Here is a 72,089-nt window from a genome sequence, read left to right as displayed (position 1 = left end):
CATGGATTCGCATTTGATAAGTTCCCTTTTCCTTTTAGCCAAATCTTGGGATGGGGGAATATGTGTTAGGCCCAATAACCTAATGCCAGAAGGATTTTTATCGTGAAAAGTAGAAAAGTGTCGAGCTACTGAAGATTTGCAGTTGTTACGAATTATAGCCGTTCTGTGTTCACGGAACCTGCATTTCAAGGGTCTTATTGTTTGGCCCACATACTGCCGATCACAGGGACAAATTAACAAGTATACCACAAAGGAGGTGTTACAGCTGATATCCGATTGAACAAAAAAATATTCAGAGCTGTTAAAGGGGCTGAAACTTGGAGTAGAATGCCATATGTAGCCACATGTCAAACATTAAGTGTGACCACAACGTTTACTTGTGAAGCCCTTTTTTGTCAGTGTCGTTTTCCTCTCTTTGTGGCATGGCAATTTGGAAGGTGCTAAGATGTTCTTCAAGCTAGGTGCCTTCCTGAATGTAACTCTTGGTGAATCCGAAATGCAAAAAGATAGCCAAGGATCTTTCCTCAAAATGGGCCAGTACTTATGAAAGATCTCGATGATGTCATCATATGCTTTACTAAAGGAAGTTGTAAAGATAGGTGTAGTACCCATACCCACTTCCTTGGTGCTGATGTTAAACTTAGCTGCCTTACATTTCGGGACTTGAACATTGTCCAGAAGTTGGAGAATCATATAATGCTCATCTGTGTGTGATTTTTGCTCGTGATATGTACTTACGAGGGATTGTCTAGAGCTGGGAAGATCCATAACATGATTCCCAAGGGTGGGGGTATCACCGTAATTAAGCCCTTTCAAATAAGCATTTAGTATTTTGTGCGATGGATAGGACTTTTCAACGAAACGTTGACATAAAACAAAGGATTCTCTTTCATAATCAGACAGAAACGAACAGTTCCGTTTGATTCTGATGAATTGTCCCAGAGGGATATTATGAATCCATGTGGGATGATGACAGCTATTGGCGTGTAAATAACCGTTTACATCCACACTCTTTTGGAAAGTTTTGGTGATGATTCTGTTCCCAAGGCCTGTAAGAGTTAGGTCTAGAAAATCAATAGTGGACCTGTGTTTCTTATGCGTGAAAGAAAGACCCCATCTATTGTTGTTGATGTAGGTCATAAAGTTGTCAATATCTTTCCAATCCCCCCTCCAGACAATTAGGATGTCATCGATAAATCTTCGATACAGGGCGAGCCGCTCCATCCAGTGTGGTTCCGCAAAGATCATTTCTTGTTCCCAATGGCCCATAAACAAGTTTGCGTAGGAAGGAGCGAAACTCGCCCCCATCGCAGTTCCCTTCTTCTGTATAAAGAATTTTCCATTAAATTCAAAATAATTGTGTTTCAACATAAATTCAGTGAAACTAATAATGAATTTTGATTGTTTCTCTGGAAGGAGTGGATCTGCTCCTAAATACAGGGAAAGGGCTTTTAGGCCCAAAGTGTGGTCAATGTTTGAATAGAGGGCTTCTACGTCTATCGTTAGCCAACAAAATTGTTCAGACCATTCGATCTCCTTAACCAGGGACAACACATGTCCTGTGTCTTTCACAAAGGATGGCAAATGGGGAACATATCTTTGTAGATGGAAATCAACCCATTTGGAGATAGGTGAGATTAATGAATTTATACCCGATATTATAGGGCGGCCAGGGGGGTTGCTGAGGGACTTATGCACCTTAGGCAGGTAGTAAAAAATGGGAATCTCTCCTTGTGCTGAAAGAAAAAAGCTCCTTTCTTTTTTGTCAATAGCACCACACAGTGAGGCTGCTTCTATGAGGTCTCTCAGTTCACCCCTGAAGCGCCGAGTGGGATCACTTCCCAAGACCTCATAATAATCTCTATTTTCAAGTATTCGTTCTGATTCCTTCAAGTAGGCAACTCTATCCAACAAAACAATCCCCCCTCCCTTGTCTGCCCCTTTAATGATGAGATTGTTATTAGTTTTCAAACTGGTGATAGCTGCTAATTCAGCTTTATCCAAATTACTGCAAACTCGATCTTTTTTCTTTTTAAGATTATTACAGAGAGTTCTCAGGTCGTTCAAGACCAAATCGTAGAACATTTGGATATATGGACCTTTATCTATCTGGGGATAATACATAGAGGGGGGTTTAAGGCCAGATGGAATAATGGCCTCTATAATATTTGTTGTATCCTCATATTGACTTGATGGCCCTTCCTGTTCATCCAGAAGAGAAATTAAATTATAGAAGACAATTTTATCCTGTGGAGTATTAAAGGTTTTAGGACAAACCTCCACGCCTTTAGAATCTCTGATGTTGAAGGATCTAACTACAGTCAGTTTCCTGACAAAGTAGTTAAGGTCCTTAAATAGATCAATGATATTAGGTAATCTGTCTGGGGCATATTTCAATCCTTTGTTAAGCAAGGAGATTTCTCCTGTGTTGAGGGTGTGGGAGGATAGATTGAACAGACCTCTCATAGACATCTTATTTTGGCTGGACTGTTCCTTCCTTCCTCTTGTTCCCCTATGGGGGCCCCCCTCTTTTTGTGCATGTTTCTGAACATAGGGAAGGTTCTCTCCCCTACTGTTTGAGGGGGGGCCAGCTCTAAAAAATGATCACGTGTACTGGGACCATTGCTCCTATACGGGAAATTTTGCTTGGGTTTGGCACCTAGATCAAGAACCTGATCAACTCCCCTCCCAGACCCCTCCTCCCTAGTGTTGTAATGTCGACTATTTCTTCCCAACACAGTATGATTCGGGTTGGGTGATTCGCCTTTATTACGTGAAGGCGTGGGACGGTGACTCTTCCTATATTCAGACTTAGTCCCAGTGGAAGTAGATGCACTCAGGTCATTTTTAACTGTATCAGCATAGGACCTATATTTCTGTCTCTGGATCCCTTTAGAAGGGGAATATGAGTGGTGGAAACTAGAGCGTTTTACTGACGACACGGGCTGACCCTTAATAATAGGGGTATGCCTAGAATCATGTTTTCTCTGCCAGTTCCTTATCTGCCCATTTTGGTAATCAAGCTTATCCCTTAGGAACTTTTTGCTTTTACGTTCAGTGAGATCTTTCTCAAAACTGATCAGTCTACGATTAGTATCCTCATCTAATTTTGAGATGGCAGTAGGCTGTTGCTGGGTAGAACTGATCTTATCCTGGAGGTCATTTATTTTCTTTTCAGTAATAGCGAGCCTCGACTCCCTATATCTGATAAGAATGTCTATCAGTATAAAAGAACATGAATCAAGGGCGTTCAACCACTCCTGTTCCAAAGGGGTATTGTCGTTAAAGAATGGTTGTTTGTCAAATCTTAAACCCCTGGGGATAAATTTATTTTCCACATATTTTTTCAAAAGGACACTATCCCACCAATCCCTCATCTCGGTTTTGAGAGTCTTCTCTAATTCAAAGAAAAGTTTATGTATATTAACCTCAGTAATTGGGGCAGTTTCTACATTCTCTGAATCTCCTACGTTTAAGAGATTGACTCTCCTGTCAATCCTATCTTTGACACTATGGAGATTCATCATAGAGTTTCTAAATAATGAAGACAATTGAATAAATCAGAATAGGAAAAGAAAATTATATATCTAAATGGGTAGCTAAACAATACACCTCAAACATGCGCTTATATAGTAATATATGGAAAGTAACAGATCAAAGAACACGGTGTAGTTAATATCAAAAAATAAAAATAAAAATGGGCAGCAACATACATATACAAGCGACTAAATATGAGTGTAAGCTCACGATATAGAATGCATGTGCGCTCCTAAATAAACTATAAGGATAATCAAAATTTATACAAATATAAATGTATTTATTATTCAATGATAAATAAAAAGATAGCTAAATAGATCTATAATTGATAAAGTTAATATAGTATTAGACATATGACATAATAAAGCTATCTAGATATATAAAAAACACACAATTATATAAAAATGAAGCGAAAATATAAATGAGAAAACTCAATAAAAGTACCTAACCTCGGTGGGGGCCCCCACCGAGGTATAAACCAGAGGAATGCTCGGGAGCAGGACGAAGTCCGACGTGTGAGGAGTGTAGTGCTGGACCGCGGTCGGTGTCTTCTAAAAAGACCGCGGTGAATAGAGAAGGCACTCCAACAGGGGACGCGTTGCACCACGGTCGGTGCCTTCAAAAAAGACCGCGGTGTGTGGAGACCGGCCGGCAGCAGAACACGCCTCAGGTAGATACTCACGGGGATTCCTGCACCCGACCTCTTCCTGCAACAGCTGATCGAGGTATCAAGCTAGCAGCTGTGGCTCATCGACGCGTTTCGTCCCGCCCACGGGACTTTCTCAAGATGCAGAAACAGCCACAGTTCGAACCTTAAATACACCCATCAATTAGCCATTAAGTATAGATAGGTGAACAAATAAAATTGAATAAGAATGAATGAAGATAACGACGAAAATAATAAATAAAGCTACCCATAGAGCACACAGAGGAAAAGGGTAAACCCATAAAACATCCATATATATGCATAAATTTTTTACAACATAAAAGGCAAAAATGTACCAATAGGCACCTATAGTACAGAACCCATATCACTTAAAGGGACAGATACTGATCATGCATATAAATGGCAATAAGCTTCAAAAGCGATCTAGAAACACCAGTACTTATAATATGTGATATAACTCATGATGTTTATACAAAAATATCTATACCATACCAAAGAACCGACATGGAAATATGCAAGTGTACACAAATAAATAAACGAACCAGATGGTAAAAACCTTAATATAAATCTGACTCTTCATAGAAGACACAGAAGGAAGGTATAAGCCCCTAAAAGATGTTTCTACCTTTTCAAAAAAGGGGGGGGGGGCAAAAATTACAGCAATAAATGACTATAATATGGAACCCATATTAGTTATATATAGGGGCAAACATTCGTTATGTATAGGGGTTTAGAGCGCGATCTGTAATCGCAAGTGCTTATGGTATATACCCCATGATATTTGCATAAAACCATCTAGTCAAAGCCCAAAATCACAGAACCAACATAAAGGTATATAAATGTGAATAAACAGAGAAAAACTAATAATAGAGCCCTATAGAGCCCCATCTTTTAGGGGCTTATACCTTCCTTCTGTGTCTTCTATGAAGAGTCAGATTTATATTAAGGTTTTTACCATCTGGTTCGTTTATTTATTTGTGTACACTTGCATATTTCCATGTCGGTTCTTTGGTATGGTATAGATATTTTTGTATAAACATCATGAGTTATATCACATATTATAAGTACTGGTGTTTCTAGATCGCTTTTGAAGCTTATTGCCATTTATATGCATGATCAGTATCTGTCCCTTTAAGTGATATGGGTTCTGTACTATAGGTGCCTATTGGTACATTTTTGCCTTTTATGTTGTAAAAAATGTATGCATATATATGGATGTTTTATGGGTTTACCCTTTTCCTCTGTGTGCTCTATGGGTAGCTTTATTTATTATTTTCGTCGTTATCTTCATTCATTCTTATTCAATTTTATTTGTTCACCTATCTATACTTAATGGCTAATTGATGGGTGTATTTAAGGTTCGAACTGTGGCTGTTTCTGCATCTTGAGAAAGTCCCGTGGGCGGGACGAAACGCGTCGATGAGCCACAGCTGCTAGCTTGATACCTCGATCAGCTGTTGCAGGAAGAGGTCGGGTGCAGGAATCCCCGTGAGTATCTACCTGAGGCGTGTTCTGCTGCCGGCCGGTCTCCACACACCGCGGTCTTTTTTGAAGGCACCGACCGTGGTGCAACGCGTCCCCTGTTGGAGTGCCTTCTCTATTCACCGCGGTCTTTTTAGAAGACACCGACCGCGGTCCAGCACTACACTCCTCACACGTCGGACTTCGTCCTGCTCCCGAGCATTCCTCTGGTTTATACCTCGGTGGGGGCCCCCACCGAGGTTAGGTACTTTTATTGAGTTTTCTCATTTATATTTTCGCTTCATTTTTATATAATTGTGTGTTTTTTATATATCTAGATAGCTTTATTATGTCATATGTCTAATACTATATTAACTTTATCAATTATAGATCTATTTAGCTATCTTTTTATTTATCATTGAATAATAAATACATTTATATTTGTATAAATTTTGATGGAGAAAATTTGGGACAATGCCCCTTTAACCCCTTAAGGACACATGACATGTGTGACATGTCATGATTCCCTTTTATTCCGGAAGTTTGGTCCTTAAGGGGTTAAATCTGTGTCCCCAGACCTATTTGGGACAAGGCCCCTTTAAGACTGTGTCCCCAGACTTGTTTGGGACACTGCTCCTTTAAGACGGTGTCCCCAGTGTCCCCAGACTTTGGAAATAACTTGTTCCTGGCTTTCTCCCACTTGGTTCAGTAAATGGGGCTTACTGAACCAAGTACCACACAGGCGGACCACCCAGGTGGTGGAAGTGTGCAGGCAATTTACCTCCCAGGCTGGGAGCCTGCTGTAGGTAAATTGCTGAAAGCTGGGTGGCCGCAGTTCGTGCAAACCAACACGTGGCGGCAGCCATCTTTGTTCATTCAATGCGGTCAGCGGTGTGTGGAGCCAAATTCATGGAACTGAAATCGGCTACACAGTTCCGCGAACACCGCTGAGCCTTACCTTCTCTCACAATGATTTTGCAGCCGCACAGACTAAGTCCCGTTCGAAGATTCGAATGCTCATTCAATGTTTGTGGCATGTATATTTTGGAAGTTATTAATATGTTGCATAAACTGTATTTCTCTGCCTCTGATAACTATATTAATTCTTGTGTTCAGTAATCATATCACAGGCATAGGGGAGGATTTTGTGTGGGAGTGTCTGTGTGTATTGCACGGATTGATTGGTTGTATTTCAAAACCCTGTGGGCAGTACTGTGTTTGTGGATTGTGAATAAAAGAGGCTGTATGTGCCGGTACAGTCAGTTCTGCTTGACCTCAAAACAAAGTGTTGTCTCGTTATTGGGGGAATTGGATTGTATGCTGATTGCCAGGAGTGTAATGCTTTTCCTGTTCAGCTGTTTACAGCATTCATATGCTTGAGAGCATTCGTATGCTTCTCCGGTTCGGTGGTTGTGGTGTCTGCTGCAGTGCTTGGAGTCCTCAGGAAGCACTAGGAGCATCCTTCAACGGAGGTACCCAGTAGGGGTGCCCGTCGATCCGTTACACCCCGACTGGGTACCTCCGTTGAAGGATGCTCCTAGCACTTCCTGAGGACTCCAAGCCCTGCAGCAGACACCACAACCACCGAACTGGAGAAGCATACGAATGCTCTCAAGCATATGAATTGTGGATTTTATGTTTTTGTAACATTCCCCTTTCATCTGCACTGATTGGGGACACGTCCCTAAGTAGGGCAAACCTCCTTCATGACTTCAACACGCTGGCTTTACTGCAAGCATGCTGATGTCTGAGCCTATACTGTTAGTAGCGATAGCTCAAATGTTGTGTTTGCTATGTTTGGAGAGCAGAAGGGTTTCCTGTAGGAGGTGTCTCATGCTCTCCCTAAATTTAACCAGAACATACTAATAGAACTTCAAAATAAACAAAATAACTTCATGTTTTGCAGTTGTTCAACAGCATATACTTTTCAGTCAAGGTACCAAACCTTCCTTAATATGTAAAGGTAATGAAACTGACACTTTGGCTATATGCAGATGCATATCTGCTTAAAATAAAGTGTATTTTATTTCATTTTGAAGTCCTATGAAAGTTTACCTTCATGTTGGAGGAATATTTTAGAAGTTTAAGTTCTAAGTTCTTTTCCACCTCTATATCTGCACACTGTGCTGGTATGATGTATTGTAAGCAAAGGCGTAACTAGAAACCATAAGGGCCCCGGTGCAAAAATTGCTCAACGACAAACATTCAGATACAAACAGTATGACACTCATAGAGTTACAAACAGTTACACGCATACAGATACATAGGCAGACACTGACATACAGATACACATATAGACACACATGCAGACAAACAGATACACATGCAGACACATACACAGACACATAGACACATACACACACACACACAGACACATACATACAGACACATACAAACAAACCCAATCATACATACACACATATAGACACATACAGACAGACAGACAGACAGACACACACACATAAATACATACACAAACACATGCAAAATATTTTAGTCACCCTCCTATTTCCTACCTTGGTGCAGGAGGGTGACTTTCCCTAGGGTCCAATGGCTGGCTCCACTCCTCTCCTTCCTCTTCTTCTCTCTATGATAGCTAGGAGGAAGTGATCAGGGCAGTCACTTCTTCCCAGCATCTGACCTCATCACAGGAGGCATTAACATGAAAAACTAGGCTAAGGTCTGAAAAGTAGCTAGAAAAGATGTTAAAAATTAGGCAGTAGAAGTCCTAGTTGTGACAGGAGCACTGTGGGCTGTAACCCCCATGTTGAGTAAGTGGCTTCAGCAGATTCTATGTGGAACATCTGAGATATTTGTCCAGAAGTGTGCAGTTCTAGGAACAGCTGAGAGAGTGCCCAGAACCCTTAGAAAGAGAGAGTGTGTGTGTATGTGTCTCTGCAGAAATCATATATTTACATGGTTCAGAGCAGTACAATACTCTGTGTTGACGTAATACGCACAGGAGGAGGGCAGGCTCTGGCACGGTTGAGGCAAGCAAGTAAGAACTCTCTGAGACTCTGAGACTGTTCCAAAGGACCCGGTCGGGACTGCAGCTGATTGAGCTACGTGTTTGTTTGGCGTTCTGGTGGTTTGGGGTCCCGGCGTCCTGGTGGTATAACATGCATTTCAGAGGTCTGCACTAGGAGAGCCGATTAAGTGCTCAACCAAAGAAAGAAGAAAGAAGGAAAGTCGCTTGCCACAGTTTGAGCAGTGAATTATTCGTTGGCTCCTCTGGCTCCTAAAGATGCCTTGAATAATTTTCAAGAACCAAGATGTCATCCAACATACCTGCAAGCCAAAATTACTCTAAGAAAAGTGCAGTTTGAAGTGCAGTTTGAAAGAAAGATAAGTACTATGTATTTGTTTGCTTTCTTCATTAACTTGCTTATGTTTCGTGTTCCTTTTGTGTTCCTTTTGTGTTCCTTTAAAAGTGTCACTGGTGTCGGTCCGAAGACCAGGACCCCTGTATGCCTGATGATGGTAGGAGTCACAGCATGTAAATGAACTATCAGGGTCTGGTGCAGGGTAACCACACACCCCCAGGTGTTGAGCACCAGGGTTTGTGCAGCCACATACTAGGGCCCTGATGCAGCTTCTGTAGATCCTAGGAGCTAGATATATTGCAGATAGGTATCCAGTACTAGAAACAAGGTAAGACTAGAACAGGCACTAAACACGATAACAAGACAAGACTAGAACAACCCAGAACCAGAGCAGGACAGAAAGCAGAACCCAGAACATGTACACAATACATGAGGGAAACAAAAACAGGACATGGACAGGGCAGGACAGGACATGACTGTACATGAACTGGGAATACAAGACAAATTAAAACAAGACAAGATATACAAGGCAAAACAAGAGGAGAAATAACTAAGTACTATATATGTATTAAACATTGGAGATTTAGACATACATAAATGGCCAAGATGTATGCAACCCACCACTGTGCCAAATTACTCCAATTATGGTGGGTCCTAACTGCCTAGATATGCAAGACTAAAAGTACAACAATAAAACACATACAGTACTTACCTGCAAGGAAAGGTGCAGAGGAATGAGACCACTGCTAGCAGGAACCCACCGAAACAAAAAGGATTAATGGCAAAGGAACGGGTGTGGCAACAAAAAACAAACATATAAAGGAATCCAGGAGACTGGGAATTCCAGGAACGGAATAAAGGAATGGAAGAAAAACTAAACAAGAACAATATGACAAAGGGAATGCTTAATCCTTTAGTTCTAAAGATAAAGGCCCCCCTGGTGGCCAATACCCTAAAGTCCTTAGCCACCAACTAAACCTAGCAATGACATGCCTATCCCCAAAAACTATACACTGAATCTTTCTAGGAGATAACTATATTAAAATGCAACAATTAAGATTGTTGGCTGGAATTAAATATCTCTTAAAAGCTTTTTTGTGGCATACTTCATTCAGTCTCTAGTAATTGGTAGGCTTGTAAACAAAACACTAAAATATCTCACTCCACAGAGGCTTGCACAGTAATGTCTTATATTTATTATTATTCTTTATGATAGAGTTGCATTGGGTTGAATGCTTGTCAGGATGCATTTTTATTTTTATCATGTTTTTAATGCTACAGCTGATAGTCCAACAAGACTTTGAGAAGTAAGCAGGAATTATCTTTAGATAAGTCGATGGAGATCCTAGCCACTGGGAGGTGAAGTGTTTACACTTTTAAATTAGGGTACACTGCGTCTTTTGGTCTTATTATGGAGAAGACTTAGGAATTTAATTAGAGAAAAAGGAATTTGGCACATTTTAGCCTCAGCTGTTAGGATCACAGAGCTTGGCATTGTTTGTTCTATAGGGTGTAGAAAGGAGGATGTTTATTCCCCGGGCCCCTATCTGGCGTCTTAGTATATATAAACCCAATATTTAATTGTACTCATTATAATTAACAGTCTATGGTACCTTTTTTGAGCATACGTAAAATTGGCATCAATACTGAAAAAAGCTAATAAACAGAAAAACTGTAACTTTCCAGTGATGCCAGCTTTTTTTACAATCCTAATTAGATTGTAGATAACCTAATTTAAACCGAATACAATTTCAGTGTATCAACATACTTCTTAAATGTTTCTCTTAGTCAATGTTGTAATATGTCTGTCTGTATCTTTCTCTCTCTATCCTTCTCTGTTATGATTACAGGTATAAGTAGGGTTACCATATCCACCATGTTTTCAGGGACACATATCACATATACATATTGATGGGGAGCACATGAAAACGGTTGCCCAGTAGTATATAGAATTTGGTGTTTAGTGAATAGACTCCTACGTATACTTTGAAATACATTTTTACAGGAGATCATTATTATGTCACTTGTCACATTTTTCTTCTTCTACAAAAATATTGCCAAATACTAAATTTCAGTACCCTTGTAGAGAAGCTTGTAGTTCAGGGTACAACATATTAGTTGAACAAAAGAGACATCCTATGTTATATATGGCTACCCGTCTCTTTTCTTGGTTGATTTCCCACAAAGTAAGTCACCACTTTGTTGTTTGCATTGACAAACAGTGGGCTGTAAATCTTGTCTCTAGTTTCAGTTGAGTTTCCATCACATGCTTCATGCACTTCAACACAACTTAATTCAAGTTATTGAAGTGGATTTCTGACTCCAAAGAAACCACTGTAAGCTTGCGTGATTAAATCTTTTGTGATAAACCTCAAACTTCCTGTAAACAGGAGCAAAATAGTTAAGTATTCCCATCATTTAATCACATTACTTGCATTTAATTGTTTGTGTGCCGTGTAGCAAACTAACATTCATCTAGCAAAAGCAAGATTCTTGGCTTGTAACCTACCTATTATGGATGAGTTAACTAAGAGGGCAAGTCAATATATCTTGGTGCTGTCATTAAGAAAGTATTTGTACATCATGAACCGTAGCCAGATCACTGTTAAAGATCTGTCTCTGCAAGGGTTAAGATATTCTGCACAGACTATTATTGTTAATCTACACAGCAGGGGATTAAAACACTTTTAATTTAACATTAAAAAATCACAAGGTCTTTGAAAATAGGAAAATCTGCAGTCACAATTAGTTAATTCAAATGTGCAATATTTTTTCCTTAATGATTACTAAACTAGGAAACTTTTGAAAAAGGAATTTCAGAGATTAGCTAAGGTCTGTTGAACAAACTGGACCCCCCAATCTAAATAACACAGATGAGTGCACTCTTAAGATCCATTATGTCTACTAACAAATCCTGTGAGTATCTCATTCTGCTGGAGACAAGACTCAACTAGCTCTGCAGAACAAGATAATAGACACTAAACAAAACAAGAGTGTTAATAGCATAGTGTTTTAGCTTGCTATATAAATGTTGCATTACATGGTTAATTTGTCATTTTACCACATGACAGGAGGCTTCCTCTTTCTTTGCTGCTCCAGCCAAGTGCACAGGTCAGAGTAATTTGTTCTCCCTATGCTTTATTGATTTCACTGTGTAATTTTAGCCTTATTTTGGTTACTTAGATTTATTTAGATTGATTCACTGCCTAAATGTCTTCTGTCCTTCTACCGATTTTGTGCTTTATTAGTTTTTTCTTTCCATCCTCCACTATCCTCTGACATTTCCCCTCATGTCTTTTTTAATCTGTCTCTATTCTTCACAGTTTTTGCGCGTTGCAGCCGCCATTGCCGCAATTGCGGTCTATTTTCCTTCTGGAAACACTGCCTTTGGGTGCTGGTTAGAGGGAGACTGGTTCTCATTACTTGCATTACTTGCATTATTTTTGGTGGACCTGCGGCCACGAGGCCGGTGGACCGTTGCGTGTGAGCGGCGGCCATTTTGGAATCTCGCAAGTACTGCAAGATTCGCGGCACCCATCTTATTCTTATATCGGTCTGGACTCTGAGGATACAGATTTCACAACCTGCTACCAAATATACCTACTGTGAATGTTATCAATGTATTGCTTACTGAAATTAATTGAATCATTTTGTACTAAGGATTAATACATGTTTATACTTGGAATTCAATTCACATGAGTGTTGCATATGTAACGTTCACTAGGGAACCCTTACACACAGACAGGACAGAGTAGAGAGAGTTGCATTACCAATCCTTATAACGGTCGGGTTATGCAAAAAGGGATAGTCAAAACACGAGCCAAGGTCAAGGGAAACAGAGAGATGGAATAACGAGAGTCAAAGCCAAATATCAGTAACCAGGAAATCCAAATAAGTTCAATGACCAATGGTAAACCAAAGACCACAACAGGGCACTGAGGCAAGGGATTGCCTCAGATTGCCTCAGATCGTATATACACACAAGGTGTGTCTGATTGGCTAACATCCAATTAGTATTAACCACAACACGTGGGAGGAGTTTCTTCCCTCTTGTGGTCTCTGAGGTCATCACTGTGTGCCAGGTCACATGACCGGGTGCAGCACACATATAAGGATGCTGCTCTGGAGCATGCAGCGTCAAAATGACTGCCAGTCTTGAGACAGGGACCAGATGACACTGCTCGTGGTGATGAGGTAAGCAAGGTTGCCACGAGCAGCGCAGGGGCAGGGGACCTGACAGCATATATAGATTTTCTACATATGGTGTTCTTAAAAACAACACCAGGAAATTATTACAGACCTGTTCATCCACAGGGATTATTTTGTACTGTGCCAAGTCCTCTGGGTTTTTCACGGCATGTCCTCTGGGTTTTTCACGGCATGCCACCTTGGGTGAGCCCCCAGATTATTACGTATAGCTCTGCCGATGCAGACTATACAAAGATATGGTACCTTACTTGCAATGTTAATATCTATGTGACCAAGTAGGTACAACGGGTTGAGCCCCAATATAATTACATGCCTCCGAGCATCTGTTTGGAGGGTGAGCCCCTCTCAAGTACCAAACCCAATGAAGGGGTCTTATTGGGTCTTATTGGGTCAACCCCAAGTTTATGTGACTATTATTTTTCTTATATCACTCATGGGAAATCCCATTTTGTACCACTAGAGGGTGAGCCCTCTTCCACTGGCACCCACTACACTCACGACACATTGCCCATATGGTACAGGACTATCAATGCTTGTTATGTGGATGGCATACTGATCGTATCATGAGATACAGCTCTGGTGTACAACTGTGGTGAACCCCATTTCCTACACCTGGAGGATCAGAGAATTTGCCTCAGACATCTTCTAAGTATGTCAGAGAAGCAGTATTGAAGAGAAGGTCCACTATCCCTGAAGATCCTAGATGTGCAAGTGATCCCACTATTCGACCCTCGCACCATCCAACATCCGAGTTCACCGGAATGGAGCCTCCCAGATCATCTGGCTCAGTTTGTACAATACTGGCTCCATAAAACACTTGGAGAAAGAGGTTCGGGTATGCCTCAGAGCCGAATGCCCAAGACCACTATTGCCTGACAAAGTGGCCATTACACCGGAGTTCGACACCACTGTAGCGCTCTTTAGGTGTTGGTCAGGCCGGGACCCATGGAAAAGCGATGGAAAGGGTCTTAAAACCATGTAAGACAAACTGCTGGATCCCATCGACCGTATAGCAAAAATACTTTATTTTGCTGACCTGGCTCTCACCCAGGGTACACAGGTTGGCCAAAACGCTTTCCAAGAATGTGCCCAACATTCAATCTGCCTGCTAGGCAATGCCAATGCCACAGTTTGTGCCATACAGCGCAAACCAGCATGGCTGAGAATTTACACAAAATTGCTGGAATTAGGATCATTAGAGTTCAGTCCCCTGGTGAGAGGTCTTCTCTTTGGGGAACCGAATTGAAAAAGCATGTCAAACTGTGACTTTAAGTAAGGCGCAATCATCGCTCAAACAGGTTTTCTGCACCCCACCAAATAGGTATTTTGGGAGGGCTGGTCGGCAACGGAGCCGAGCCACCTGTCGCTTCTGATCTACAGGCTCCAGATCCTATCTTCCTTAATCCAATTTCTACCCGACCACTACACAGTGGTCCTCATACTACAGGGGCTGAGACAGAGCCAGAGGAACTAGAAACAGAGGTCGTGGACGTTTTCTCTACAGGTGAGTCGTATTTCTGGCCTACCTGTTTCCAACTGTACCGCTGGAAACCTGTCTCTTTTCTTCGGTGCAATACGCATCAGATGGGGGTGGTTTCTTCAGCAACATATTTAAAGTCAAGAAGAAATCAGGGGACTACCGACCAGTTATAAATCTCCGAAACATCAACAAATACGTAGTTTTCAGACATTTCAAAATGGAAGGGATACATCTCCTTCAGTACCTCCTCCTCGAAAACGACTGGTTCACCTGACTGGATCTGAAATACGCATGCTGGGAATGACAACGCTTTCTCTGTTTCCTGTGGAGAGGACGAGCATACCATCAATCCAATTGTCCCCCAAAACAAGGACAGAAGGTGCCTGTAGCAAGTGTGTTAAAAAATGATAAGCTTAGAGTCATGTCTACAAATGCTCGCAGTTTAGGGAATAAGATCCATGAACTTGTGGCAATAATGGCAACTGATAGTGTAGATTTAGTCGCTGTTACCGAGACATGGTATAATGAGAAAAATGACTGGGACATAGCAATACCAGGGTACTCTTTATATAGAAAAGACAGGGAAGGCAAGAAAGGGGGAGGGGTGGCCCTGTATGTAAAGGATAGCATAAAATCTAGCCTAATAAAGGTTAGTGAGGTGAACATAGAGTCCGTTTGGGTTACGTTAGAATTTGGTAATCACACAGTAACTCGTGTAGGTGTGATTTATAGGCCCCCAGGACAAATTGAAGAGTTAGATAATTTACTAGTTGAAGAAATAGCTAAAATGACAATGAAGGGGGAAGTTATCATCATGGGTGACTTTAATCTTCCTGATGTGAATTGGAAAACAAAAATAGCTACTTGTGCCTGGAGCACACATATTCTAAACTCCCTACTGGGATTGTCTCTAAAACAAGTCGTTGAGGAGCCAACTCGTAAAGAGGCCATACTAGATTTAGTGTTAACAAATGGAGATTTGGTATCAGATATTACTGTAGGTGAAAGTTTAGGATCCAGTGATCATCAGTCAGTGTGGTTTAATATAAGAACAGTGACTGAGTCACACCACACAAAAACAAAAGTTTTAGACTTTAGAAAAACAGACTTTTCTAAAATTAGAATATGTGTAAAGGAGTCATTATCAGACTGGAGCAATTTATATGGAGTCCAAAATAAATGGGATTATTTAAAAGTTGCACTACTGAAGGCAACAGAAAATTGCATTAGGCTTGTCAGTAAAAGCAAAAAATTCAAGAAACCACTGTGGTACTCCGCAGATGTGGCCAAAATAGTAAAAAACAAAAAGTTAGCATTTAGTAATTATAAAAAAACCAGAGTGAGGAAGACAGAATGACCTATAAGATTAGGCAGAAAGAGGCTAAGCAAGTTATAAGAGCTTCCAAATCCCACACAGAAGAGAAAATAGCACAGTCAGTAAAAAAGGGGGACAAAACTTTTTTTAGATACATAAATGAGAAAAGAAAAGTAAAACAAGGATTAGTTAGATTAAAAAAAAAAGAAGGAAGGTATGTAGATGAGGATAAAGGTCTAGCTGACTGCCTCAATGAATATTTTTGTTCGGTATTTACAGATGAAAATGAAGGAAAGGGACCTCTGTTAACAAAAAGGATAAATGAGTCATTTATTACACGTGAGTTTACAGAGGAAGAGGTTCTATTTCAACTGTCAAAAGTAAAGACAAATAAGTCAATGGGACCTGATGGAATACACCCAAAGCTATTAAAAGAGCTTAGTGGTGTACTAGCAAAACCATTAACAGATTTATTTAACCAATCATTGATAACAGGAGTAGTCCCAGAAGATTGGAAGTTAGCGAATGTTGTGCCCATTCACAAGAAAGGTAATAGGGAGGAGTCGGGCAACTATAGGCCAGTAAGCCTTACTTCAGTAGTGGGGAAAGTGATGGAAACCATGTTAAAGGATAGGATTGTTGAACATCTAAAAACACATGGATTTCAAGACCAGAGACAACATGGGTTTACTTCAGGGAGATCATGCCAAACTAATCTTATTGATTTTTTTGATTGGGTAACTAAAATTATAGATCAGGGTGGTGCAGTAGACATTGCTTACTTAGATTTCAGTAAGGCTTTTGACACTGTTGCACATAGAAGGCTTATCAATAAACTACAATCTTTGAGTTTGGATTTGAATATTGTTGAATGGGTAAGGCAGTGGCTGAGTGACAGGCAACAGAGGGTTGTAGTCAATGGAGTATATTCGAAGCTTGGGCTTGTCACCAGTGGGGTACCTCAGGGATCTGTACTTGGACCCATTCTCTTTAATATTTTTATTAGTGATATTGCAGAAGGTCTTGATGGTAAGGTGTGTCTTTTTGCGGATGATACTAAGATATGTAACAGGGTTGATGTTCCAGGAGGGATAAGCCAAATGGAAAATGATTTAGGTAAACTAGAAAAATGGTCAGAGTTGTGGCAACTGACATTTAATGTGGATAAGTGCAAGATAATGCATCTTGGACGTAAAAACCCAAGGGTAGAGTACAAAATATTTGATAGAGTCCTAACCTCAACATCTGAGGAAAGGGATTTAGGGGTGATTATTTCTGATGACTTAAAGGTAGGCAGACAATGTAATAGAGCAGCAGGAAATGCTAGCAGAATGCTTGGTTGTATAGGGAGAGGTATTAGCAGTAGAAAGAGGGAAGTGCTCATGCCATTGTACAGAACACTGGTGAGACCTCACTTGGAGTACTGTACACAGTACTGGAGACCCTATCTTCAGAAGGATATTGATACCTTAGAGAGAGTTCAAAGAAGGGCTACTAAACTGGTTCATGGATTGCAGGATAAAACTTACCAGGAAAGGTTGAAGGATCTTAACATGTATAGCTTGGAGGAAAGACGAGACAGGGGGGATATGATAGAAACATTTAAATACATAAAGGGAATCAACACAGTAAAGGAGGAGACTATATTTAAAAGAAGAAAAACTACCACAACAAGAGGACATAGTCTTAAATTAGAGGGACAAAGGTTTAAAAATAATACCAGGAAGTATTACTTTACTGAGAGGGTAGTGGATGCATGGAATCGCCTTCCAGCTGAAGTGGTAGAGGTTAACACAGTAAAGGAGTTTAAGCATGCGTGGGATAGGCATAAGGCTATCCTAACTATAAGATAAGGCCAGGGACTAATGAAAGTATTTAGAAAACTGGGCAGACTAGATGGGCCGAATGGTTCTTATCTGCCGTCACATTCTATGTTTCTATGTTTCTATGTTTCAGTTCACATGTCTGCCTTTCATTCTCAATTAGGCTCTGTGGTGTTTCTCAAAGATACAGAAACCGGTGATGGCTCACATTTCTCTATTATTTTATTATTATTGCCATTTATATAGCACCATTGAATAATGCTTTCCTATGGGGAGGTCTAATGCACGCGCTTGGCCATTGCCGGCATGCGCTTTAGGTCTCCCCCACTGGTGGACGTCAGGGGGGGAGGAGCATTGGCAGAGCCTGACCCAGCGCTGATGTCACTCAGGTAAGTGTCTGAATGGGTTTTAACCCCTTCAGTGACATGGGCGGGAGGGAGGGGGCACTGTAGGATTCTCTAGGTTTGTTTTCCTGGAACTGGAGAATCCCTTTAACACCATCTTCATTTAAAAATATAAACTTGTCTCACTACTTGCCTGGGACTGGACCGCATGTTACTGCTAACTCACTCTTCTATTCATAATTTATACATTGTCTTGTAGTTTGGGGGGAGTACTTGATCTGCCAGTCCCAGCTGACCCCAAGCTAGGTCGTAATAACACAAAGCAGGAGCTTTCTATGCACAAAAATGACCCAATAGGTGTCTAGTGACTTCAAGGCACTGTTATATCACAGCATGGTACTATTATATGGTATTATACACAGTTTTTGGATGATTTGGGTGATGTAAGTGTGGAGCTCACTTGCCAGGCGTCTACCCAGCATGTCTGTCAAGCCCTGTCCCCTAGGGGATCTATTATTATTTTTTGTCATTTATATAGCACCAACAGATTCCGTAGAGCTTTACAGTATCATGAGAGGGGGGATTTACCTATAAATAGGACACTTACAAGAAATCTTACTTACAAGAAATCAGGAACGATAGGGTGAAGAGGACCCTGCTCAAATGAGCTTACAGTCTCTAGGGGTATAGGAGGTGGGGTATAAAACACATTAGGACAGGAAATAGCAATCAAATAAGTTGGGAGTGAAGCAGAACTGGAGGAGAGAGTAATGTGCTGCTCTTTAGGAGAGAGCAAGAGACAGGTATGTGAGGTAGAGGTTACTATGGGAGGCCATAAGCTTTCCTAAATAGATGGGTTTTAAGGCACTTCTTAAACAATTGAAGACTAGGGGAGAGTCTGATGGCAGTAGGCAGGAATTTCAATAAGAAGGGAGCCGCCTGCAAGAAGTCCTGCAAGCGTGAAGTGGCCATACGGGTGCGAGCAGTGGACAGGGTAAGGTCAAGGCCAGAGCGGAGAGACCGTGAAGGGGCATACCTATGGATCTGTGAAGAGATATAAGAGGGGCTAGAATTGTTCAGTGCTTTATAGGTATGGATTAGCACTTTGAATTGACTCCTATAGGATACAGGAAGCCAATGTAAGGACTGACAGAGGGGTGAGAGGGCCGACTAGAAAGAAAAATCAGTCTGGCAGCAGCATTCATTACAGACTGTCGTGGGGCAATATGGCTTTTGGGAAGACCAATAAGGAGAGGGTTACAATAATCCATGCAGGAAATTACTGGAGCATGGACAAGCTCCTTGGTAGCATCTTGCGTAAGAAAGGGGCGTATGCGGGCTATGTTTTTAAAATGTAATCTACAGGATTTGGCAACATGCTGGATGTGAGGCTCAAAGGTGAGGCCAGAATCAAGTATGACGCCAAGACCGCACACTTGCAAGGATGAACTTATGTGGATACCACTAACTTGAATGGAGAGAGAAAGAGGAGGATCAGTATTAGGAGGAAAGTCAAGGAGCTCAGTTTTAGAGAGATTGAGTCTCAGAAAGCAGGAGGACATACAGTCAAAGATGGAAGAAAGGCAAGCAGTGACACATTGCAGGACGGCAGGGGAGAGGTCCAGGGAAGAGAAATATATCTGGGTGTAATAAGCATACAGTTGGTAGTGGAATCCAAAGGAGGTAATAAGCTTGCCAAGAGAGTCGGTATAAAGAGAAAATATAAGGGGACCGAGGGCAGAGCCTTGGGGGACTCCAACCGAGACAGGATGAGGGGAGGAGGTATCATTAGAAAAGGAGACACTGAATGAGCATTGGAAGAGATAAGAGGAAAACCATGAGAGGACAGAGTCACAGAGACCGAGTGATTGAAGAGTTTGAAGAGGGAGAGCATGATCAGCGGTGTCAAAGGCAGCAGAGAGGTCAAGAAGAATTAATATGGAGTAGTGACCTTTGGATTTAGCCGTGATTAGGTTGTTAGTAACTGTGATAAGAGCAGTCTCAGTAGAGTGGAGAGGGTGGAAGCCAGATTGAAGAGGGTAAAGGAGAGAATTGGAATTGAACAAGTGAAACATACGGGTAAAGACAAGTCTTTCTAGAAGCTTTGAAGAAAAAGGGAGCAGGGATATGGGACGATAGAGGGGGAGGACAGGTTAATAGGTGTTTTTTCAGGATAGATACTACAGTGGAATGCTTAAGGTCTGCAGGAACAATGCCAGAAGAGAGAGAGCAGTTGAAGATGTTTGTTAAGGAAGGCACAAAAGAGGGGGAGAGAGATCTGATAAGGTGAAATGGGACAGGATCGAGCGGGCAAGTGGGTGGGCTAGAGGAAAGGAGAAGCACAGCCACCTCTTGTTCAGTAGCTGGGGAGAAAGTCTGAAGGGTAGAAAAGACATGATCAACGTGTGGTTGAGAAAGACAACAGCAGCTTTTCAATCTTGTGGGTAAAATAGCATCTATTTTAAGTTATTTTACTAGTGTTGTACCAATTATGTATGAAATTGTTCAAAGCAGAATTAAAGGAACACTATAGGGTCAGTAACACAAACATTATTCCTGACCCTGTAGTGTTAAAAACACCATCTAGCCCCCCTGGTCACCCTTGCCTTCCTAAATATAGTAAAATCGTACTTGTATTCAAGTCTGCAGCTTCTGCCCCGTGATCTTTCTGCTTGGGTGACATCATCAAAGTTGTGTTCTGAAAAGTTGTGTTCTGAGCCGATTGCAATGCTTTTACATTGGATTGGCTGATATTGTCAAGGAGGCAGATTATGGGCAGAGTCAGCACAAGTCAAATACAGCCCTGACCAATCAACATCTACTCATAGAGATGCATTGAATCAATGAGTCTAAAGGGAACACTCAGTGTCTCCATGCAGAGTGTGGAAACACTGAATAGCAGGCATCTGAGAAGTGGCCAGTGAAGTTATTACTAGGCTGTAATGTAAACACTGCATTTTCTCTGAAATTCAAGTGTTTACAGCAAAAAACCTGAAGGGAATGATTGTACTCACCAGAACAAATACAATAAGCAGTCGTTGCTGACTATACTCTCCCTTTAATGTTTGTCTTCATCTTTTTACAATGTTTTAGTATTGTATTCATACTTAATGTTGTGTTATGTAAACACATATATGTATATAAATAGAGTATCAGACGAAAATCTAATCTGCAAAATAACCACATTGCCAAAAGGCCTCTGTCACAAATGCATGGAATCTCACAAAGAACTCACTAACTAAGGGGGCAGATGCTAACAATATGTTTTTAGCGCTAGGTTTGATGTCATATGATAACTTTATGCTTGATGATTTGTTTTTTGTGTAATTCAATGTAAAAAATGTGCAACTAAAAACTAAAGCAGGAAGAATATTTGTATTCCTATTATTTGTTGCACCATGTTACCTTCAGTGCACCCCATAACTTTCTCTTTAGCATAATACATTCATGACCATTAAACCTTCAGTGCCAGAAGCAATTTTATTTGATTATAGACATAGCCAGTATCTCAAGTCATAGAACGACACATACAGTTTTAAGATGAAGGAACGAATTACATGGTTGTTTGTTATTGAATTTAAAGGTCACTTTCCTGGGACACTGTGAACCTCTCAAGAGAGTTTAAAATTAAATTACAACACTCTCTATGTGCAGTAAACCTCAAAAAAGAACATCAACAATCCCATCAACAGCGTCGGTTAAATCTAGGTCTCTACCAATTCTATCATAATACCAAGTAATTATTGTGTTTTATCTGAAGTCATCCCAGAATTCACAGCATTCTTTTCTCTCCTTTATTTCGTTTAGATCCATCATTTGGACATAATGGATGTTTTGACACACAGAATATTATACTACACAAAAGCTCTCAGATAATCTGTTTCTTAAATTACACTGTACTGTCTGGAATATCTTAATTTTCTCAGTATTTTTATTAAACAAAATATCTGATTTTAAGGGTGTGATTTAGTGACACTTTTAATTTTACAATGAATAAATAATTAGCAATAACAGGTTACTGAGTACAAATTTAGCAGATGTACAATAAAATATTCTCACATGTGATAATTTTGCTGGAGCAAATTATGAGAAAAAAGGTGTGAATCTGCTGAGTGGTGCTTTTTTAAATTGCTTTAAGATTAATGAAATGAGGATGTCTTCTCTCCATACAGTTTTAAACTGTAAAAATACAGTGAACCTTGGTTTACAAACGCCTTGGTTAACATAATTTTCAGTTTTCAAATGAAAATACATTGAAAATAATTTTTCGCAATACAAAGCAAGTTTCCCCAGGATGCATTGCACCTGGGAGGTTTATAGCACCACCCTCTGCATGCTGGAGCCTGTGGCGTCGAGAGTAGAGGTGTTGGAGCGGCTTTTGCATCAAGTTCTGGAGCCATTCTGGAAATTGTTTGCAGTTGTTTTGGGACTTTTTGTTGCATTTCTCAAGCTGTGGAAAGGTAGGAAGCCGAGCTTCATCATTTGCATGCCTTTTCTTGTGTGTTCTGCATTGTAGGTTGGTTTTCATGCCAGCTCATTTTGACTTTTTTCTGACCTCCAGAACGCATTAATTGGTTTTCAATGCATTCCTATGGGAAACCGCGTATCGGTTTACAAATTTTTCGCAATAAGAAACCTCCCGGAGAACGCATTAAATTTGTAACCCTAGATCCCACTGTAAAATTGCTTCAATTGAATAAAAGTCATAGCTTTAAACATTATTTAAATATGTAACATATAGAAACATCTAACATCTTTTTAACAAGAATATAGAATATGTATTCTCTTATCTGTCATTCAATTGAACAAATATACACACATGCTTATTTGATGTCACAGATAATCAAACGTGAACTGGTTTGGATTCCCCACATAGACATTAATGGTATATTCGTGTATAGTAAAGTTTGATATCTGACTTTGTGTACAATGCATGAATAAATTCCCATTCAGGTGAGGGTTAAAGTTGGGGGATGTTGTTTGAAATGGTGACTCCCATTGACATTAGTCAGCCATGATATGTTTATCACAGTATGTCGATCCATGGTGATTATGTCATGATTTGATCGGTTCAGGTTGAACATCTTGTGACCGAGTCAATTAGTTTATGCTTGCCTGTGAAATCATGAAGGTGACAGGTGGAGGTTGGTAACTACACTTTCTTACTAGGATGAAGAAATTCAATAGATGAAAAACTACAATTTGTAGCCCCTTTGTTTTGTTGTATAATTAAAGATCAGCTTGATGGTTGAGTTCTACGTCACATGCTTTGAATTTAAAATAAAGTGAAATCATTTATACAAGTAATATTTTTCTACCATATGTAGTTCAAGATTTATTTTAAGAGCATTTTTTATTACTTAAAACAGTAATATATATATATACACATCATACTGTGCAATAATGTGAACTATCGACCAATTAATTACCTACTCTCCAGCGCTACCACGGGGAGTAGGAATCTAGGGTGATCCACCTACCTTTGGCTCTCACCTTCCTCTTTTTATCCCTACCACTTGATTGGCCCTGCTTGGAAAAAAATTACCTATGCAGGCAAATTCTCCCCAGTGATGCTGAACTGTTTAACTAACAGCACGACAGCAATCCTAAAAGTACACTCCAAACACCAAAACAACTTAATCTAAATCAAGTTGTTATGGTGCCAGAAGGTCCCTGGGGCACTCTTATCTCAAGGGGTAAAACCATTCTTAAACTGTTTAACCCCTAAGTTGCCTAAAGTGGCAATCTCCACTCCTCCCCTGACAACATCCGGCTTCTGAATTTTTAGATTTAGGAAGCACAGCGTGCCACCAAGTAGGGCACCATTGAATGGCTGAGAGTGGTCAGCTGATGCTCTCATCCAATTAGTGACCCCCATTCACTAAACTGGCTTGAAGACAGTATTTTTCTTAAAATCTACACATTTGATAGAATTTCTGCATTCTCTTTTTTAAGAGCAAAAGTAACTGTACCTTGACAGGATTACTTTAAAAACCTTAAAGTGCTCTTTAAGTGACATTGTGGGGCCTGTAACTTATGGGCAGCCCTAAGAGAGCCTAGTAGTCACTTACTAGGAGGTCAATAATGTGAGTGGACCTGTCACTATTAATTCTTTGCCCCACCTGTGACCACAAGTGGAAGGGTAGTACAATAAGGCGGTGGAAATGCTATTCTCACCCTTGTTTTAGGGTCCATGGCCAGCCCTCATTGTCTACAGGTCCCAAAGCCCATAGTCTCCCCTTCATGCAATAGTCTTCATGTACTTCTTTTACCCGACTATTAATGAAGGGTGGGGTAATAAATCTAATATCAATAAAATAAAAACATTTTATACTATACTAGAATTATTTTTTCTTCTTAAATCTTCTTTTTAAGATTAATAAATAAATAAAAATCCATCATACACTAAACAACTATAAAGTAAAAAACCAAAAACATTGAAATGCATTGCATTGTCAGATAGAACACTCAGATTTACTGACTTCCAAGCCAACCAATCAAAATGCTCTGATAGGCAAGTTTCTCACCTCAGATTTGACTGGCCACCCCCAGACTTACCCCTAAAGAGCTACATATCCACCAGTGGGAATTATATCCCTGTATGCTGTTTTACTCAGAGCTGATCTATAGCTCTAACAAGTGTAAGTGTGATCCCACATATCCTTGTTGTGTCTCCTACACTAAGCATTTCACTATCTGCACTATTATTTGTTATTTTCTGTTTTGCTACAAATACTCATCTCCAACTAAAGCCTAGATGATTCAAAGCCAGGATCTTTAAAATAATTATTTAATTGTTTAACTGGATTCAGCACAACCTGTTTTTTTTGTGTTCTGCTTGAAACACTGTGCATACTGAAATATTTGTAATTGTGTGCTGGGGGCTAGTTGCACACCCAGCAAAAGTTACATTAGTAGCCCAGAACTCTGTTCCAGGCTACCTAATGTTAATTATGTGCATATGTTACATGTTATCAGCGCACATTGTATGCTGACAACAGAAGTATAACTCTTCTCCCTTCCAGGCAGAGTGTCTGCAAGGAGAAGATTTTGTCCCCCTCCTCCCACTTTGTGCATACTCTGGGTAATGCAAGACTAATTATGATTTGGGCCGATGGGCACGTACCGCCACGTGAAGATGGGTGTTGGCCTAATGGAACCATTAATTAACTTATTCATAACTATTGGATGGCATTTGTAACCAATTAGCCAGTTGATCTGACACTATGTATAAAATGACATAAAATGTATATCAACCTTGATTGAGTACAGATGAAATACATATGTATGTAATACCTTATATCTTGTTTAAAAATGCAAAATCCATATTATGCATATTGCCAAAATGTGTTGGAAAGTGGTCCGAAAACTGTAGACTGGCCGACTATAGGCCAAGCAGCTGTGCCAAATAGTTGTGGGAATTATGGCTAGCAATTCTAATTAAGATTGTGTCACAGTTGAATGGTGCCATATAAGGGCTTATACACGTGTAAATGATTTCCTGAATGTCATTATGTGGCAAACTAAGGACCGAATGAATAGTGTAGATAACAATACTGATGCTGGCCCAAGAGCCGAATGTGGGAATTAGTTAATTCAGGGCGAGATGCAGAGCCCATTTGTGTAGGTAACACTGACACAGATCTAGCGTGTACCTACAGCCGGACAGAGGCAGGATGAGGGCTTAAGTGCATATCTGCATAGGCTGCAGCTTTGTGAAAGCTCATTCATGGTAGGTACACTTAATACATTAATGTGCTTATAGATTTTGAAATGCTATTTGGACTGTAACCAATAAGTACAGTGAGTACCATGAACCACACAATGACAGCCCATAGTAGGGTATTGTCAGGATTACAAATTGCATGCAGAATTGTGTCACACCTAGGACTAAGGATAACATCTAACTAGACCTTAGAATGCCTGGACTTAACGTATGTAAGAATAGTCAGAATACTAGCCGAGGTCAGGGATACAGAATCAGACTCAACAATGAGAAAAAGCCAAAAGTCAAGGATGCCAGAAATCAGGGTCAAAACAAAGCCAAAGCCAAAGTCAAATATCAAAATATCAAGATCAGGAACACACTCTTGGATTACCAGTCAGAAACTAAGACAGGGAAATGAGAGAATGTAAAAATAAGTTTAAATAACCCTCCTGTTATTCCGATTGGGTGTAACCGACCTATGACCCCAAAACGTGCGCGCGTGTGATGTTATGCCGACTTCATCCTCAACGTGGGCGGTCATGGTGCTATAAAGTGGCATAGATCGGCAGAGGCCGGCACAACTATTCCTGTCAGGACGGTAAATTCCCTCACACACATTACTATAAGTGGATGAATTTGTTACAGGTATGTCTTGAGCCTTTATAGGCTGGGTAACCTCTCCCACAACTCTAGGCTTCACCTTAACATCATGAAAGAATATGACAAATACATTTTTGTTTTTTTAGATGGAAACAATACTTAACTAAAAATATATTTTTTTTTATAGAGGAGTGATCTCTACCTCAAAAACATATGTATTATACACTTGCATTTAACACATATGGCCTATGGTCACTGTAATGGAACATGCCCATATTCATCAACATGCACATTTAATAGATATTTTGAGAAACATACTATGACTCAGACGTAAAACTAAAGAGAACATTCCTAAGATGACACCTTGGATCTTTTCTTTATGTCAACTTGCATATTGCTATGGCATTGTAACCTTTTTGTTGTTGCTGCTTATTTTGATAATTAAGTAGTTATGGTGTTACATTGTTTTTAATTTGTTACGTTACATATTTAGATATGTTTATTCATCATGTAATTAGCTAAATACAAAGTGTTTGTAATATCATACTTTGTTTATAGTATTACGTAGCACAATTGTGAAATACATATGCAAAATATAATAAATGTATGTGTAGAGATATATGTTCATACTTTGCAACTTTGCTACTCAAATCTTATTATCCTTTTATCTACATTGTCAAAAAAATGATATTTCAGTATTTTGAATGTTCTGGATTGAATAAGGCGTATGTAAGATAAGCAAGTAATAATTATATATGCTTTATACTAAGCTTTGCATAAACTTTTGCAGTTTAAATTTAGTACACCAATTTATGGGAATAAGTCATCTAAAGGACATCTCAAAGTTATAATTGTGTGAGAGGAGTAGAAGAAAAAAAAGTAAAAAACGCATATATACTTTCTCTAACAATTACATTTTGCTGCTTCTTCAATTTTTAGTGCCATAATCCTGCTGAAAGTGTAAATGCTTTGATTCTTTAATAGCCATGCCAGCAGGCTTTTCTTACCATTATTAGGTTAAATATGTAATGCTAAATTAGCAATATAAGTTGGAATGAAGCGAGAGGACTCAGTCATTAAATTATTCCAAGTCTATCACTTTGATCACTGCTTTATAATTTAAGGTGTGCTTAAAATTTGATCCTATTTAGGTTTAACATAGAAAAAAAAAAATACAGGTCTGATTTCACACGGACTTTATGCCCACAACTAATAAAAGACATCTAAAACATGTATTAATTGTGGTTCCTGAGCCAGTCCTCTAATCACAACATTTTAAAATTGTATTCCTAGCTAATCATGGCAGCATCACTTATGGGTAGCTCCTCCCTTAGCAGTCACAGGACAGGAATTAATTATATTAATTAATTAGACTGATAGGTATAAAGAGTTCCTCCTCCTCTTACACCTCAGTCTTTTTTCCTGTCCTTAGCAAGTTTCTACAGGACTTTTTACATTTTATTTTATGTCCGCCTTCCTGCGTTTGTCGTGGGTTCGTTCCAAATGAAGTTCAGCCTCTCTTCATTTGAAGGACCCAGTAAACAGCCTGCATGAGCAGGACTAACTGGGTCAGGTTCAGTGTAAGTACTGAACTGCTGCGTGGGATTTGGTGTTCTGAGGGAAACACGGCTACAGGTAATCTGAGACTATGGGGTTGGCTATCCTTAAAAATTCCCCTTGTTGTCAGCTTGCCCCTATTAATTGGGGTCCCAAATCCCCCCCCCCCCATACCTTGATGGCAGTTCCTTTGAATCCATGCTGAGGGAGTCCCCTGTGGGGTGATCTTGGCTCTATGTTGGTTTTGATCTGATGGATTTTTGAATGGTCTCCTGGGATTTCTGGGTGTTCTGGTGCCTTTCTGCCGCGTGGAGGCACTTTCCCGACTGCCTGTGGCCCCCTGGGTGTTGTAGCTGGAACGCAGTGTGCGCTCCAGCAGACTGCCTGGTGGTCGCGGCCGGATCCGGCGAACCCGGAAGTGAATTTCAGGCCGGTCGCTTGCGTTTGGAACGCATAGCGTGCGTTCCAGCGGTCTGTGCATGCGCGGACCGGACGCTTCCCGGCTCTATTTAAACTCAGTGACACAGCTTGCTCTGCCTAAGCGCTGTATCAGCTGTTTGTGAGCTGGCTTTTCGGTCCTGAGTTTCTCTTCAGTTTCTTCCTTGGCTGTTATTAGCTGGCTGCCTGGAGGAATTTCTCTGTCATTGAGGTAGGATTTTAACTCTTCTGTGCTTCTGATTTGGGCGTTTTCTTTGTCAGTTTGCCTCTGCCTCCTTGGGAATTGTGTATTGAATTTCCTTTGATTCTCCTTTTCAGTATGGATTCTCCTTTTCAGTATGGATTCTCCCTCTGCCTCTGCAAGATCCCTCTCTAGAAAACATAGGTGAGCCATTATTTTTTTCTATGGGTGGGTTGTTAAGAGTGCCAAACTAAGCCTGTAATATATGTTATATATGGCTTTATTTCAGCCCCAGCATGCATCTGGATTCCCCAGCAAGGAAATCAAGGGAAAAGTCCAATAAATGCATTAATTGTTCATCACCTGCTTCCCATGGAAGGAATCTTTGCAGGGAATGCTTATTGGAAGTGGCAGATGCCCCCAGTGGGGGTCCCCCACAGGACGACCTTAAACGCTGGATTTCCCAAGCTATTGCTGAGGGCTTTATATCTACCATGGTGTCTAGTGGCTCGAGTAAGAGACGCAGAGTGGAACCTCAGTCTTCCAGCTCTGGAGAAGACCCTGATGTGTGGGAGGTATCAGATGATGGTGAGGAGGAAGTTGAATATACCTCCAGGTCTCTCGACTCGAAGTCTATTGATAGACTTATTACCCTTCTCAGAGACACTCTTAGTCTCAAGGAAGAAAAGTCTGTAGTGAGAGAGGCTGACAGGTTCTTTGAATACCTAAAACAAAATAGACCTACCTTCCCGGTGCAGTCCTCGATCAGGGACATGATCCTTCAAGAATGGAATAAGCCAGAAATGAAATCCACCTTGAAAAATAAATTCACGAGGATTTATCCTTTCTCTGCCGTGGACTGCTGCCTGTGGAATTCAGTTCCTAAGATTGACGCTGCGGTGATTCATATGGCAAAGAAAACGACACTTCCTATTGACTCCATGGAGTATCTCAGAGAGCCTATGGAAAAGCATATGGATGGAGATTTGATTAAAGCCTACTTGGCACTGGACTCCGCCCTTCATCCGGCAGTGGCTCTGACCACTCTCTCCAGGGCCTTAAGAGTGTGGCTCGCTAATTTGGAGGAGGACATTGACCGGGGTGTCTGTAGGGAACATCTTTTGGAGAGCCTCAAGGACTTTAGCCATGCCACGGAATTCTGTTCAGAAGCCTCCCTGGACATCACTCGCATGATTGCCAAGAGTATGGCCCTGTCTGTGGCTTCTAGAAGGGCCTTATGGCTTCATTCGTGGGGAGCGGACATTGCCTCTAAGGTGTCCTTGTGTGGCCTTCGATACCAGGGGGATCTCCTATTTGGCAAAATTCTGGAGGACGCTATTCAAAAAGCTGCTAATGGCAAAAAAAAGCGTTTTTGCCTCAGGTGAGCAGAAAGAGCTTTCCCTCCTCCTGGAAGAATAAGCGCTTCAAGGATCGGTCCTTTCGGGACAGCAGAAGCTATATACCGGGAAGGGAGTACTCCAGGAATTCTTCATGGAAATCCTTCTTACACTCTTCTTCCAATAAGGCTTCCAGAGAAAGAGGAGCTAGAATCTCTGGGAAGAGCTTCTGAAGGTCTTCAGGCCCATTCGGGGACTGTGGGAGGAAGACTGAAGTACTTCTACCCTGTGTGGGCCAAAAATATTTCGGACGTGTGGGTCACTTCCATCATAAAGGAGGGTTACAGGATAGAATTTTCCTCTCGCCCAAAATCCACTTTCTTCAAAAACTCCAGGGTGTTGGCAGGCACCAAATGAAGGGCCATGGGGACCTGCATTTCTACTCTTCTGGCACAAAAAGTTTTGGAAGAAGTTCCAAGACAGGAAAGGTTCCTTGGGGTTTACTCCACAGTGTTCTTGGCCCCAAAGCCCCAGGGAAAGTAGCGTCTCATCTTGAACTTGAAGGGGGTAAACTCCATGCTCGATGTCAGAACATTCAAAATGGAATCGTTACAGACCATCTTGAAGAGCGTCAAAAGAGGAGACTGGATGACCTCCATAGACTTGAGGGACGCCTACTACGAAATCCCCATAAACCAAGATCATATGCAGTTTCTCGGGTTCTGGGCGTTAGGAAGGCACTTTCAATTCCGGGGACTTCCGTTTGGCCTCAGTTTGGTGCCAAGAACATTCGTGAAAGTTCTTGTCACTTTGATAGCCTTCATAAGGGAGAAAGGAATCGAGGTCTTCCATTACCTGGACGACATCCTTATCGTAGGTCCATCCCAAAGGACGGTAGGTCATCATACGTTGGTGGCTATGAACGTTCTTTAAGACCAAAGTTGGCTTCTGAACGTAGAGAAGATCTCCCTGCTTCCTTCTCAGACGATCATATTCCTCGGGGCATTGATAAACACCGTATCTGCCCATGTGTTCCTGTCTCCAGAAAGAGTCACGAAAATCAGAGACAAAGCAGGGAAGCTACAAGGTCTCGAGACTGCCTCTGCAAGAGAAGTCATGAGTCTCCTGGGCTCCTTGAGATCAACTATTGGGTTGGTAGAATGGGCCAAGTGGAAGTTCCGTCCGGTCCAGAATTGCTTCCTTCTCCAGTTCGACAGAGTGGGAACAGATTGGGAGCAAAAAATCTCTCTACCCCTCTCCGTGAGGAAAGGGTTGAACTGGTGGAAGAACAAGAAGAATTTGGCAACAGGCTTCCCGTTGGAAGAACCTCCTTGGAAGGTTATTACAACAGATGCCAGTTCTTTTGGTTGGGGTGCCCACTTCAATTCCACTTGGACTCAAGGGAAGTGGACCTGAGAAGAGAGTCAGCTACACTCAAACCTGAGAGAGCTGAGAGTGGTTTCCAAGGCCATCTTGGTGTTCCTGACAGATCTTAAATTCTTGGGTGCTAATCAAGACAGACAACAGAGCGGTTGCTTCATATGTGAACAATCAAGGGGGCACAAGAAGCAGATTGCTCTTGAAGGAACTGGCTCCCTTGATGACCATCGCCATGACCAATCTTCAGGGTCTGAAGGCGATCTATCTTCCAGGTTCAGAGAACCTGACTGCGGACTTCCTCAGCAGGAAGGAAATTCTTCCGGGAGAATGGAAACTTCACCCGGCAGTCTTTGCATGGATTGCCCGTCAGTGGGGCATGCCCCAGATCGACCTGATGGCGTCCTCCCAGAATCATCAGGTGGAGAATTACTTCTCTCTCCACCCGGACAGTCAGGCAATGGGCCAGGATGCTCTCTCTCTTCCTTGGTCATTCGATCTGGGTTATGCGTTCCCTCCCCTACCCATGATACCCAGGTTCCTGTGGAAAGTTTGGACGGAAGGAAAGAAGGTTATTGCCAAGCACTCCACCAGACACAATAAGCACCGCAGGCTGCAGCTATCTCCCTTCAGAACGAAGCAGGAACAAGCTCTTACAAGAGCTCAGTGATTATAGCAAGGGAATATGCCTAGCATAGCAATCCCTTGTAGCAGATTCCCCCAATAAGAGACAGGACTCAAGTTGAGGGTAAAAATAGAACTCTCTGGCTGCTAGCTTGCAGCCCTTTTTATTAGGTGCTCCCATGAAGGGGAGGGACACACACAGGTAACGTACATTAACCACACAATAGTTACATCCCACACATAGCCCTCCCCTCTACCTGTAAACTAATTATCTGTACACACAGGAAAATACAATTATCCTAGGTAGGGAAAATACAGTTTTTACACAACATTCATAACTCCCAAAATATACATCACATTCGCATAAATACATATACACAATCAATCCATTCGGGGGAACAACATACTCAAAAATCATACGAATTGGACCAGGGGTTCAAAAGTTAGTACAAATGTGCATTTGACCTTCTGGAAGCATGGTTTTTAGAAGCTCAAACTAGTTCCCCAGAATCCTCTATCCTGGAGACAATGGAGAAGCTGATTTAATTATATCCAGGGACAAACACAGCCTCCATTAAGCACATGTTACCAGCAACCACCAAAAGACATAAAAATACATAACTCCTGTTATACTAAACAGAACCCCCACATTCAACCCATCCCCAGATGGCTTGGATCTGAGCGCTCAACATATCCAAACAGCGTTTAGATGCCACAAACACAGTTCAAACGCCATGGGGTTTAAGTTTCGTATGGGCTGATGAGAGGGCCCATAATCCTGGGGCAGCCCAATAACCCACAGTATGCCCAAATACCGTGCATAAAGGGCCAAATCGCCCAGGGACCGTAGTCACAGGGTAAGAGGCGGGCAAGCAGCCCCCTCCAAACCACAGTGGCGAAGTGGCTTTCGCTACACATATATCTCTAAAAATCGATCACCTCCCATGAAGATAAGAACTCATTCTACCAGAGCATTGTCGACTTCATGGGCTAATTGGGCAGAGGTTCCATACGATGATATTTGCAGGGCAGCCACCTGGTCTTCCCCGATGATGTTCTTGAAACACTACTAGTTGGATGTGGATACTCCTTCCACTGCCTTTGGGAAGAGTGTCCTCTCTACGGTTTCCTTATCCCGTTGATATTAAATTGCTTTGCGGCATTGAGTCTGTTCTGTGTCTTTTCTAGAGTTTAATGTTTCCACCCTATAATTAAGTGAGCTTGGGTATTAACCATAAGTGATGCTGCCATGATTAGCCAGGAATAGAGAAAATGTATGACAGACTTACCGTAATTTTCTTTTCCTGGCTATTTCTCATGGCAGCATCAGGGTTCCCGCCCATTCTCTTATTTTCAGCTTTATAATTGGACTGAGGTGTAAAGGGAGGAGGGACTCTTTATACCTATCAGTCTAATTAATTAATCTAATTAATTCCTGTCCTGTGACTGCTAACAGAGGAGCTAACAGCAACTCATATCACTGTAATTTAACATTTATAGCAGGGCATTGTAGAGATAACAAAAATACTAGGGTCTTCAGCCCAAGTGTAAATCTTATGTCCCCTCCTGCATATATTGATCCTTAAACCAACCCGATACCATATAAAACGATCCACTCGCTGCAAAATCTCATGGTTGCTACTCTATCCAATTCTATTTGACCTTTCCGCTGCTTTTGATACTGTTGATCATCAACAGCTTCTTCTCATCCTCTGTAATCTCGGTCTAGGAGATATTGCTCACTCCTGGTGCTCCTCCTACCTCACCCAGCTCTCTTCTAGCATTTCTTTCTCTGGTTCTCCCTCTTCCTCACAACCTCTCTTTGTTGGTGTCCCCCAAGGTTCAGTCCTTGGTCCCATACTGTTCTCGGTCATAATAGAATGCCTTTATTTAATCAATCTGACAGGAATGGCCACAAGTAATCGAATAACAGTAGTAGACAGAAGGACTTTGCTGAATGCACACAACTTTAGAAATAATTAGAAAATAATAAGCTGTAGTATAAAAGGCCACATTATATTTCACTTGTGTCATATAACATGAAAAATGGTATACAACAAGGGTAAACTCACCTGGTCTTCCAATATCACTTCCATGCAGATGACACGCAAATTTGTCATCCCCTGATCTCTCCCTGCCCCTCTTGACTAGTGTCTCTGACTGCCTCTCTGCTATTTCAAACTGGATGGCTGCCCACTTCCTTAAGCTCAACTTTTCCAAAACAGAACTTCTGGTCTTTCCTCCCTCAATTGTTGCTACTCCCGTTTCTGTCTCCCTCCATGTTAATGATGCTACCATCAGCTCCACCATGCAGGCTCATTGCCTAGGTGTTCTCTTTGACTCCGACCTCTCCTTCACGCTTCATGTTCAGTCTATTGCCAAATCCTGCCACTTCCATCTCAAAAACATAGTGCGCATCCGCCCCTACTTAACGCCAGATCCGGCTAAGGTGCTGGTCCATGCCACTGTCCTGTCTTACCTTGATACTGCAATCCGCTTCTCATTGGTCTCACATGTTTCCAACTTGCTCCATTACAGTCTATAATGAATGCGGTGGCAAAGCTCATCTTCCTCTCCGCTGCACCTCCCACGCTTCACCCCTCTGTCAGTCCCTGCATTGACTTCCTGTAAGATATAGGGCTCTATATAAAATTCTGGTTCTTGCTTTCAAATCTCTACATAATGCTAGTCCTACCTATCTAACTTCCCTTATACACAAGTATGTCCTGTCTAGGCCCCTACACTCTGCTGAAGACCTGCATCTATCCTCTGTTCATACTCCCACCTCTGATGCCCGTATCCAAGACTTCTCTAGGGCTACACCATTCCTGTGGAAATCCCTTCCTTTTCCGTTAGACGCTCACCCACCCAGATTCTATTCCTTCAAAAAAACATTAAAAGCTCACTTTTTCACAAAAGTATATAATTTGAACTGTAAATGGCATCAAAAAACCCCACACTAAGTCTTTATTGAATACTATTCTATCAATCTACTTCCCTTACCTTTTGTGTCACTTTACCCCACTCCCTCTAGCATGTAAGCCCTGCTCAACCTCCCTGTTTCTGTGTGTCAAACTTGTCTGGGTACAATTACATGTTTGTTAGTCTTAGTCTACCCATTGTAAAGCGCTACGGAATTTGTTGGCACTATATAAATATAATAATAATGATAATGTCCCAAGTTCAGATCTATAAATCACATTGTAACACCAAACTGTGTGTGGATTCAGCCTATTACACGAAACCATCATTAAAATGACACCCAAGGCTTTTCAATACCTTACTTGAAACACCAGCCCCTGCAAGCCACCATCCCACTGGCTCCCAGCATCGCCACTGCGTTTGTATATTGCCAATAGATAAGAAGTTGTCTAAAAACTTGATATGGGATATACCCATGATGAAGTGATTGTCTCTGGTGATTGATATTGTCAAACATGATTGCTTTAGTATCATTAATACATGACATCTAGGAAACATCAGAACATAACACACTAAGTCAGCTGGTAATATAAATGCAAAGCATATAGAAGCAGTAATGCTGGTGAATATGCAGTATTAATTAAACAGGGCAGAATAGAATACCTATATTTAATCAATCTGACAGGAATGGCAACAAGTAGTCGAATAACAGTAGTAGACAGAAGGACTTTGCTGAATGCACACCACATAAGAAATAATTAGAAAATAATATGCTGTAGTATAAAAGGCCACATTATGTTTCACTTGTGTCATATAACAGGAAAATGGGTCTACAACAGAAATCTCAATCTCCCCACCAAACCCATATCCAATACAACTCATATGATTCTTTAGTCATTTAGTGCATTGAAAGATTTTTGGATATTTCTGATCATCAACATTTGGGGGTCTGGAGTTTGAGCTTCCTGGTCTATAGTATATGTATAATCAATAAAATTATATCATTGGAGATTGGAATGAGCCTTATATGACAAATTTCAGTTCATTATATTGCATTCATACACTGTGAACAAAATTTGTAGATCGAGGTCCAATGAAAGGCGAAATGATCATCCTGTGTTTTTATAGGTCTTGTGCAGAGAGAATTTTCCGGCATTTTGGTTCTGGACTGCCTTTATGGGTAGGATCAGTCTGTGAAATTTGTTGTTTCCATAAATTTGCATGGGCTCACTGTGCTTAGAGGGGTATTCGTTACACCTTGCTGACGAGGCCTGAAGAAACCTAAAATGATCGTCTGGGTTTGATGTATCTCTGGTGCAAAAAGAACTTGCCAGCATTTTGGTTATGGAGTGCCCTTATGAATGGGATCAGTCTCATATGCAAATGATATAGGTTTTCTTTGTAATGAACCATAAATTAAAAAAAAGTGCGCTGTGTCTTTAAAACAGACTAAAATATTGAAGTGCAAAATATTGCTTTAGTGCTCTGTGTTATATTGCTTCTCAGTAAAATATTTTATGTGCAAAAATAGCAATCCCGTGCTCATATATTAAAATGTAAACACAAATTGTGGCAAAACTAGCCACTTAAGACTGTATTTGCTTAAATGTGTTTCTGTAGCTTTAAGGTTGTTAGAACCAAGCATGAAAGCCACCGGCATTCATATAGTAGTTTTACAAGCAGTGAATTCCAACACTGTTCGTGAAACGAACAAACTGCCGAAAGGGAGACCACACACAGGAGGTTGTGTAGCTCCTATTAAATATTGAAACATTGTTGCCATCGGTAATTAGAGAGATTCAGGGTGGCCGCCATTTGGCTACTGACCACGCGGCGGTCGGCCATCTTGGATCCTTTGTTAGCCCAGTGGTATTTGGTCGTCGAGCGCCTGGAACTAAAATCGGCACTCGACGGCACGAATACCGCTGGACTTCCAAGCCATTCGGGAGCCCCGGTCCTTTGGTTGGTTGTTCCCCTATGGTCAATCGGTACTTGGAAATAATATGTATTTCGTGTGCCGTTTGGTTAGTTGTGCTGGAATCTGAGCGGTACTTTCACGAAATGTGCACTCAGACCCCAGCTATCTACCGAACGTCCATTCATTTAAATAAAGGGAATAATGTTAAAGTTATGTATTTTCATGTAAAATATTGGTTCTGCTGCATGGAGGGATAATCCACTTAACTTTATATTCTAGTGGGAGCATCCCTCTCGTGCAGCAGTGCATGATGGGAGAAATGTCCCGGTTGTTCAGTTCCCCATGTCGTCCCCTACTGTACAACCCCTGTAATGTCAGTAGGGAAACCCCTTGCATGGGGAATCCCATAAATACTGTGACCTGTGATTAAAAGCTCAGTTGACTCCCAGCCTATGTGTCGTCTAGTTCTTGGGAAGGAAGGATTCCGACAACGCAACCGAGATTATTGTATGCTGTATTTATTTACCTGGATTATTTTATGCTGTTCCTGTTACCCAGCGGAGATACTGTAGATTATAATACCTCTCCGCTACACAAATGTAAGTTAAAACCACCAATGCTTATAGTGGGTAACAGAGAAAAAGCACTTACATTGAATACCTCACTTATTAAATTCACAATAAGGATATGTCTCCTCCAAAGTTCACAGAAACATAAAATATAAACAAGAAAAAAACCATATATAGTGTATGGATAAAATATGTAAAAAAAAATTTTGAAAACGCACTCACAAGCAGAGAGCAGAGAAGTCTGCTCTAACTGTCAGCGTATATATATATATATATATATATATATATATATATATATATATATATATCCAAGAAAAGAGTAGAGCACTCCAGAGGACTTGTTTCAAGCAATTTATTCCGTGAAGAAAATCAACGTTTCGACCCGCAGGTCTTTATCAAGATACCTTGATATCTTGATAAAGACCTGCGGGTCGAAACGTCGATTTTCTTCACGGAATAAATTGCTTGAAACAAGTCCTCTGGAGTGCTCTACTCTTTTCTTGGATATACATTTACGCTGTGTAGCACCGAGGCTTTTTTTGTTGTTCTATTTAAAGGTAGAGTGCCAGACTCTGAACATTTTGTATATATATATATATATATATATATATATACACACACTCCAATCCAATCCAATCCAATAGGTGGCAGCAGCAAGGAAAAGAAGGTAGCAGCAAGTGAATAAAACTTTATTTTGGAAAATATCCTTAAAGGAGCACTATAGGGTCAGGAACACAAACATGTATTCCTGACCCCATAGGGTTAAAACCACCATCTAGCCACCCTGGTCCCCTCATGCCTCCCTAAATATAGTAAATCTTACTTGTATTCAAGTCTGCAGCTAGATGCTTTTTGCCTGTTTCCTTTAGACCTGCCCACTGCCTGCTGACATCAGCAGAAGTGATAGTCTGATCCAATCACAATGTGTCTCCATAGGAATGGCCGAGACTGACAAAGAGGCAGATCAGGGGCAGAGCCAGCACAATTCAAACACAGCCCTGGCCAATCAGCATCTCCTCATTGAGATGAATTGAATCAATGAATCTCTGTGAGGAAAGTTCAGGTTCTGCATGTAGAGGGTGGATACACTGAATGTTTGGATGCATTTTAGGCAGCCTTGACTCAGGAAGGATCTCCTAACAGACATCTGAGGAGTGGCAAGTGAAGTTATCACTAGGCTGTAATGTAAACACTGCATTTTCTCTGAAAAGACAGTGTTTACACCAAAAAGCCTGAAGGTAATGATTCTACTCACCAGAACAAATTCAATAAGCTGTAGTTCTGGTGACTATAGTGTCCCTTTAAAATCACTCTATGCCCACCACCTCCTGACTGGACCTCCTTTTTTTATATTTATCATATCATACTATTTTTAGACATTTGTCAAGTGCCTTTTTACTTGTTTTTTTTTTTTTGTGTTCACTTGCTGCTACATTCTTTTCCTTGCTGCTGCTTCCACCTTGGCTGAAACAAACCACAAAATCAACTAAATTTTGTTGACCCAACTTTTGTTTGTCAAAGTGTTTCAAAAGAACCACATATTTTTCTCATTGGAGAGCTCTCCTGCATCTTCTCTACCCTTTCAAAGTTCTTCTCTATCTGCTTTGGCGATCACCTCATCCAGCGGTGACCTTATCTGCTACCAGTTGAAAAAGTAGTCACCTGACAAAGTTACTATACCTACCATCACCACTATCACTACAATAACCATTGTCATTACCATTTTTACTAACATTAGTCAACCAAGTTCTTGTGTAGAGATTAGTGTTTTGACAGATGCCAAAGCCAGCTGCACCTCTGGAGTTGAAATGCTATGTGTTGAAGCTCATGCATTGTACTGAGGCAAAGTTTGGGATCACTTTTAATGTCTCCAAGAAGACTGATTTCCATTGTGCAAATTGCGCAGCAAGGAAGTAAGTAGGGGAGAGTTGCATGTCATCTTACCAGTGCCAGTATAAACCTACATCTGAAAAGATAACACAGATCTGTATTACTGAGGAAAAGAATCAGAAAATACTAGGGCAGGTTCTAGTGAGAGACAGATTACATGATTTGCAGTGTGCTTTACTGCCATTGCTTGAAATTTGCAAATTGCAAGCTTTTTCTCAGCAATAGAGTGTGTCAGTTTATTGCACAAGTGAAACCTGCCTGCATCGGGTGTGGTAGTGCTGTGTAATGCACTGTGGGCTGTTGGCAATGTGGTGCTTAATCTTTAAGCCAAACAATATAATGATACAGTAGAAGTAAATCCACCAAGCAACAAACCAGGTTTTAACAAAAACATTATGTATTGCGCAGGGTAAGATCACTATAATAAATGGCATTTCAACCCTTTAAGGACTGAGCCAAATGTACACGTTGTGATCAAAACAAACCGTAAGCAAAAACTTGAATTTGCGCTATATGTCTCTTCAGGCGTAATCTGCCTTTTTCATATTATGTGCACCCACACTTATTATACATAATTTTATTCAGGGGAAACAGGGCTTTCATTTAACATCAAATATTTAGGTATGAAACAATTTTTAGTTCTATGTGACATTCTAACTGTGATTGTCATAATACTGTTTGCTTTTACTGCAATAAAATACACATATTTGTATTTAGCAATGTCTTCCGAGTAAAACAGTACCCCTCATGTACAGGTTTTATGGTGTCTTGGAAAGTTACAGGGTTAAATATAGTGCTAGCAAATTAAATTCCCTGGACTTTTGACCTGGGTTGTCAGTCAGGTCCTGCTAATTGTAATTAATAAAATGACCTAATTATGAAATGTTATTACATAAATATATACGCAGAATTGGTATATAAATATATATATATATATATATATATATATATATATATATATATAATAAATATATATATATATATATATATATATATATATATATATATATATATATGTGTGTAAACAATATATATATATATATATATTTTTTTTAATTATTTTATTTATATATACTGATATATGCTTATGTATATATATATATATATATATATATATATATTATTTAGTTCTACATGTATTTAGATATCAATATATATATTAATATTAAAATACACTTAGACAGTGTATGTGTATGTATGTATATATATACTTAGATCATATATATAATAAATATATATATGATCTAAGTACCGTATTTATCGGCGTATAACACGCACTTTTTTCCCCTGAAAATAGGGGGAAAATCGTGGGTGCGTGTTATACGCCGATATCCCATAATTACTTACCTGTCCTGAAGCGTGGGCCGGCTTCACAGCTTGCACCGCGGTACAGGAACTTTAATTTCATGTTCCGGTTTCCGGCGGGACTGAAAGGAAGTGTGCACAATAGTGTGCACACTTCCTTTCAGTCCCGCCGGAAACCGGAACATGAAATTAAAGTTCCTGTACCGCGGTGCGCGCTGTGAAGCCGGCCCATGCTTCAGGACAGGTAAGTAATCATGGGAGGGGAAGTACACTATGGGAGGGGAGGGGAGGGGGGGGGGGAGGGAAGTACACTATGGGAGGGGAGGGGGGGGGAAGTACACTATGGGAGGGGAGGGGGGGGAAGTACACTATGGGAGGGGAGGGGGGGGGGAAGTACACTATGGGAGGGGGGGGGAGTACAGGAGGGGAGGGGAGGGGGGGGAAGTACAGGAGGGGAGGGGAGGGGAGGGGGGGGAAGTACACTATGGGAGGGGAGGGGAGGGGGGAAGTACACTATGGGAGGGGATGGGAGGGGGAAGTACACTATGGGAGGGGAGGGGAGGGGGGGAGAATACTATGGGAGGGGAGGGGGGGAGAATACTATGGGGAGGGGAGGGGGAGAATACTATGGGGAGGGGAGGGGGAGAATACTATGGGGAGGGGAGGGGGAGAATACTATGGGAGGGGAGGGGGAGAATACTATGGGAGGGGAGGGGGGAGTATACTATGGGAGGGGGGGAATACTATGGAAAGGGGGGGGACACTATGGGATGAGGGGGGAACACTATGGGATGAGGGGGGAATACTATGGGATGAGGGGAAATTTCCTGGAATTTCTTTCTAAAAATGAGGTGCGTGTTATACGCCGATAAATACGGTATATATTTTATTTTAAACGGTTATTAACTTTATTTTTTTTTATTTTTCAGGCAGCAGGGGGAGTACCTGTCATTACAGGCACTCCCCCTGCTGGCAATGCCTTGGACAGCTATGCCGTCCATGTGATCGCGAGGTCCTTGCGAGGACCTCGCGATCACATGGTCTAGGGGGGCCGAAGAGGATGGAGGGGGACTCCCTGGGCTCCCAGGTAAGTCCCCATACCGCAATCGCCGGCGTGGGATCGCCGGGGACCGGGTAAGTAGAAAGGACGGTTAGGGCGTTCTATGCCGCCCTCCGGCGTTTAGAGCCGGTTCCCTTAGAGCCACCCGCCGTCCTTAAGGGGTTAAAAAAAAGGGGAACAACTGCCACAGCAGCAGCAGTCTCTCCTTCATTACTATAACTCTTGGGTAGGGCAGTACGATGTGTGGATAGTGCAATTGGTTGACGAAGGCAGATTTTCAGATCCAATCTTGTTGCATTTCACTCCAGAGCCATGTCAAAAGAGTATGCTAACACAATCAGCTGACTGATTGCCCAGGTTTATGGAATGCTCCTAATGGCCAGCATGCTTTCCTCTCCTTGATTGCACACTGATGCCCAGAGTGCCTGGCATGGTGGGGATAGTGGTGGTCTAAACTTACTGGCAGCCATAAAATGGAAAACAAAAGGTGTAAGCTCTTTACAACATGAAGTGGTTTTTTGAAACACAATGTGTCTACACTTTTTAGGCACAACAATAGTGATCCCACCACCTTTTAGTTCTTTGGTATCCAGAATGTACGGAGACACTAGAGGGGTGGCGATTTTGAGTCCACTTTGAGCAAATGAGAGATGAGGCGGATATTTGACTTAGACACCTTTTCTCCAAATGGACTCAACGTGGATTTCTGTCACAGTTTACCAGGGAGTTGGAGCCCAGGTGCAGGAGATGGCACAAGGAGGAGGCAAAAACCAAAGCGCAGTACAGATGAGGGGGTAAACCAAAGACAGGATCAGGTGAGAAGCAGAAGTCAGGGCTGGCAGCGGAGTATCGTAGTTGGTAAGGCAGGCAGAGGTTAGAGTCCAGAAAATCAATCAGCAGAATAACAAAGATCTGGCAGGAAAAAAACAAACAAACAACCAGATACCAGGCCTCAGGCAGAGCTGGCTTTTACAGCCCGCTGATAAGGAGCAGCTGACCCTAATTGGTAAGAGGCTGCAGGTGGATCAGCACTGCTCCATCCAAGCAAGGAGTCAGGAATAGAGATGTCGCGAACATAACATTTTCCGAATGGCAAACGCGAATTTCCGCAAATGTTCGCGAACCGGGCGAACCGCCAAAGACTTCAATAGGCAGGCGAATTTTAAAACCCATAGGGACTCTTTCTGGCCACAATAGTTATGGAAAAGTTGTTTCAAGAGGACTAACACCTGGACTGTGGCATGCCGGAGGGGGATCCATGGCAAAACTCCCATGGAAAATGACAGTTGATGCAGAGTCTGGTTTTAATCCATAAAGGGCATAAATCACCTAACATTCCTAAATTGTTTGGAATAACGTGCTTTAAAACATCAAGTATGATGTTGTATCGATCAGGTAGTGTAAGGGTTACGCCGGCTTCACAGTGACAGACCAAACTCCCTGTTTAACGCACCGCAAACAACCACAGTCCATTTGCACAACCGCAAACTCCCCATTTGCACAAGGTTGGATACCAAGCTAGCCATGACCCATTCCTTGTCCTCACTGATGTAATTGAAGGTCTCTTCCTCCACCCAGCCACGTACAACACCAAGGGTCCCCGAAAGGTGACAACAAGCCCCCTGGGACGCCTGCTGTGTTTGATCTTCCACCTCCTCAAAGCCACCTTCCTCCTCTGACTCCTCTTCTTCAGACTCCTCTCTCTGTGTTGCCTCTCTCTGCATTATTATAAGGCGTGTTAAGTTGTACTATTCCTATCAGTTTATTCCCTGGTACGTCCCCTATCAGGGGACGTGTATATGGCATAGATTTTAGGAAACGGGAGATGGAAAAAGATGCTTGGTCGGTCCTCCTACTTCAAATTTGGGTCACTGCGCGTGCAATCTAATGTGCCACCAGATAGGAATGGTGTGTTAAGTAGTACTATTCTTATCAGTTTAATCCCTGTTACGTCCCCCTCATCAGGCCTTTTTTAGGTGAATGTATCGCCCACTGTCAGTCCCTTCGGGATCCATCCCTCATTCATCTTAATAAAGGTGAGGTAATCTAGACTTCTTTTGACCTAGGCGACTTCTCTTCTCAGTGACAATACCTCCTGCTGCACTGAAGGTCCTTTCTGACAGGACACTTGAAGCGGGGCAGGCCAGAAGTTCTATCGCAAATTGGGATAGCTCAGGCCACAGGTCAAGCCTGCACACCCAGTAGTCAAGGGGTTCATCGCTCCTCAGAGTGTTGATATCTGCAGTTAAGGCGAGGTAGTCTGCTACCTGTCGGTCGAGTCGTTCTCTGAAGGTGGACCCCGAAGGGCTGTAGCAATGCGTAGGACTTAAAAAGCTCTGCATGTCCTCCATCAACAACACGTCTGTAAAGCGTCCTGTCCTTGCCGGCGTGGTCGTGGGAGGAGGAGGATTACTTTCACCTCTTCCCCTGTTAGATTCCCGTTGTGCTGTGACATCACCCTTATACGCTGTGTAAAGCATACTTTTTAATTTATTTTGGAACTGCTGCATCCTTTCCGACTTGCGGTAATTCGGTAACATTTCAGGCACTTTCTGCTTGTACTGGGGGTCTAGTAGTGTGGACACCCAGTACAGGTTGTTCTCCTTCAGCCTTTTTATACGAGGGTCCCTCAACAGGCACGACAGCATGAAAGACCCCATTTGCACAAGGTTGGATGCCGAGCTACTCATGTCCCATTCCTCGTCCTCAGTGATCTCACTGAAGGTATATTCTTCCCCCCAGCCATGTACAACATCACGGGTACCAGATAGGTGACAACGAGCACCCTGGGATGCCTGTTGTGGTTGGTCTTCCTCCTCCTCCTCAAAGCCACATTCCTCCTCTGACTCCTCTTCCTCACAATCCTCTTCCAGCGTTGCCGCAGGTCCAGCAAGCGATGCTTATAAGGCTGTTTCTGGTGGGGATGGTGACCACAACTCTTCCTCTTCCTCTTCACGCTCATCTACAGCCTGATCCAGCACTCTTCGCTGGGCACACTCCAGGAAGAAAACAAATGGTATCATGTCGCTGATGGTGCCTTGGGTGTGACTGACTAGGTTTGTAACCTCCTCAAAAGGACGCATAAGCCTACAGGCATTGCGCATGAGCGTCCAGTAACGTGGCAAAAAAATTCCCAGCTCCGCAGAGGCTGTCCTAGCACCCCGGTCATACAAATACTCGTTAACGGCTTTTTCTTGTTGGAGCAGTCGGTCGAACATTAAGAGTGTTGAATTCCAACGTGTCAGGCTGTCGCAAATCAAGCGCCTCACTGGCATGTTGTTTCGCCACTGGATATCTGAAAAGTGCGCCATGGCCTGAAATGGCCACACACCTTCCTGGCCTGCTTCAGGACGTCCTGTAAGCCTGGGTACTTATGCACAAAGCGTTGTACGATCAGATTACACACATGTGCCATGCACGGCACATGTGTCAACTTGCCCAAATTCATTGCCGCCAACAAATTTCTTCCCTTGTCACAAACCACTTTGCCGATCTCCAATATGTGCGGAGTCAGCCACTGATCCACCTGTGTGTTCAGGGTGGACAGGAGTGCTGGTCCGGTGTGACTCTGCTTTCAGGCAAGTCAACCCCAAGATGGCGTGACACTGCCGTATCCGGGATGTGGAATAGTACCTGGGGAGCTGGGGGGTGCCGTTGATGTGGAGCAAGATGCAGCAGCAGAAGAGGACTCAGCCGAGGAGGTTATGGAAGAGGATGGAGTAGGAGGAGTAGAGGAGGTGGCAGCAGGCCTGCCTGCAAGTCGTGGCGGTGTCACCAACTCCTCTGCAGCAGGTTTACCCAATGTGCAGTGTAGCTGATATACCTGCCCTGGCCATGCTTTGCAGACCAGGTATCAGTGGTCAGATGGACCCTTGCCCCAACACTGTGTGCCAGACATGCCATTACTTCCCTTTGCACAATCGAGTACAGGTTGGGGATTGCCTTTTGTGCAAAGAAATTTCAGCCGGGTACCTTCCACTACGGTGTCCCAATAGCTACAAATTTTTGGAATGCCTCAGACTCCACCAGCTTGTATGGTAAAAGCTGGCGGGCTAAGAGTTCAGACAAGCCAGCTGTCAGATGTCGGGCAAGGGGGTGACTTTGTGACATTGGCTTCTTACGCTTAAACATGTCCTTGACAGACACCTGACTGTGGGCAGATGAGCAGGAACTGCTCAAGGCGAGAGATGGAGTGGCGGATGGTTGAGAGGGGGCAAGGAGGACAGCAGTGGTTGACGTGGCTGAAGATGCTGGACCAGGAGGAGGATGGCGGCTTTGAGTTTGTGTTCTGCTTGTACTCATGTGTTGAACCCATAGTTATGTGCGATCACGTGCCTTCGCAAAGCAGTTGTACCTAGGTGGGTGTTGGACTTCCCACGACTCAGTTTCTTTTGGCACAGGTTGCAAATGGCATCGCTGTTTTTAAAGGCAGACACACCAAAAAAATGCCACACTGCTGAGCTCTGCAATGACGGCATTCTGGTGGTGGCAACAGCATGCGTTGATTGGCGTGCTGTCTGGCTGACCCCGGGTGCCGATGCATGCTGTCTGACTGTGCCACTAGCTCCTTGCGACGACCTCCCCCTGCTTCCAACTCGTCTCCCCCTCCTCCTCTCTGTCTCCCCATCTGAACTTCCCCCCTGTTCTTCTTCTCTTCTAGCGGGCACCCACGTGACATCCACGGACGCATCGTCATCATAAACCGCTTCACTTGTATCTGACAACTCAGCAAAGGAAGCAGCAGCGGGTACAACATCATCATCATCACACCGTACATCCATGTGTGTAATGCTGCCTGACTGAGACATATCCCTGTTATCTACATCCTCTAGCAATAATGGTTGCGCATCACTCATTTCTTCCAACTGATGTGTAAATAACTTCTCTGACAGATCAAGTAAAGTGGCTGTGGTGCTAGTGTTGGTGGTGGCGGCAGGCGGGCGAGTGGGAACTTGAAAGGTGCCCGAAGCTAAGCTGGAGGAGGATGGTTCGTCAAGGTTCCGAGCGGAAGCTGTAGAATATTGGGTGTCCTGTGTTAGCCAGTCAACTATGTCCTCAGAACTTTTCGAGATCAGGGTACGTGGCCTCTGAACACTGGGCATTATTCTAGGGCCAAAGGGCAGCACCACGACCACGACAGCCCCTGCGGGGTGGCCTGCCTCTGCCTGTAATTCTTTTTTCGATTAGTGGTACTATGCGTGCAAGCTACTGTGACAACAGATATGAGTGGCACTGTGCACTGGCAGAAGTTGGCAGAGTAGACGCTGTAGGCCTGACACACACGCTTGCAGACAACTAACTGCTATTCAATCTACTACAGTCAAATTTTCATTTTTTTTTTAAATGTACACTACTGTTACACCAGATATGAGTTGCACTGGTGTGACACTGTGCCCTGGCAGGCCCTGAAACGCACATTTGTGAAGGAAACTGACTGCTATTATTTCAGTCAAATTTCTAGTTTTTTTTTTTTTTTTAATGTACACTACTGTTACACCAGATATGAGTTGCACTGGTGTGACACTGTGCCCTGGCAGATCCTGAAACGCACACTGTGAAGGAAACTGACTGCTATTATATTACAGTCAAAAAAGTTGTTTTTTTTAAATGCAAGCTATTGTGACACCAAATATGAGTGGTGGCACTGGGCAAGTGGGCACAGTATACGCTGTGAGCCTGACACACATGCTGGCTGGCAGGCAACTGCAATTAGATTACACAGGAAAAATAAATAAAAAAAAGCAGACTGATGTTCTAGCCCTAAAAAGGGCTTTTTGGGGTGCTGTCCTTACAGCAGAGATCAGATGAGTCCTTCAGGACTGTAGTGGACACTGAATACACTAGCCTAGATTTCCCTATTAAATCAGCAGCAGCTACACTGTCCCTACTCTCTCTAAGAATGCAGCTTCCGAATGAATCTAAAATGGATGCTGTCCAGGAGGTGGGAGGGTCTGGGAGGGAGGGTCTGCTGTTGATTGGCTGGAATGTGTCTGCTGACTGTGAGGTACAGGGTCAAAGTTTACTCAATGATGACGAATAGGGGGTGGACCGAACATCGCATATGTTCGCCCGCCGTGGAGAACGCGAACAAGCTATGTTCGCCAGGAACTATTCAGGACATCTCTAGTCAGGAAGCAAACAAATAAAGGTAGATACTGAAGCCCCCTGGTTTACAGCAAGGTAGAGAACCTGAATGGGATGCTGGAGCTGTGAGTTCAAATCCAGCAAGGTCTATTAAAGGGGTGGCTGCGCCTTTCTGTCTGCAGGGTTTGGGATGCACAGTGACAATTTTGAAATGGCAGATTTAATTTCATCCTCTTATATGCACTATATGCTGGGTAGGAGCTTATAGCTATTTTTATATATTCTTATCCCTATGATTCTGATAGGGAAAAAAACATATATATTTTTAATATTTATATGTGTTTTATGGTATTTTGTTTATCCTACCTCTCCAAAATGTGTTTATTTATATATATATATATATATATATATATATATATATATATATATATATATATATATATATATATATATATATATATATTTCTCTTTTTACAGATTTTATCATATATAGTCATGAGTTATAACAATCTCATATTCTTATTCTAAAATGTATTGTTTTTAATAGTATTATCATTTAGTTTTTATTATGCTTACAATAAAGAATGTTTAGTTTTTATCCATAGAGTTAAAACCAGCAACAATCTCTAAGTAAGGGCACCATTGCATACAACAAGTTTTGTGTCCCAAAACAAAAATGGTTGCCAATACTTCAGACCCCTTTAAGAACTATATTGAAACCAGAAGTGACCTAAAGCCAGACGTGACCAGAAACCGGAAGTGACCTGATTCCGGAAGTTACCAGGAAGTGATCGAATACCGCGAAAATGTCGCCAAAATTCAACACCCACAGACTACTATTTGAACAAACACGGGGAACACCTGAGGAAGACCTACATGGTTGAAACATGTTGAGCTTTTACTTTGAACATTTTTAATTATTTGTCTGCTGCTATATCCTGTTTTCTGTACTTTATTAAAATAAATCCATTTGGGAAAAACCTTCAAGTTTCCTGAATATTTGGGAGTATAAGAATTCCAGGATTCATTTCAGAATCTTATCTTCTGATAAGCCATCACAGCCAGAGCCTGCTATACGTGGCTCTGGGAAGATATTTTTATCAAATATGTTGCATATACAATGTACTTTAGGAGGACAAAGTGATTTGGATGAACCAAATGTATCCGCCATTCACAAATCTAGTACTTATGCAGCTGTCTGTCAGTATATAATCAGTGAATTTAGAATTTATGCATTGTATGAAAAGTTAGTTTACATACATATCATTCCTAGAGGTTATTGTAGAAATATGGAAATTTGACAACCATGCTTCTAAAATCTACAGAGCATTCTGAGCATGACATAGAAGTTTATATCAAAACTGCAGTGTTAAGTGCAGTTTTTGTTTCCCAAAATATGTATAATGACATGTTCCATGTTAGCTTTTTCACTCGTATTATCACCACTATTGATTATACGTATTAGAAATATAAAATAGGTAAACAGCACCAATTAAAATATTTTAATTATCAGGATGTTAATTACGCTAAAGGATACTGTTTTGAACATGACTCAACTAACAAAACACTTAATTGTTTCTATAAATCATGGTGTGTATATCATGCTTTGATCAGTTGAGGTTGTGTGTCATGTGAACAAGGCAGTGATTTTGTGTGCCTGATGAGTCCGTCCTGAAGGTGACAAGAGGTGGTTAGAGGATGAAGAAATTCAATAGATGAAAAACAGCAATTTGTAGTGCCTTTGTTTTATTGTATAATTAAAGACCAGCTTGATGGATAGTCTCTTTGCTACTAAACAAAAGTCATTGTTGTGCACTTCACAAAACGCCTTTCAAACATAGAATCACAGATCACAACACGTTTTGAATTTACAATATACTAAATTATTTAAACACATAACTTTCTCTATGCCCTCTCTTGCTGAAAATCTATTTTAAGAGCTTTTTTTATTCAGACACTTGAAATAGCATGATGTAATCATTGATTGGCCAGATCATGTTTAGAAATCTGGTACTGCATTTAAGAATATAAAACCATAAATCTCTATGACTCACACTGTGCAATGTTGGGACACTTATCTTAGGGTAGTTACTGGACTTTCAGACTGCCTCAAATTACTGGGATTTTCACTCATTGGCAGTAGCTGATATGTGCAGCTGATTTTAGGGTTATTTACAGAAGTGAGATTCATAGTGAGGTTAAAGGGAATTTCTCATTTAACCCCTTAAGGACACATGACATGTGTGACATGTCATGATTCCCTTTTATTCCAGAAGTTTGGTCCTTAAGGGGTTAAGGTCAGAGTAGCAGAAGTGAAAACATAACAGAGTTAGAGAATGTTTCCAGTTTGTCTATTTTGTCTTTCAATTTGATATTAATTTTTAATTTGCATTACATTTTTTGAATAACCCTGTATGATTCTGTCAGTCTCTCTCTCTCACTGTTGCTATACTGTAAAAGTAGTGCTTCTCCACAGCTTCTTTTCAAGCAGATCACTAAAAGAAGAGGGGCTGAATTGTGGAAGCTGCTCTCCAGGAGTATAACAACTACTAATCTCAGGCAGACTGGGACTCATTCCACTGTGTTGCCCTAAATGTAAAGCCTATCCTTATCCCTATTTCTGAACTGATTAAAAAAAAAAAAAAAAAAACTATTAAAGAAACATAATACTGAATTGTGGAATGTCACTGCTTTGCAACTGTGAGTTTCTGGTTCAATTCCCTATCAGGTCACCTCACCAGTAAGTGTTTCTGTGCAAGACACCTAAACAAATATTTGCCTACCTCAAATATGAGAGTCACTTGAATTAGAAAAGTCATGCCAGCTTGCATGTTGCCTAGATTAACATATTCAGCAGATGCTAAGGTTAGGGAATACTGACAACAAGTGGGTTGCTGCAACCAGTGTTAATTTTGTCGACTAACAATTTTAGCAAGATTTTAGTCAACTAAAATTTTTGAGATTTAGTCGACTAAAATTAAAACAATTCAGATGACTAAAAAAAAAATGACTAAAATGACTAAAAGTAAATTTAAATTTTTACATTTGCCACCGAAATTAACACTGCACAGAGGGGCTGTGGAATAGGCAAAAGAGACAGACCAGGGCTTTGGAGAGAGACACTTAGAGGGGATGGGAGTCTAAAGACTATGTCAAAAGACTATGACTAACACTAAATAGAGAGTTTGTCTGCCAAAATTAACAGTGGCTGGAAAAAAGTATTCATTGACAAGAATTAAAAAAAAAACATTGGAACAAACCAAAGTCATGCCAGCTTGCATGTTGCCTGGATTAAAAATCTTGGAATAAACCATTCTTGGGCAATAATAATAAACCTACGACTGTCTGAGTGCTATTAAAACAGCAGACCCAATGAGACGGGTTACATAAAACATACGTGGGAATGGCTAACATTCAGTAAGCAAATAAGACCCACATATTAGAAAAAAAACTTTTAACAGCAAAATTTAGTTCATGCTGCTGTTTGGCTTTATCAATTTTCCATACTAAAAATAACTTAAAGGAAGCAATTCAGGCAAGCCAAAATTCAGAAAAAAATAAAAATGTGCCGATTACATTATTGACATGCAATATTGCCTGGCCTAATAACTACTCAATATCAATATAATTTTTGCAATGCCAAACTTAGGTATCAGCATTTAGGTTGACAAAATAATGGGGTTTTCCATTAAAGTGATAAAGTGAGAATTCAAAGTGAATTTCAAATTCAAGGCCAGAGTAGCTGAACTGAAAGAAAAACTAACAGATCATTTTTCTATTTTATTCCCCCAGAATTCTTTCCAGAATTTAAACTTAAAATTGAAATTCACTTTGAATTCACCTTGACTTATACTTTAGTGAATAACCTGTATTGTAATACATATGGTAGTATATATCTGGATTGAAAAAAGTAAATCAGAGAACATTAGCTATCTAAAAAATGGGAAGCAAGAGTCATTTAAATTCAAAAAGGGGATGTAACGGAGCTTCCGCTACCACGGTTGTGTACCTCCACCGATGGATGCTCCTAGTGCTCACCGAGGAATCCAAGAACTCCTCCAGACACCATAAGCACTGCAGACCCCACAACTGCACAGCTTGGTTGGGGTCTCGCCGTCTCCTACCCAACCTGGACCTTCGACAAGACTCCAGGTTCCAGTGGGCGAACCTCTCTTCCTCCAGAGAGTCAAGCAGGAATAGCTCTTACAAGAGATCAGAGAATCCAGGGGAGTATCATGATTACCTTTAAGTGATATAGATTTCCCCTCCACACAAGAGACAAGACTTAAGTTGAGGGTGAAGAGGAACTCAATTTTAATGGAGCCACACTGGCCTTTTATGCAAGTTTTCAAACAAGAGTGACACCGACGTGGACCTTGTTGGGCACAGGGATACAAGTTAACAAACCAATAAAAACTGCCTTATACAGTGAGACACTCCCATACAGTATACACAATCCCTCCCCTCTGCCTGGCAGATATTTAAGGCAGGTAATGCATTAACTTAATTATCTCCAGGCAAAAAAAAACACATATTTTTCCAAAGTCTCATAAGTACCCCAAAATGCAACATATTCCCATAAATATCACATGCCCTGAGAGCCCTGATCTGGGTGAACAACATATCCCCAAAAATCACCCAGATCAGAGCACGGGTTCAGAAATTCCCTGGAAGTCTCTTTTTGACTGACCGCACGCATGGCTTCATGCCCAAAATAGTTCCAGAGAATTAGGCTGTGTGGCCGGTCTATTTCAAACAGTCAAAGTAACGTTCAAATAGTCTAACGGAGCTGTTCGTGCACAGAGTCAGTGAGTGTATCTGGTTCGGTAGATTATTTCTACTGAACGGCGCTCCATTCGTGCAATTCTATTCAAAGCTAACTGGAGGTGGAAGTCCCAGCGTAGTTCGTGCCGTTGAGTGTCCGATTTTAGTTCCATGCGCTCAACGACAAAACACAGATGGATGCGTTCAACTAAACAAGATGGCCGCCACCTCGTGTTGGACTATACGAATGGCGACCACCCAGCTGTTCATAAATTAAGCTGTGGTTCACCATAGCTTCTGGGAGATTAGCGAGCAGCACACTCCACTTGCGGGTGGTCTGGCTGTTCGACCCCTCGGTCCCTCTTCGAACCACTTCAGAGTAATCATGACGTATTGTTCTTCATCTTAGGTTGTATTTACCTACTTGTAAGAATGCTAAGGAACAGATGATTGTCATTATGCCCTGATATGTAAAACCATAGAATTCAAAGAGAATGCATTTTCTTCTTCTCATGACTGTATGTTAGTAACCTAATCGTGAACTAGGATATCTTATTTAATAGCTGTATATTGGTAACCTAGTTTTAAACTTTAATCAATGACTAAATGACAATCTTCTATCTCCCAACCAAAGTTGTTCCAAGTTCAAGCTACACTGAATCTTACATTAGAATAGGTAACCCAAACAATTCCCCACTTTCACAAAGACACAGGAAGAGTAAAACACACAGTGTCATTGCTGGTCCTTTAGTCTGTGGAAAAATTCTGTTGAAAGTGTAGATTTTTTACAATTCCTCTTGTTATCACTTTACTGCTCAGTTGTCACTTGATCTGTGAATTAAATCAACATTTAGTTAGTTCCCTAACAACCAATCATCTTTTTTTCCTGTTTTTGCTGCCTCTTGATTGGACAGGAGAAACAACCCACATGATTACTCAGACGTCTTGTGCGTCATGTAATACTAAGCGGCATATCTGCTGCCACAAAAAAAATAAAAAATGGCACTCCGAATAAAGAATTGAAACAAACATGTTTGGGCATGCAGTTCACTCTACTGATTTTCCCACCCTTTTTGGTTTAGCAATTTTCCCCCTCAAAACTATTGCATGGACAAATTGTCAGAACCAAAATGCCACATGTACACAGTTTAAATTGACCAAAAAATATGTCAGGTGCATAGTCGCCATAAGGGTGGGCAGAATAAAAACCCCACACACCTTACCCAATAAGACACAGACACTTAGGTATATGTCAAAATTGTCCACCGGTTTTATTAATATATATATTTGTAATAAATGAACATGGAAAAAGTTATTGCCCCAACCCCACCATACCACACCCGTATCGCCCACAATTATATATAAATTAGGCAATGACCCATATCTAAACACATAAACATATGACAATATTTTCCAGCATTAACATAAATTAAAATCCCAATGTTTTAATTAAATATGGAAGGGGTATACCTGGTTTCCCCTACACCCACCAGGTTCTGAGCCACCGACAAGCTCAACCACATCGCATCCGTAGCCGCCCTGATGCAGAAGGAATAAGTCCCAAAGTGGCCTGCACACAACCCCAACTTCTCCAAACCCAACTTAAAAAACCTGGTAAACTGAAAACGGGACTGTGAGGAACAATCCACGTGCTTCAAGAAAGAACCCCCCACTGCAGGCCTTTGTGCCAGATTCCATGACACAGTGGTAACCGGGCACAATGCCAACTCTGGAAGAGCACATAGGGTAACGTCCTTGTGTAAGCCCCGACATCAGTGTTAGACCGAGCCAAATGAATCACAAGTTGCCCCTCCTGAACGCGCACGTCGCCCACCTAAATACCCCCCAGAGCCCACTCGGTTATTGCCAACAAGTTCCCCAATCCGAAACATGTCGAAGAAGGCTACGAGAAACTCCGTGTGGAATAGATGTCCCTCAAAACCATCAAAACAAATGTTGGGCAACACTTGAATTAGGAACCCCAACATCCCACAGATACTGGTCTCTGCGCGTCAGGCATCCTAGGTCCCTTCCAATAACCCTTAAGCACCTGCCTAACCACAAAATGCTTCATAAGATCATCTCACCCAAAAAGCAAGCACCGCCATATGCCTATCCACCACCGACGGGGACATGCCCTTTGCTAACCGAAACGTAAACCAAAGAAAAGCATCTAGTCAAGAATCACCCCCAAGAGCCAGCCCACTATTCTTTTCACGATTCCTAAACCTTACAGTAGGCCCCCACGTGCCCGGGGCCAAGGAAGCTCTCATGAATCCCCCAAGCAAGAGGCTCCAAGCCGCCACATCTCCTCCAGGCATGCATACCCCACCTTCTGCACTCCAGGTGCCACCATCCGAAACCGGGACCACTGCAAGTGAGATAAAGCATCAGCTACGAAGTTCAAATACTCTGGCACATGCCATGCACAGAAAACCTCATTGAGCGACATAGAGAGCAAGACAAAACAATGCAAAAGATGAACCACTGGTTTCTCCGCCAAAGCCGCTGGCCACTGTTCCGCGAACCACCAGTCCCCAAAATAAGCCTTGAAGCTTACGCTGCACGAGGCATCTGTGAAGAGTTTGAGATCCACAACCGAAAACACCTGCTTTCTGAAAGAGCACCATACCATTAAAATCCCTCAAAAACACATCCCACACCTCCAGATCAGCCCTCATGGGTGAAGACACACTGATGAAATGGTGCAGTGACCAAACACCCGCTGTAGCCCCACACAAGCTCCTGCTAAAGATCCGCCCCATGGGGTTCACCCTGCAAGCAAAGCTGAGTTTCCCAAGAAGCGATTGCATCTGTTGCAGCTTAACTTTTCTAGCACACCACACCCCGCAACCCCATCAGTTTATCCTGAGGCAGCCGACACTCTCCTCTGTCCGAGTCAATTTCCAGGCCAAAAAGTCAATTTCCAACACTCTGTTGGGCCCTCTGTCTTACATGCCACGGGTGGAACCCCAAGCTGACCCACCATCCATTCAATGGTTCTCAACAGGTGAAGACAGACCGAGGAATCCGCTGGACCCACACAGAGAAAGTCATGTAGGTAGTGCACCACCCACAGATTCCCCGCCTCAGAGCAACCCACTCCAAGAAAAAGCTGAACTTTTTAAAGTAAGAGCAGGATGTCGAACTGTCCATCGGAAGACACGTGTCAAAGAAACAACCCAACAAGTGATGACATTCTGAGTGGACTGGCAACAGGCAGAAAACTGCCTCCACATCCTCCATTAGGACCCTAGGCCTGGCCTTCTTAACCAACTCAACCACATGTTTGAATGATGTGTAAGAGACCAAGCACAGATCCTAATCAATGTTGTTGTTCACCGACGACCCCTTAGGTTAGGAGAGATAGTGTATGAGACTAAACGTACCCGGTGCCTTTTTGGGGACACCTACAAGCGGAGATAGCTGCAAATTGACCAAAGGAGATTCTGTGAAAAGACCCCCCATCCTGCTCATCTGTACCTCTTTTCACAGTTTTTCCCGCACCACCTTCAGAAACTCTGACACCGACTGCAAATTGTGAAAACCTCATGAACCGCCCCTGTCCTGAAAGGCAATGAAGAAACCTGACCTGAAATCTACACTCAACAGCGCAGCATCTGCCCTGTTACCATAGTGGCTTAGCGACATCACCATCACGTCTAACTTCACTGGGGTTCGCCTCAGCCTTCCCTCGCTTGAAACACCTGTTAAAACCACGGTCACTCCCAAAACCCGAGCACTCATGCTAGACCCCCATTTCCACTGACCCTCACTGAAGAGCCAGCATAAGCCCCTTTGGAAGGCGGCTGAAAAGGGTGGACTGCCACCTTCCACTGGACATTTGCTTAAAGGGCAGTGCCTTCTGCGCCATCATCAGCTTCATCCACAGAGGCAGGTTCATCTGGTCCCACCTCATACCCGGATTTGCCGCAAACCACTGTCAAAACAACTCGCCATACTTCCACCATGCGAGTCTGCCATAAGTGCGGTATACTTCACATATCCCATCCATTAGCAAAACAACGACAAACACAGTCGCGGCGACATTTTGGCGAGGAGGCAAAACGCGTTCAACCAGTTACCAAAAGATTTTCCGATACCTCTTCCGCTTCTCCTTCTTCTCGTCCTTCTTGCCCTCCTCCTTGAGGTCAATAACATCCTCCAATGGAAGAAGCATGAATATTTTGCAAAATTCACCCTTCCACAATTCTCCTTTCTGTTATGCATCCCTAACAGACTTGCAAAAGAAACATATGCTTGCTGCTTAGCTGCATCCAGAATACCCAAGCTAATTCTGCCCTCTTACTTCCCAATGTCTGTTTATAGTGCTGGTGGAGCCGAGTCCTCCCCTGGCCCACTTCCCGCTGCTCAACATGTATCCAACACCTCGTCCAACAGGGCACCAGACCCTGGTGCCCAAACTTAGCCTATGTCAGCCCCTGTACAGCCACCCACAACAAAAGTGTTAAGCAAGGATTGCAATGTGGCCACCGGCGAATGCCCCTTGGTTGCTCCAGAAAATCCAACAGGTCCAGGATATAAAACATCCTGGACCCCACCATACCACGCCAACTGGGGGAGTCCCCCCAATGCCAAAATTGCCCAGAGGAAGAATGACTCTGAGACCTGAAATGAGAAACAGCAGGATGCACTGTTCCCTTGCGACCCTCCCGTGCCGTTCCCAGATTCACCTGCTCGACTCCAAAACCTCCCGCCTAGCACCCCGCGAGCTCGGGGCCTGGCCAACCCTACCCCTAGGGCTATGACTCCTGCCATCCCCCTTTGACGACCTTCCGCATTGCGCCTGTTGTGGACTCATGGCCATACACCAAACTACCAGAAGCACTGTGGACACCTTGACCCAGCCATGTAACGTGGCCACTATAACCGCAGGGGCCATGCGTTCCGGGGCCCATCAGGTAGCCCATGCTGTTAAGGACCCCCGATGGCAATGAATTTCCCTGGGGAGGGCGTTCAGCGCTACAGCTGTTTAACCTTGCGACTGCCCATCTGTGATGATGTAAGACAGTGGGAGGAAGTGACAACCACCGGGAGCCACGCTGGAGGAGAAGGAGAGGAGGGAGTCAGTGTGGAAACTCTGACTCCCATCAGTTGGAGCCTTCCACCACCAACAGGAACTATTATATTGATTTAAACCCCTTTGACATCACTTCCAAGGGGTGAATGTAAGCTATGGAAGTACTAATGAAAGTCGTTGAACACATACAATTCACTTCTATTATTGCTAATTATACTAATATGTTGCCTATATAAACAGATACCATGCATTAAATGTTTTATACACTACTTTTTATTGCTTTTTCTATATATTGTAATAAAGTTAATCGTTTTTAAATTTAATAACCAAAAAAGTGTAAAAGCACTTGAGAACCATAAAATAAGTGTTAAATGTCCACAGTTAGAGCTGCACTTCCCCAAAGTGACACAGCAGTGACACAAAGTAATAAAGAAATTTATACCAAACGTAGCATGCTTTAACTGAATTGGATCCTTCAAATTATATTCTACAAAATAATAACATAAAAAACATAGTGCAGACTATCTGGTAAAATAACACAGCTATATACAGTGGTGTCTGGGAGAAAACTCACATGTACCAGAGCCCTATCACTCCAGGCTCTGGGTTTTAATTACTTCAATGGAGAGGGATATTTCCCACAGTGTGATATTCAAATAGATGTTTCCAGATAATGGTTACGGTGAGATATGTATAGATCCTCCATATGTGTAGGAGATAAAAGGAGAGGCAGGAATCTACAATTGAATAGTGTCACATTGACTTTATTATAATACAATATTAAAAACTCGTACTTTAGTAGTGGTGGGCATGCCAGAAAACTATCCACAGCAAAGCAAGCGTGTTAAAACTTAAAAAGCCACCAGCATACAGTCTCTTCCGGGTTTCGCTGAGCCTCACATGAGCCTCGTGGGTCCGCCTCTTTATTACGTCCCGGTAACACGTTTTGCCCGCCTTGTTGGGCTTCTTCCAACAATGTTCATAATCTCCTACTGCTTTTAAAGTTCTAATGCCTCCCCTTTTATTCTTATATTGGGTGGGGGGTGTGACAGAGTTCGTGTTTCCCCTCCTATCTCGGGAGGGTCATTAAGATTAGTGTTCATACAGGGAGTGCAGAATTATTAGGCAAGTTGTATTTTTGAGGATTAATTTTATTATTGAACAACAACCATGTTCTCAATGAACCCAAAAAACTAATTAATATCAAAGCTGAATATTTTTGGTAGTTTTTAGTTTGTTTTTAGTTTTAGCTATTTTAGGGGGATATCTGTGTGTGCAGGTGACTATTACTGTGCATAATTATTAGGCAACTTAACAAAAAACAAATATATACCCATTTCAATTATTTATTTTTACCAGTGAAACCAATATAACATCTCAACATTCACAAATATACATTTCTGACATTCAAAAACAAAACAAAAACAAATCAGTGACCAATATAGCCACCTTTCTTTGCAAGGACACTCAAAAGCCTGCCATCCATGGATTCTGTCAGTGTTTTGATCTGTTCACCATCAACATTGCGTGCAGAAGCAACCACAGCCTCCCAGACACTGTTCAGAGAGGTGTACTGTTTTCCCTCCTTGTAAATCTCACATTTGATGATGGACCACAGGTTCTCAATGGGGTTCAGATCAGGTGAACAAGGAGGCCATGTCATTAGATTTTCTTCTTTTATACCCTTTCTTGCCAGCCACGCTGTGGAGTACTTGGACGCGTGTGATGGAGCATTGTCCTGCATGAAAATCATCTTGAAGGATGCAGACTTCTTCCTGTACCACTGCTTGAAGAAGGTGTCTTCCAGAAACTGGCAGTAGGACTGGGAGTTGAGCTTGACTCCATCCTCAACCCGAAAAGGCCCCACAAGCTCATCTTTGACGATACCAGCCCAAACCAGTACTCCACCTCCACCTTGCTGGCATCTGAGTCGGACTGGAGCTCTCTGCCCTTTACCAATCCAGCCACGGGCCCATCCATCTGGCCCATCAAGACTCACTCTCATTTCATCAGTCCATAAAACCTTAGAAAAATCAGTCTTGAGATATTTCTTGGCCCAGTCTTGACGTTTCAGCTTGTGTGTCTTGTTCAGTGGTGGTCGTCTTTCAGCCTTTCTTACCTTGGCCATGTCTCTGAGTATTGCACACCTTGTGCTTTTGGGCACTCCAGTGATGTTGCAGCTCTGAAATATGACCAAACTGGTGGCAAGTGGCATCTTGGCAGCTGCACGCTTGACTTTTCTCAGTTCATGGGCAGTTATTTTGCGCCTTGGTTTTTCCACACGTTTCTTGCGACCCTGTTGACTATTTTAAATAAAACGCTTGATTGTTCGATGATCACGCTTCAGAAGCTTTGCAATTTTAAGAGTGCTGCATCCCTCTGCAAGATATCTCACTATTTTTGACTTTTATGAGCCTGTCAAGTCCTTCTTTTGACCCATTTTGCCAAAGGAAAGGAAGTTGCCTAATAATTATGCACACCTGATATAGGGTGTTGATGTCATTAGACCACACCCCTTCTCATTACAGAGATGCACATCACCTAATATGCTTAATTGGTAGTAGGCTTTCGAGCCTATACAGCTTGGAGTAAGACAACATGCATAAAGAGGATGATGTGGTCAAAATACTCATTTGCCTAATAATTCTGCACTCCCTGTATTGCACATTTCCTCTTGTAATGATTACTAAAATCAAACAGATAACGAGTATTTCTTCCTGCTTTTGGTTCAAATACATCAATAATAAAGACTCTTTTTCTTAATTTACAATATATGGGGCAATATAATTACTCATCAAGGGGATATTCACTAAACATCACATATTTGTACCATATGTATATATATATGCCGTTCATTTCTATTTTCCCATGTCAGTTAACCATGAAAACATATCTCAGATCTTAATCACTATATATAAATACGACATAATAATTAAATAATAATTAATAACACAATAAGGATTATCTCATAAAGCAAAATTATTATCAATGGGGATTATCTTTTAAACCAACTTTTTTTAACAAGAAGATTGTAATAATAGGCGTGTGCAGCCTATTGCATTAGGGTGTGCACGCTAAAGCACAAACACACGCCGTGTGTATATGTATGTATGTATGTATACATATATACAGTTGCAAGAAAAAGTATGTGAACCCTTTGGAATGATATGGATTTCTGCACAAATTGGTCATAAAATATGATCTGATCATCATCTAAGTCACAACAATAGACAATCACAGTCTGCTAATAACACACAAAGAATGAAATGTTGCCATGTTTTTATTATACACACCATGTAAACATTCACAGTGCAGGTGGAAAAAGTATGTGAACCCCTAGACTAATGACATCCCCAAGAGCTAATTGGAGTGAGATGTCTAAAGACTTACAAAAGTCACTGGCAAATGCTAACATCCCTGTTAGCGAATCTACAATACGTAAAACACAATAATGGATTTCATGGGAGGATACCACAGAGGAAGCCACTGCTGTCCAAACAAAACATTGCTGCACGTTTACAGTTTGCACAAGAGCACCTGGATGTTCCACAACAGTACTGGCAAAATATTCTGTGGACAGATGAAACCAAAGTTGATTTGTTTGGAAGAAACACACAACACTATGTGTGGCGAAAAAGAGGCACAGCACACCAACATCAAAACCTCATCCCAACTGTGAAGTATGGGGCTGCTTTGCTGCGTCATGGCCTGGACGGATTGGTATCATCGAAGGAAAAAAGAATTCCCAAGTTTATCAAGACATTTTGCAGGAGAACTTAAGGCCACCTGTCTACCAGCTGAAGCTCAACAGAAGATGGGTGTTGCAACAGGACAATGACCCAAATCATAGAAGTAAAACAACAACAGAATGGCTTAAACAGATGAAAATACGCCTTCTAAAGTGGCCCAGTCAGAGTCCTGACCTCAACCCGATTGAGATGCTGTAGCATGACCTCAAGAAAGCGATTCACACCAGACATCCCAAGAATATTGCTGAACTGAAACAGTTCTGTAAAGAGGAATGGTCAAGAATTACTACAGGAAACGTTTGGTTGAAGTTATTGCTGCCAAAGGAGGTTCAACCAGTTATTAAATCCAAGGGTTCACATACTTATTCCACCTGCACTGTGAATGTTTACATGGTGTGTTCAATAAAAACATGGCAACATTTCATTCTTTGTGTGTTATTAGTTTAAGCAGACTGCGATTGTCTATTGTTGTGACTTAGATGATGATCAGATCACATTTTATGACCAATTTGTGCAGAAATCCATATCACATACTTTTTCTTGCAACTGTATATATAAATATATATATATATATATATATGTATACACTGCTGTGTGTGCTGTTAGTGTGCTGTGTGAGGGTGCTGTGTGTGTAAGGGTGCTGTGTGTGTATGTGTGTAAGGGTGCTGTGTGTGTGTATGTGTGTAAGGGTGCTGTGTGTGTATGTGTGTAAGGGTGCTGTGTGTGTATGTGTGTAAGGGTGCTGTGTGTGTATGTGTGTAAGGGTGCTGTGTGTTAGGGTGCTGTTAGTGTGATGTGTGTGTGAGGGTGCTGGTAGTGTGCTATGTGGGTGAGGGTGTTTGTGAGCGTGCAGTTAGTGTGCTGTGTGTGAGGGTGTATGTGTGTGAGGGTGCTGTTTGTGTGCTGCGTGTGACTGCCGTGTGTTTGTGAGGGTGCTATTAGTGTGCTGTGTTTGTGAGAGTTCTGTTAGTGTACAGTGTGTGTGAGGGTGCTGTTTGTGTGTGAGTGTGCTGTATGTGTGCTGTGTGTGAGAGGGTGCTGTGTGTGTGGGTGCTGTTTGTGTACTGTGTGTGTGAGGGTGCTGTATGTGTGTAGGTGTGTATGTGTGTGGGTGCTGTGTGTGAGGGTGCTGTTTGTGTGCTGTGTGTGAGGGTGCTGTATGTGTGTAGGTGCTGTGTGAGTGTGGGTGCTGTTTGTGTACTGTGTGTGTGAGGTATGTTTGGAGGGATTGTGGGGGTGGAGGTGGGGGCATATTAGTAAATTAGTAAATTATTTATTTTCTTTTGTGCAAAATGTAAAGACAATGGATGTTCTTTAAAACCTTTTCTAATGTTTCAAATGTGTTCTTCAATACAGGTATGGATTTGCCTTTTCTTTCCCCCCCACCTACTGCAGCTTACATGGACATGTTAAAACACGTTATCAATTGTTTAATTTTATAATTTTTGACACTAATGCCCCCTTCCAGTTCTTTCTTAACTTGTTTCCTGTCCCTCTGCAACAGTACCCACATTGAAAGAATCCCTCTTTAGTATTTAAAAAAGTATTAATAAAATCATTCTTCTTTTTAAAACTACTTCTCACTAAATGATTTCTAATACTTGGTATTCCTCTATAGATAATTTTAGGTTTCTTGGAAACAATATGTTGCAAAAGTGAATCCACAGACAAAATAAACCAATATTTATTCATAATTTTCCTTAAACCCTATTATTTGCTGACTCGCTAAAAGAATATTGGGACTTCATTTGTCTTTTCTGTACTTTGTTTACTCTTCTGAACCTCCTGGGTCTTTTTCTCTACAAGAAGGTTTTTATTTCTAATGCATGTACCTCCCGATAGGCCCTATTTAGTGTGTCCTCTAGATTGTTCTTAGTTCTATAATCTTCCATCAACTTACTTGCTTAAATTTCATACACATCAATTTCTGTGCAGTTTCTTCTAACTCTCATTAGTTGTCCCTTGGGGATATTTATGAGCCAAGGACCGTAGTGACAGTTATCATAAAAAATAAAGCTGTTAAAGTCTACCTTCTTAAAGAACGTTTTCGGGTGGATCTTACCACAAGAAACAAAAATATGCAAATCCATAAAGTGGACCTCGCTCTCACTACTGTACATGGTCAGCCGTATCCCCCAGAGTTGAGATGTTTGATAAATAGATAGATTAGCAGATTCGGCTCCCAACCATGCCCACCACACACGTGCCTCCTCCCAGAGTGCGGGAGGAGAAGGAGAGGAGGGAGTCAGTGTGGGAACTGTGACTCCCAGTAGCTGAAGCCAGTCACCACCAATAGGAACTATTATATCGATTTGAACCCCTTTGACATTACTTCCAGGTTGTGAACGTAAGCTGAAAGTACTAATAGAAGCCAATGAACACATACATTTTACATCTGTTATTGCTAATTATACGAATATGTTGCCTATATGAACAGATACCATGCATTAAGATACCACACTTCTGATGAAACAAGCTGAAATGCGTAAAAATTAGGTTTTACCATTTATTTGGATTGTTTTATATACTACTTTTTATTGCTTTTTCTCTTTGTTGTAATAAAGTTAATCGCTTTTAAATGTTATTTATTTTAAAAAAAAAATTGGATTGCCACTTAAATTATTTTTACTTCATGACTTAAATACATCCCAGGTAGGGATTGTACCACCAAAGTTCTTCAATACAAGAGCAGGTCCATGCTATATTCCATGTAAGTAGGATATCTATTTTTATTGTATGCACAGCCACTCTACTATATATACTGCACTATTAGATATCTTTACTCTTGTCTTCACATATTTGATACATTGGAAAATCCACCATCATCACTGCTTAATTGATATCCCGAGATGGGGACTATACCGTCAACGCTTATTACAGCAGGGCTCTTTGAAGCTGAGCTGTTGCTACAGCACTTTATTTCACTTGCTTTTAGAATATATTGCACTAGTAATGTTTCTCTTTTCTTTTTGTCTCTCTGAGATACCTTTGTATGATCTCACTTAGGGGTTATAATTTATTTTAGATGTGGTCATCTATTGTTTGTTTTGACTTACTAATACAATGCTAACAGACTACATTTATACCTATCTTTTAACCTGTTGAGATAATATATATATATATATATATATATATATATATATATATATATATATATATATATATATATATACACACACAACAGATGAATGCTTATGAAAGATTATCCAATAAATTTAAATTTAAGGGTTAAAACTATTTTCTTACCAATTAAATGAAAAACATCTAGGACCATGATAGGCTCGAAAACACTTCCATTTGAGATCCAATATCATGATTAAATCCCAGTAGGGAAAATAGGCTTTATCTATAATCCAATGCACTCTCAAATAGAAGGTCCCTAGGGATCCCTTACAAGCAAATTAAGTACTGTGAAGATTCCTTTTTTATATGTTAAATGAAAAAAAAGGAAAGAATAACATAATGGCCCTGCAAAATGCTCAGAATGTTTTAGCTCTTGCTTTGTTACTTGTCAGGGTCTTACCTGAGTTGGGAGTCTGTAGCGCAGATATGTTGCTCACCCTTGCAGATAGCCACAGGCTGAGGTGGTCAGGTAAGAATTCACCTGGCCTGTGGGTCTGTGCACGGGGGCTGTGCAGGATGCAGTACCAAATACGCAGGACAGGCAAGTACTGAACCAGCAGGAATGTCGAGGGATAGCCGAGGTCAAAGGATGCCAGAGGTCAGGAACAACGAGGAGTAGCCGAAGTCAAGGGATGCCAGAGGTCAGGAACAACGTAGTCAGAAGCCGGGGTCAATAATACAAAGCAGATAAACAGGAACACTGGTACGAAACAGGATCAGAGACTTGACACTGAGCACAGGGCGAGGCTGGGTTTAAATACCCTGCTGATGACCGATCAGAGTCAGGTGAGACACAGCCAAGTCAAGGTGCAGCCCCCGGTGTAGTAGCCATGCCAGGATGAACAGGACCGGAATCAGTAGTCACTGTATAAAGCTGCTGTGGCTCAGAGGCAGAAAGCAGGACTAGGACTGAGAAGTTCCCCTGTTCAAGACCCCTGTTGGGAACTCCAGGAGCGACCACGTCTGGCTGTCTGTCTAACTGGTGAGAACCGTGACATTACTATAGTGTGAGACTATCCCACAACACCACTCCACTATCCATTTGGGAACGGCTTACTCTTATTTTCATCAAGCCTTTCTCACCAAAATCTATGTTTTGTATGCTACTTATTTTCTATGTATAAACTTATTGTTTTAATGTTTTATTTTTACAAGGCCCCTTCCAGAGAGATGTCCTCTCTTACTGGGGTCCCCAAATGTCAGACATTCAGGCACATAGTATCATACCCAATCTTAATTCACATTATCACAAACAGACAATCCTGTGGTATATTTGTCATGATTACTATATGACCTAATATAAGACCTTTATAAGAAAACCTAAAGAACAAGAACCAAGTCTACCGTGCCTTAGAATGTCCGGTCTTAAAGGACCACTATAGATCATAGACAAGAGCATGTCCATGGAACTATAGGGTCTTTGGGTCCCCCCCACCCTCTGGGTCCCACTCCCGCCGAGCTGAAGGGGGAGGAAGGGGTCAATTCTTACCATTCTCCAGCGCTGGGCTCCCTCTGCGCTGGGGACTCTCCTCTCTCTTCCGACGTCATCCGCCGAATGTGCATGCACGGCAAGAGCACCGCGCGCATTCAATCAGTCCATAGGAAAGCATTTCTCAATGCTTTCCTATGGACGTTGGTGTCTTCTCACTGTGAAAATCACTGTGAGAAGCGCGGAAGCGCCTCTAGTGGCTGTCAATGAGACAGCCACTAGAGGCTGGATTAACCCTAATGTAAACATAGCAGTTTCTCTGAAACTGCTATGTTTACAGCTGCAGGGTTAACCCTAGATGGACCTGGCACCCAGACCACTTCATTGAGCTGAAGTGGTCTGGGTGCCTATAGTGGTCATTTAATGCAGATAAGAATATTGCAAATTAGCTGAGGTCAGGGACACAGAAAGAGACACAACGAGGAAGCAGCCAAAGTTCAAGGATACCAGAATAAGGGAAAGTCAAATTACAAGCCAAAGTCAAATATTAAAAAGAACTAGAACAAGAACGCACTCTCTGACAACCAACTAGTGGAAATCACGACAGGGCATTGACAAAATGCTATTTTGGGTTTAAATAACCATCTTGAGTTTGTAATTGGTTGTACCTGGCCTCTGACCCCAAAACGTGTGCCATCTTTGTTGTGGGCACAGGTTTCTTATTTAAACTGGAACTGCAGCGGCCTGCGTTCCCAAGAATGCAGCACTTGCTGGGAACTGGAGCGAGAGGGGATCGGGCAGCGAACTTTCACAACCTAGGTAAGTATAAAACATTTCAGTTGGAGTGGCTGCTTTGTTTATGTGCAGCCACACAGAAAAAAGAGCCAGGAGCCATGACAATAATCAGCTTGCTTGCACCGGTTCTATGACTCATATAATATTGTCTATAAATTCCAAAGGTCTCAAACGCCATGTTAAACCATTCACACTTCCATATTGGATACCACTCTGTGGCCCAGTCCAAGACTAGAGGGTTAACAGTACACATTTCTAGTTGGACCATACTCTGATCTTTCTGACAATCGCAGTGTTACATCCATCTCGGGGAGAGGGAGTTTAAAGACTTAATGAGTCTCTTTTGGCACAGACAGAGACATGTCAAACTATAAAAGACAAACTAGAAGAATAATTTAATCAAAACAATTCACTACAACTCTCTCCAACAAGACTTTGACTTGTCCATAAGGCTGGAGTAAGAGATTAACTGATAAAAAATAGCCCCCCATAAGAAGATGAGCAAAGCTCAACAGTTCACTCTATTTGAAAAGGTACTTACAGAGGTCACTTACATAAACAAGCCTCCTCTAAGAACTCTGCCATACAATTAGCCCAAATCAAACAATTCATTATTGATATGCAACTATACTAAAGGGAAAATGGCACTGGTTGAAACAGTTTTATTATGCATCTTCTAACAAAGCAGGATGCTTTCTTGCCAGAAAAACAAGAGAAAGGAAAGAGATACATGTTCCTGTGTCTGATGATGTTTAGAAATTTGCGGGTGTTGTCACCAAGTAAGGGAAATTCTGGACAGTGACAGCAATGAGCAGCTGGTACCAACTGTTGCTTATACTTGGCCCTACCTTGATCACTAACAGCACGCCTATTGCTTGCCTCACTGTGCTCAAGGGTTTCCCTATACCTTTACCCATTAATAGTACCTGAGTCTCTATTTGAGTGAGCCCCAATCTGTTGTATACTGACAAGATCATGATGGAGAATTCTTACAGCTGGATCTGAACACGCTAAGTCAGCGCTTCCCAATTGGGGTTCCGCCAAAATTTCAGGGATCAAAATGGCCTTGGCGATAGTAGATGAGGGCAGCGAGGGAGCTGAGCAGGGGAAAGATTATCGCGGCGGCCATTATCGTGGCGCGCACAGCAGTGATACTGGAGCTGGAATATGACATCACTCTAGCATCACAAAGAGGCACGCGAGGGAGCTGAGCAGAAAGATCACTGCTCCCTTGCCGCCCGCACGCCAGCTGCTCAGCCCAGCTGCCCCACTGGACCCCAGGGACGGCATGTCAGCCGCTCAGCCCAGAAGCCCCACTGGACCCCAGGGACTGCACGCCAGCTGCTTAGCCCAGCAGACCCACTGGACCCATGGGAAATAGAGACTCCATGCCAGCAAGGTAGGGAGGCTGGGTGGAGTGAAAAAAATGTGTCTGTTAAGGAGTTTGTATGTGGGGTTGTCAGTGAGTGTGTGTGTGTGTGTGTGTGTTTGTCAGTGAGAGTGTATGTGTGTTTGTCAGTGAGTGTGTGTGTATGTGTTTTGTCAGTGAGAATGTATGTGTGCTTGTCAATGAGAGTGTATATGTGTTTGTATGTGTGTCTGTCAAAGAGTATGTGTGTCTGAGTGTTTGTCGGTATGTATATCTGTGTGTCAAGGTTTGTGTATGTGTCAATGAGTGTATCTGAGTGTGTGTGTGTATGCCAGTGTGTGTGTGTGTGTGCCAGTGTATATCTGTGTGTTTGTATGTGCCTATGTGTGTGTGTGTGTGTGTGTATATGTCAGTGTGTGTATATCTGAGTGTGTGTCAGTGTGTTTATATGACACTGTGTGTATGTGTCAATGTGTGTATGTGAGTATGTGTATGTGCCAGTGTGTGTATCTGTGGGTGCAAGTGTGTATATATGTCTCTGTGTGTATCTGAGTGTATGTGTATTTGTGAGTCAAGATGTGTGTATGTGTCACTGTGTGCATCTGAGTGTGTGTATGTGTATCTGAGTGTGTGTATCTGTGTGTCAAGGTATGTGTGTCTGTATGTCAGTGTGTGTATATGTGTGCCACTATGTTCCAGTGTGTATCTGTGTGTCAGGTACATACACACACAGAGAGATACACACTGACACACATATGCACACACTGGTACATACACATACAAACACAGATACACACACCTTGACACATAGATACACATACCTTGACACACATATACATGTACACACACACACACAGATAAACACTGTGTGTCAAGGTGGGTGTATATGTGTGTCAGTTTGTATGTCTGTGTGCTACTATGTGCCAGTGTGTGTGTGTGTATCTGTGTGTCAGATTCATACACAATGACACACAGCTACACACACTGGCACATACAAACACAGATACACACACCTTGATACACAGATACACAGGCACATACAAACACAGATACACACACCTTGATACACAGACACACACCAGCACATACAAACACAGATACAGACACTTTGACACACAGACACACACCGTCACATACAAAAAATTGCGCAATTTATTTTTTTACCGGGGAGGGGGTTTCCACGATGCTGATGCACTATGTCAATGGGTTCCACAGGAAAAAATAATTGGAAACTCATGCTCTAAGGCATCCTCTGCCCCTAGTCACAGCTGCTATGGGGCTTACTCAGATGCTTCTGATTCTTCTACGAAGGAAGGTTCCAACCCAGCCAAACACCACTGGAAAGGCAAAGGTATCCGGCCTTCACAGACTAAGGGCAAAGTGCCTGCCAAACGCAGCAAGGCAATGGCGACCCGCACTCAACCCCGCAATGAGACCTTTCCTAGGATGAGGACAAAAGCCTGCACCACTTCCTGTCTGTTCTGGACAAATGGCAGGTGGAAGCATCATGATCTGAAGATGATGCTTGGGGCTCAGAAATTAAGTCAGGTTCCGCCTGTGTGTGGGAGTCCTTTCTGAGTGAGCCTCAGATGGCTGAAGGTGGTGGTACAGTGGAGGTTATGCTCCAGCAAAATGCAGAGGTTATACTAGACCCTACAGGTCAGAAACTGTTTGACCCATGCAATATTTGCCAACAACATTCTGGAAATTTGACATTTACTGAGCACTTTGCTAAATTTATGCATCTATGGTTGCATAAACCATTGCATAAAGAATGATGCTATTGCTTGTGGTCACAATGCCCAGGCCTTTCTCTACTGGACAAGGTGGCAATTGATAATTACCTTCATTGCATGTGGTGGCCAAGACCCCTCTCCCTCTTGAGAATAATGTATCTGGCAGATTATGTTTTTCTGAGGATGGAGTCCCTCAAAGCCAGCACTGTGTGGGAATGGGCTCATGATATATGTGAATGGGCAGAGAGATGTTTCTGTTTCATCAGAAACATGAATGTGGTCCTCTCCTCAGAGAGGCACAAAGTGGGAGACTTGGGCATCAATGAACTTGGACCAAGACACAGGGCAAGCTCTTTAGTGTGGTTTTATGAAAGAGCTTAACAAACATGTCTATGTCTTCACATCGCTCACCAAGGCTCAAACTTCAATGAGGAAGCTTTCCTATGGCAACTCCAGGGGGATTTTTGGCAGATCTGGTTGGCATCGGGGCTGTGCTGCCATCCGCTTCTGGCCTTCAGAGCCCCATACCCAACAACAACCATTCTACACAGAAGTGGGTGGCAGACCTTCACATTTTTTCCAGATTCTTAGACAGGGGATGCAGACCACATGGATAAGCTGGTGCTCATTTCTCCTCACCACTCTAGTAAGCACCTCTTTTGATTCCCCACCTATGTGTCTTTAGACTGCAGGCAGTCTTTTCCTTTTTTGCCAGAATTGGGAAGATTTCTCTTTAGATGCATGGGTGCTGAAAGCGGTTCAGGGGTATATGATAGACATCAATGGTGCTCCCGTTCAAGCTTGTCCACCACATCCCATCCAGTTATCATCAGCAAATACTTGGCTCATTGTATTGGAACTCCAGGAACTCAGGAGCAAAGATACTTTTTAACTGGCAACATGACCCCTGGGCTTCTTCAGTAATATCGTCCTCATATGGAAGAAAACTGTAGACTTTCACTCAGTTATCAATCTTTGAGATCTCAATACCCATGTGGTGTATTGTAACTTCAAGATGGAGGGCATACACCTTTTGAGAGATCTCCTTCAAGCTGCTTTATTTAAAGGGCGTGTATCACTCTGTTTCCATTCACCCTGCCAGCCATCCTTTCCTATGGCGGGAGATGCCTTTGCTGTTTACTTGACTCCCCTTCGTTCTCAGCTCGGCCCCATAATGCTTCACCAAACTCCTGAAACCAGTAGCTGCTCATCTTAGGGCCTGATGGATTCATTGAATAATTAATCTAGCTAATATACTTCTTTTCTGTCTGTTGTTCAGACTACGGCAACACACTAATTTTGCTGTGGATCAGCTGGGGTCGTTAGGATTTGTGGTGAATTGACCAAATGGTTTCTTCCCAGTCAATCCAACACTCGACATCATGCACTCTATGACTACCTACATAGAAGGTCTTTTCTATTAGCAAGGAGATTTGCACGGTTCTTCATTACAACTCTATCACTCTCCACATCTGGCCCGGATCGTTGGGAATCTATTTAGCTCAATCCAAGTGATCTTATTAGAGCTCCTTCACTACCAGGCTATGCAGTGGTTTAAAGCCAGGTTCCAACCTGTGCCAGTGACAGACAAAGTCTGCAGGGAACTGGGTAGCAGTGGTGGCTGGACAGCATGCAGGCTTGGCATGGACAGGCCATATTTGGCAATTAACCAGACTTCTCAGAATGGACAATGTGTTGGCAGTCAGTTTTAACAATTGCCTGGGTGGCACTTGTTCCAATGTCCTGTCAGATATCACAAAGGATATCTTCAACTTTTGTCTTCTACTCCTGGACGATTGGCTTCCTCTGGTGGCTTGGACTCTTTCTGAGGTTCCTAGCAAGTCAGTGAACTATCATATGGGATTCCTGGGTCCTTGGGATGAGGCATTCCTACCTCTTCACTTGGGCTTCCTGTACCAGTTGGTGTGTGGAAAGGAATCTCGATCCATTTACTTCATCTTTTTTCTCATCGGGCCAATCTCTTTGGTCTATTAACCTGGTGTGTTTGGCTTTTTCAGCTTCTCACGTCCCAGTGCTGGAGATCTCAGTGGGCAAGGATCCCCTTGTTTGTCTGTTGCTGTGGGGCATTCGCCTTCAATGTCCTCTGGTCCCCAAATATTCCCACTTGTGGGACGTCAATGTGGTTCCCTGTTTTTTGTGGGACCGATTTATATTGGTTGTCGGCTAAGTTTACGTTCCTCCTTTTTTGGTTTCTGTTAATCAGGTTTCGGATGTTTGGGCATTTGATGTAAATAGTTCTCCTTTTCTTTGTAAGTTCGTACAATAAAAAAACTTTCAGGTTTTTTGTCGTATGAACTTGAATTCCTTGTCAGTGTTTTATCCCTTTGTTGCGT

Source organism: Pelobates fuscus, chromosome 4, assembly GCF_036172605.1.
Source record: "Pelobates fuscus isolate aPelFus1 chromosome 4, aPelFus1.pri, whole genome shotgun sequence".
Classification (NCBI taxonomy): domain Eukaryota; kingdom Metazoa; phylum Chordata; class Amphibia; order Anura; family Pelobatidae; genus Pelobates; species Pelobates fuscus.
Note: the sequence above shows the minus strand (reverse complement) of the source record.